The sequence below is a fragment of the Mustela erminea genome, chromosome 14 (genome assembly GCF_009829155.1).
Source record: "Mustela erminea isolate mMusErm1 chromosome 14, mMusErm1.Pri, whole genome shotgun sequence".
Taxonomy (NCBI): domain Eukaryota; kingdom Metazoa; phylum Chordata; class Mammalia; order Carnivora; family Mustelidae; genus Mustela; species Mustela erminea.
Window position 1 is genome coordinate 52,195,086 of NC_045627.1, and position 66,164 is coordinate 52,261,249.

General features: G+C 49.6%; 1 protein-coding gene across 2 annotated transcripts; it reads left to right on the plus strand.

Annotated features, from left to right (window-relative positions):
* Positions 1-21,011: 21,011 nt before the first annotated feature.
* On the plus strand, positions 21,012-49,113 carry C14H10orf71 (chromosome 14 C10orf71 homolog). Of its 2 annotated transcripts, none has more exons than XM_032313569.1 (4): positions 21,012-21,470; positions 37,033-37,135; positions 37,376-37,540; positions 41,871-49,113. In XM_032313569.1, the coding sequence occupies exon 4, from the start codon at positions 42,014-42,016 to the stop codon at positions 46,232-46,234; it is 4,221 nt and encodes a 1,406-aa protein (XP_032169460.1). In that variant the 5' UTR covers positions 21,012-21,470; positions 37,033-37,135; positions 37,376-37,540; positions 41,871-42,013; the 3' UTR covers positions 46,235-49,113. The 2 variants fall into 2 exon arrangements, with proteins under 2 accessions (XP_032169460.1, XP_032169461.1); XM_032313570.1 differs by having other exon boundaries at positions 21,012-21,224.
* Positions 49,114-66,164: the final 17,051 nt, after the last annotated feature.

Sequence of the window (66,164 nt, forward strand, 5' to 3'; positions counted from 1 at the left end):
CTTTTGGAAATGCACCTTGAAGTCCACTGGCCCTCTGATTAAACCTACCTTTGGCTTCCTGTAACACACAGTAAAATGAAAACCCTGTACCCTTGACCTCAAGCTTCCACACTCTCATCCCGAATCCCCCATCCCAAGCCCCAAACTTGGGCTTCAGGAAATCAGGGACCCTGTCCATCTTCTTCACTGCTGTATCCCCATTGCCTGGCCCAAAGTGGTTACAAAACAAATGCTTTTAGAATAAAGGAAGCTTCCAAATCCAGGCAAACTCCCTACACCACATTGTACCACTAAACAGGGGAATAGACACTCATAAAAACAAACCACTTCAACTAAGCTAAGTTCAATCCCTCCTTCTAACCTGGGAGCCTGTGGGGCTCAAGGGGAGGAGGGAAGAGTGGACACAGCCAGCTAGATCTCTAAGGGGCCAAGGCGTCCTGGAGGGGAAGTGGCCCTTGAGGGGCCACCATGTTCAGCTGCACAGGCTGTGGACTACACAAATCCAGAGATACAGCTGATATAGAATAATGCTCCTAGAGTTTTCAGATGGGACATACAGCAGCCCTGGCCACCACAACCTGCTCCATTGAGGGTGAGTCCCCTCTGAGCCCTCTCCCTCAGCCCTGTCCAGACCCTTGTGTATACCTCTCCCCTCAGTTGGTTTCCTCCTTAAGAATTCTCAGAGAAAAGTGCAATGATCATCACCTGGGGAGGAGGGAGGAGGGAGGGAAGAGGGAGGAAAGAGCACTGGACAGGAATCGTGGACACTGGAACCATCGAACCCAGCTTTCTCTCCTGTCTCTGTGGCTCACTGTCTGTGTGCTCTTGAGACCAGCGTTTTTCCAAGCCCTGGGCTGCCAGTGCATGAAAATGCTCAGAACATGTTAGCTGGGCTGAACTGGGTATCTGTATGGCAGGACTGGTGGAGAGATGGCAAAGCCCGAGCCTCATGGCAGACTCCATACATAGCAATTCCACCAGCGTGAGGAGCTTGGCTTCCCAAGAGGGTCAGTACATCCTTATTCACTGTAATGGCAAGCATGAAGTTCATCATCCCTTCTCGTACATGAAGCCGTTGTGGCTCAGAGGGTCAATGGCTGCCCACATTCCCATACTGCTGGTGGTAAGACAGTAACTTACTCTGGCCCTACCGGTGAGCCTTACAACTCCTGTGAGGCAGCAGTGTTCCCACGGTCATGGGGCATAGGACTCAAAGACCTCAATCTTGAAGACTCAGTCTGCTGGGTCTTCAGGGCCAGGCTCCCTCCAGCCCCACCCCACTCCACACCCGGGGTCCACCCCAGTTCCTAAAATCGGAGTGGGGAAGAGGGTGGGCCTCCTGAAAACAAAATCCCTAGCCCATAACTGAGCTTGGCTGTCAAGTCACAGCCTGATGCTAAGTCTGAAACCTGGGACATCACTGACAGTGCTGATGACAGCCCAGCAGGGAGGGAGGCTATATTTAGCCACATGCTTGACCTAAGATGTTATCGGGAGCAGAACCTCAAGGTTGGGGGGAGTAGGAGGGAGGTGGTAGAGAGAGCCCCGCTCCAGCTGGGCAGCCTTGATTAACTGTTCTGGTAACTTTCCACTTCTGAACAATATTTGTTTCCAATGTGAGGGAGGCTTTGTGATTCCCAAGTGCTTTTGGCCTGGAAGGAGAAGCTGAAACCAATCGGCTCCATTTACAGCAGGCGGAATTCAGCACAAGGGAGTTAAGAAGGGTGTTGGCCATGGGTCACAAAACCGAGTTTTGCTTCTGTGGCCCTGGGTGTGGGCACCAGGGGGAGAGTCTCTGGGCAGGGCATCAGTGCCGGGAGGGGGCCTTGCACTGTGCGGCAGGATGGATCCAAACCCCAGATAGTGATGCTCTCAGCCTCATACAGTTTTTGAAAATATCAAATGAAATAGAACAAGAAGTATGCAGCACAGTCAACGCCGTGACTCTCTCCCTGCTTCTCTCTCCTACCGGTCCATTGTACAGATGAAAAAAACAAAATGCAACACTCAGAGACAGCGATGTCCTAAGATCTCAACCAGGATCTCAGCAATATCTGTGTTGCAGACGTGTCGATATTGCCCATCTCTGGGTTTGACCTGTGTTAAATGGTCCAAGAATATCGAGGTTGGGGGCAGAGGTGCTGGTGCCAATTTCCCAGAAGCAATCTTACCTCTGCCCTTTGAAGTGTCACAAAATTGGCTGGAGACTGCTCCCGTCAGCAGCACGGCACAAGGCTGCTGAAAACACTTTTAGCACCTGATTAAAAAGGAGCCTTTTTTTCCTGAGCAATTACCAGCCTGCATCTCATGATCTCATCCCAAAGACAAGGAAGAAGAATGATGGAAGGCTGGCCTCCAGATGCCTACCCTGCAAAATGCTGAATGACCCTGGCCATGCCCACTGTGGGGGTATGCCAGGCACAGCTCAGGTGGAAGAGGTCGGAGCTGCTGGACAGCAAGCAGGGTTTGCCATGGGGGTCACTGGTGTCCTTTCGAGCTCTGACAGGGTCCCCTCACCTGGGCTGTAGCAGCCATGGTCACAGTCATACCCAGGGATACTTCTGTGCAGGGGAGGCCCTGTTTCCTACAGCTCATAGTAGCAAACACCTGTAAAAAGAAAATACTCAAAGCTGCCAGAGATGTGGTCAAATAGGCAGGCTTTCCCATTGCTGGAGGCCGTCGAAAACAATCTGGCAAGACATGGGCATACAGGTCTTAATAACGTGAATCCTTGGTCCAATAATTACACATGTGCAAATACATCTTAAGACAATACATCTAAATAAGATTAAGTCTTACCTATGAACATCTTTATTGTGGCATTCTCTAAAGAGCCAAATACATTGAAATCTCAGAGTATAGAATATGACGCCATTAGAAATAATGCTTCAGAAGAAATCAAAGTAGCATGGAGATCCTTTTATTATAATGCCTGATGACAAAAAAATATTACAAAATCGTCCAGATGAACTCATTCACCATTGTATTAAAAAGTTAGGGGAGCGCCTGGGTGGCTCAGTCAGTTAAGCATCTGACTCTTGGATTCGGCTCAGGTCGTGATCTCATGGATCATGGGATCGAGCCTCCACATAGCACTCTGGGCTCAGCAAGGAGTCTGCTTGAAAGATTCTTTTCCTTTGCCCCTCCCCCCATTCTCCCTCACGCTCTCTCAAAATAAATAAATAAATCTTTAAAAAGAAATTAGAGCACTTAGGGGTAGAGGTTTTTTTAATTAGCAGACATTATTTGGGGTTCACAGCAAAATTGAGCCGAAGTATAGGGAGTTCCCAGGCACCCTGTACTCCATCCAAGCATAGACTCCCCTACTGTTTACATCTTGGGTGGGGTTTCTCTTCCTATTTTTTCCTGCATCCCCCAAAATTGTCAAATTGTCTATCATGAGAAAATACATTTTGTTAAGAAGGAAGTAGAGAAGGAGGAAAAAAAAAAAACAAGAAAAGGAAAGCCTCATCCCAAATGGATAACACAGATAAGTTCATCGCATTTCATTTTCCAATACACCTTTTTATTGCACCAGTCGTTGGAATTCTTCACCATTTTGATCGGTGACCTCATTTCCCCTGTTCACATACTTTCTCCCCTTGGGAGATCACGACCTGCAATGTCCACGGCCCGCCAGTAGGGGGCCGAGCCCTCTGGCTGGGTTGGGGGCCGGGACTACTCTATCTCAGAGTCCCCAGTCCCCAAAACCAGTGACACAGGAACATTAAATGAATGAGTGGATGCATGAGTAGGCCCATTTTTGTCCCTCTTTGCAGCATTAGATTGGGAACTGGGATTTTCTGGTCTGTGATAATGGAGTTTGTGCATTAGATCCTGACCAAGGAAGGACGGCAAATAATTAGCCTGCTTTGGTCTCTGGTAGGACATTCTAAGGGCCAGTTCCATCCAACTGTGCCACAGAAGAGAGAAGCCAGGACTGGGGTTTACCACCCACACACTACATAACCTTGGAGCAGGCTCCTTCTCTCTCAGTGTCTGGCTTTCCCAGATGTTGGATAAGGAGGTAGGACAACCTCTTCCCAAGATACTACAATCCCATTAAGGATCACCTGAATATATAATGATTTCTCAGCATGGAAGCACTTCCAAAATAAGAGACATTTTATTTCTTACATGGAACATAATAATATGTACAAAGAATTCCAGGTAAGATCCCTAGAAAATTTGCTAATTAGAAAATAAAATCCTTAGGGGCACCTGGGTGTCTCAGTGATTTAAGCATCTGCCTTCAGCCCAGGTCATGATCTCAGGGTCCTGGAATCGAGGCCCACATCAGGCTCCCTGCTCAGTGGGGAGCCTGCTTCCCCCTCTCTCTCTCTGCCTGCCTCTCTGCCTACTTGTGATCTCTCTCTGTCAAAGAAATAAATAAAACCTTCAAAAAAAAAAAGAAAAGAAGAAAAGAAAAGAAGATCCCTAGAAAGCCCTTAGAGCTAAAGAGTGAGCTAACAGTAGAAATTGGCTTTCTGTCATCTTTTTGATAAGATAATAATGCAAAGCCTTACCCCCAGGCCTGCCTGTGCCCGCCCCAACACACACTTCATATATGCACACACACACACACACACACACACACACACACACACACACACACAGGCTCATATGCATTTCCCATCACCACCTTCGCCCCCCTCCCAAATAACTGTAATGTAAGTGCACATGGAAAATGTTTAGGAATGAGACCACCCAGAGGAAATTAAAAAGAAAAAGATAAAACATGGGTCTGAATGACGAGGACCGATACCTGGGAAACGGAGGCAACCAGCTCCCTGTGGGATTTTAAAATAGATCAAAGACTAGGCTATTTTCATCTTTCTGGGGAAGGAAGCATTGGTTGGGGGGTGGGGTGACTGTCCTGACTTTTTGCCCAGAACACTTACTAAGGGCAAAGAGGAATCCTGGCACTGCTTCCTGTTGCCTGAGCTGGTGGTCCCAACCAGGCAGGGTCTGTCCAGAGAGACTTCTCTCAAGGACCATAAGTAACACACCACTCTTCTAATCGGAGCTGCTTTGCACGGAGTGCCAACCTCAGGTGAAACATGGAACCAAAAATTGAATACAGATTGTTTATTTAATCTGTACAAAAACGGCCACGTCAATATTATTATACCCACTTCATGGATAAGACCACTGAGGCAGAAAGTGGATTAACAATGTGCTCATACTCATATGGCTAGTAAGAGACCAAGCTGGGCTGTACAGTGAGGTGCCAGCCCCTTTCTCTTGTCTGACTGCCTCACAATCTCCTTTCATCCAGAAGGGTTGGGAGGGGTGTTGGAAGGGTGGCCAACATTCCTCAGAGGAGGTGGAAAACGTTCCCTGAGTTGAGGTCACAGCTCTGCCTTTAAGTCTTACTCCTCTTTCAAGCCCAGCCGGCCTGGAGGTTTCCTCTCCACTCCGGGATGACCTGGCATTTTGACAGCAATCTCTTTTAATAGTTCCTGAAGGGTGTGGCCTGGGTCTGGTGGTTTGATCTTGCTCCAAATTAGAACTATGGTCAATGGCAGTCCCATTTTCTGGTGGACACAGTTCTCACTGATGCCACGGGTGGTGACATCATATTTGTGTCTGATGTGCCTAGTTATGCAATCCTTTGTTTTAAAGAGTTCTTCTCCTTTAGTGTAATCTGGAATCCTAGACGCTAAGTGTAGAGCTTTGTTTGGGGTTGGGGTGGAGGGGAAGGGCTGTCTTAGATAGGGGTTATGTGTTTACTGATGAAATACACTCTAATGTTCGTAAAAGGCATCTATTTCATCCCTTCCATCCCTGGATCTCCACGTCCCTGCCAGTGAAGTTGGATTCGGGGTTAAGGGGCCCCGAACATCTGGGCTCCATGGCCATAATTACAGACCCTCATGTTCTCTGGAGAAGGAGTTCACAGGAGTTCTTGGATCCAGAGTCAGGAACTATGGCTTTGAGTTCCAGCTCTGTGCCCCCCACCTCCATTGTCAGACTTGGGACAAGTCATGCTGCTCTCTGGGCTTCAGTTTCCCACCTATGAAACATAAAGGATGAAGGAGGTAATGTGTGAAAACGCTTTGTTAAGACCAGTGGTTGCAGGAGAATCTTCCAGAGGGTTTGAAAAACAGACGTGTCTGGGGCCACTTACAGAGTCCTGTCCAGTGGAGCCTGAGAATCTGCGATTCTAATAAGCCCCAAGACACAGATGCTGCTGGTCCTGGGTCCATGCATGGTGAACGTCTGGCTGAGAGTGAAGGGACACACACAAACGGTGCGTTATTGTGACAGACGGCAGGATCCACACCAAAGGGAAGCTGCTTGCCCCACCGTCACCCCCTTACCACCCCCCCCCATGCATCTGTGGTGCTCTGCCAAAACAAAACCGATTCTTCGGCCCTGACCCAGCCGTAACAAATCCAAAGCTCCAAGGGGAGGGCCTGGTAATCTGTGTTGGAACAAGCCTCCTGGCCAATCTTACCACCAAGATGGAAGGGAAATACTATAGCTTAACCATTCGTTCCAGATGGCAAAGATTTCCTGTGAAAGCAAAGAGTCCATGTCCCCTCTGAGTGGGGACATGGTAATAAGCGACAGCCTCTTTTCCACAAGGAAGAGGCATCCCCCAGCCTCTCAGCGAATACCTCGTAAGGCCTGCAAGGCAGACTTCAGCCTCGGGACAAGTGTCAGAGATGGAAGGAGACCTGAGTGGATTTCAGTGTGGTCCTCAGCCCCTGCCCCAGCACCAGGAGACACCTGCCCAAAGAAATGCACTCAGTCACTTTTACACAGGCACCTGTGTCCCATCTCTGGCCCCAAAAGATCCCCACACCACGGAATCTTAGCACCGCTTGAAGAGATAGTTCCCATCCTGGCTGCGCATCAGATTTGCCCTCCCGGGTATGTGTGGCTGAACGTGGCTCCAGATCGATTAAATCAGGCACGTTAGAGGAGATGCAGCATCACAACATAGAAACCCGCAGGTGATCACATCTGCAGCTGGCCTTGCGCTCAAGGGAAGAGGAAACACAGCTGACACCGCGGCAGCTTCACACTTGCCCAGTCTCTTGCCCTTGGTCATCCAGCATGCCCATCAAATGCCACGGTTACCAACCATATGGCATGGTCCACATGAAGACTCTTGTTTCAAATAAAACCTCATTAAGGGACGTTTGCTTCTTTAAAAACTGACTTTTTTGTTTGGTTGGTTTTTTAAAGATTTTATTTATTTATTTGACGCAGAGAGAGAGAGAGAACAAGCAGGGGGAGTAGAAGAGGGAGAAGCAGTCTCCCCGCTGAGCAGGGAGCCCGATGCAGGGCTCCATTCCAGGACCCTGGGATCATGACCTGAGCCGAAGGCAGATGCTTAACCAACTGAGCCAACCAGGCACCCAAAACTGGTATTCTTGAAAAAATGCTCACCATCACTAATCATTAGAGAAATGCAAATCCAAACCACAATGAGATACCGCCTCACAGCCATGAGGAGGGCTGCTCTGAACATTTTTTTAAAAGAAAGAAAATAACACCTGTTGGTGAGAATGTGGGGAAGCCAGGGCTCCTGTCTGCTGTTGCTGGGAACGTCAAGTGATGCGGCCACTATGAAAAACCACATGGCAGCCCCTCAAAAAGCTATCGATACAACTACCCTCAGGAGCCAACCACCCCACTTCTGAGTATACACCCAAAAGAAATGGAAACAAGATCTTGAACAGGTGTCTGCACACCCACGTTCATAGCAGCACTATTCGTTAATAGCCAAAAGGCAGAAACAACCCAAATGTCCGTGAATGGATGGATGGACCCACAAAATATGATATATACACACAGTGGAATATCAGTCAGCTTTAAAAAGGAAGGAAATCCTGACACATTGTTGCAACATGGGAGAAACTTGAGGACGTTATGTTAAGTGCAATGAGCCAGTCACCGAAGAAAAATACTGCATGGTTCTGCTTATCTGAGGTACCTAGAGTAGTCATATTCGTAGAGACAGAAAGTGGAACGGTGGGTGCCAGGGGAGGGAGGATGGGGAGTTACTGTTTCACGGGGACAGAGTTCCAGTTTGGGATGCTGTAACAGCTCCGGAGATGGATGGCAGGGAAGTTTGTCCAACAGGATGAACATACTTAAATCCACAGAATTGTACACATAAAAAATACTCTATGACAAATTTTATGTTCAATGTGTTTAACCACAGTTTGGGTTTTTTTTTTTTAATTTATTTTTTAAAAAAACCCTGAAGGGGCACATGGATGGCTCAGTTGGTTAAGTGACTGCCTTCGGCTCAGGTCATGATCCCGGAGTCCTGGGATTAAGTCCTGCATCAGGCTTCCTGCTCGGCAGGGGGTCTGCTTCTCCCTCTGACCCTCCCCCTTCTCATGCTCTCTCTCTCTCATGGTCTCTCTCTCTCTCTCTCCCTCTCAAATAAATAAAATCTAAAAATAAACCAGTAAATAAATAAAAATTAAAATAAAAAAACCCTGAGATTTTGTCAAGTGACTAGGGTCTCCTCCATGGTGAGGTGGCTTTTATTTGAACCTAGTAAAATAAGTCCAGACTAATACTAAGGGAACCCTGGCAGGGGTGTGTCAATCTCAATCATACCTCCTACCAAAGGCACCAGAGAGCCTGGAAGACATCCCACCATCTTCCCAAACAGAAAAACAATCTGCTAGGGAAAAAACTAACTGTAAGTGAAGAAAGCTGGTCGCAGAAGATCAGGTATCAATGAACAGCACACATTTACAATTGTGTTTTGCTCACTGACCCCTTTGCACTTTCATTCATTCATTTCCTCTTTCACTAGACTAAGAACTGCCAGGCTCTGGGGCAGGAAAAAGCAAGAGGAGCCCAGAGCATAGGCTCTACCTTGGTGAGCTCATGGCCCAGCAGGTTCTTTTGAGGAAAAGTGGCCCGATGTGGAGGAAGAAGGAAAAAGGACGACTGAGGGACAACCAGAAAAAGAGAGGCCGCAGAAGCTCTCACCGGCTGCTTCGAAGCACCTGGAGGGAAACAGAGAAGGAACCTCCCTGCGGGACCTTGTCTAGGGACAAGGTTTCCAGGTGGCCTGAGGCTTTGTCTCGTGCCCTCTATAGCCCCCGCCCCACAGGAGGGACCCAGGGAATGTTGACTTGTGACCATGTTATGAGAAGTACCAAGGTGCCACCGAATCTGGGCCTGGGAATGAATTTAAAAAGCAGATCAAGCTGCTCATGCCTCTTGGCCTGGATTTGGGGGTTGTGGAGAGGGACAGGGGAGGCCCCAGTCCAGCCCACTCCTGCGTGCTGGGCGGCCTCGCTGCTCATCTGAGACGTTTCAGAGGGCAGCCCCTCTGCGCGCCTCTCTCGTTCCTAAGCCAGCGATAGATTGTTCTCATTTCATTCAGAATGAACAGCAAGACTGAACTGGATCCAATTTCTGATCAGTGTCATTTCTCAGGCTTGCTCAGAAAAGACAAAATCCATTAAACCACCCCCCTGCTCCCCGATGAGAAGCACTGAGCTCCCCGTGGCAGCGCGATGGGAGCTCTTGAGGGTAAAGACTCATTTTCTGTGGATCAGTGGCTGGCTTATTGTAGGTGCTTAATAAATATTCAATCATAACAATCTTAATTACTGGATTACATCATGTCTGTCTCAGGGTGGGATATAAATAAATAATGCCATAATAATAATGAGGTTCTAACAGAGGGCTGCTCGGTTTGAGCTCCCACTACTTCGCAGGCGGTTTTAATAAATTTGGGTGGATTTCATATTTCATGAAGACATATCTGCTCACAGCAGGTAAATGCTTTTGAAGATAAGCCTTATTTAGTATTAATGCCAGTAGAACACGTCCTGGTTTATGTCCTGTTCAAGATGTAATTCAACTCAGTGTGGCGCCTAGTTCTCCAAGGGTTTGACTGTGTCCAGTGGCGAGGTGGGTAGCAGGGCTGGGTGTTCAGGGTCTGACCCCCAACGCGGGCTTGAGCGAAGATGCTGAGACAGGATGTCATGATCAGCTATCGCTCTCCAACACCGTCTAGACCATCCTGTGCTTAGAAAGCAATGGCACACACCAAAGTCTTCATCCTGACAGCTTATGTGAATGAGTGAAGTTCTCAGACAGCTAGCAGAAGAGGACAGGCCCTACCGGAAAGGGAATCCCCTCCCCCTGGGGGCATGAGTGCCCCCCAGTGGTGCCCAATCTTCCATTAAATAGAGCCAGACATGCTACTAAAGCCACAAATCTCCTGGTCTTCAAATGCTGCTAAACAATCCAAATTCTTTGAAAATAAAACCATCCTGCAGCCTTCTGGGTCACATCTGGCCATCAGCTGCTTTAGGCGAATCTGGGGCTTAGAGCTGTACGCCAGGGATGTGTAAGCAAAGGTATGGGCTGGTCCCTCCACAAAGACCAGGAAAGAGCCCATAAGCCCCTACCCTAATTGTCAGCTACCTGAGCTCTGCACTCGCTCTATTATCTGCTGGACTCACCATGTGACTTCCATAAATCCCCAAGACCCTGCCCCTTCTGCTGGAAAGTGAAGGCTGACAAGGTTGCTGAGCCTCCCTCGGAAGCCTGCACTAAGAACCAATGTCCCGTAATGTGATGGGGAGCCCTCTGCACACCAGACAGCACTATCTGCGCCAGCAGAAAGGTGACTAGTGGATGCCCAGGAAGTTGTGCAACAGCTCCCTGAAGTCTGGCCTCTGGAAGCCTCTGGAAGCTTCTGGAAGCAGGGCTCATCTTGGGGAGTTGGAATCTGAATCAGATAGGGAACCTGGAGGGGAAACGGTGACCTGCAAAGCTGCTCATCTGAGAGTGCAGACTGGCTCTGTCCTCACCTCGCAGATTGCTTGAGCTAGTTCCAGTCCTACTATAGCTGTCCACTTCCTGCTCTGTGCCCTAAACCTGGACAGGGGATTGCAAATGATACCCCCCCTACCCTTGCTGGAGCTGTGGTGTCCTGAGGGCCATCTCGGCATCTTCTGTTCGACAACAGGAAACTGGACTAAAAGTACATGAGCTGGGCAACCCATCTGTGGTTGTGAGAACCTTCCACCTGCTTCCCGGGCTACTCTGCAGCAAAGGCAATGCCCTAGGGACTTTGGGATCTACAGGGGTCCAAGAAGCAGTATTTGCCTTCAACAGGGTCATCATGTCCCAGCACTGGCCAAAGACGACTGACCTCTCCAGCCCTTGGGAGAAAGTAGACAGCTACGGGCTTTCTAGAGAAACTCCTCTTGCACTGGGGTATTTTTAGCCCCACCATCCCATATAGCCATTCCAGGGGTGTTAACGTCATGGGTGAAATTAGCCACACACCTTTACCAGGCGAAGGTGGCTCCAGTGGGGCTAGCGGAGTTGGGGAACTGACAGGGCCCCACCAGAAGTCTGCACTCAGGTTTCCTGCAAGCTGGTCCAACTATAAGCTTTTGTCAAAAGTAGGAACAGGTTTTCTTCACCCTGCTATAAATCATCTCAGTGGAAAATCATAGTTATTTTTAAAAAGGAAAAATCAACATGCACATATTCTGCTTATAAAACAGTATCTGTTGGTTTTAGGTGTCTTTTTACCTTGTTACTGGAGAACTTTTCTTTACATAACCCTATTGTTACAGGGTTTTATTCTTTCCACGAATAGGCACATTTTTACTTGGTTACTTAATAATCTATCATAAATATTTTCTTATATTTTAAGTTTTTTAATTGTTAAGCATAGCCTTAGCCAACCAGACTCTAAAATTGGACATTTAATTGTTTCTGATGTTTTGTGTACCTGCCAACATTTGTAGAGACACTGGCCTCTTTGAAGCCACTTAATATCAAATAACCCTACGTGAGGTTACCAGACAGGCTGGAGTCTACGGGATGGGCCAGGCAGACCCAGGTGCCACCTCCTCTGCCACGTGGCCCGAGGAACAGTCTCAGATTTCACCCTGGCTCTCGCAGAGCCGCCTGACTGCAGAGTTCTCAGACTCCCTGCTGTGTCTCTCTCCTTCCTCAGAGCTCCCACCTCCCCCTCAGCTCACCCTGACCCTCTCTTTCTCTCCTCCCTGCCCCAGGGAATTTTCTAGTTTGTTGGGTTTGTTTGTTTTTAATTACTAAACTTTTCAAATGTATACAAAAGTTGAGAAGATGGTATAGCAAATGCCCAAGGCCAAAAATCCTGTTTCATGCACCTCAACCCATGTCCCCATATACTCTATGACTTAGAAGGAAACCCCAGATATCAACTCATTTTATTCATAAGTATGAGTGTAGGTCTTGCTAAATAATAAAGATTCTTTCTTGAACATACCATTACCACACCTAAAAACAGGAGCCATGATCCCTGAGTATCGTCAAATACCCAGGCTGTGCTCAAATTTTTCAAGTTGTCTCACAAGTGTTTGCTACGTTTGTTGAAATCAGGATCCAAACAGAATCTATCGGTGGTGTTTAATTGGTGTCTTTAATCATGTGATCCCACTTGCCTCAACTTCAGTGGTTTATGGGAAAAGACATCAGTCACTTGTCCCGTAGGTTGTCCATGCCCCAGTTTTGCTCCTTCCCTCCTCAAGGTGTCATTTCATGATTTTTTTGTCCCTGTTTTTCTTTTAATCTGGTAGTGAAATCCCGGGTCAGGAATTTGTTCTGATTTAGGCTTGGTTTTTTGACAAGAATACGTCATGGGTAATGTGCATTTTCATCGGGGGTCCGTTGGTGATTGTCATCTTGACCCACTGTTTCGCCAGGGGTTTGGAATTGATAATATTCTTGTTCTACCCTTCCTTCTGTATCAGAGAAACTTTCCTTCATCTATCACTTGACTCCTCTACACTGTTTTGTACGGTTCACACAGGAAAGTCAGGTGAGGTACTCAACCCTGTTCCCCTTTTCAAAAGAAAGAGGCTGCTTTTTACATCATGCCACAGAGAGAGGCTTGAGCTGTAATTTTTTTTTTTTCAGTATCATTGTGTACTCATGGGCTCAAGCAGATTCAATGTGTCTCAGCCCACGTGGTGTTTTCACACACTGTATCATCCCACTTTTAGCTGTGGGGAAGTTCTTCAAGTTGACCCCTGTTCTTTTGATATTGTCCCCAGGGGTTTCCACTGCCTGCTTACCCTTCAGTGTGACAACGGGTTCCAGACTCTTTCTTATATGTTTTCTCCTCCAGCTCAGGGAATGCTTGCTTTTTTTAATGAGAAATCCTGTTTAAAGACAAAATCTTGGTCTAAAGAAGATTCATTGCTATTGTGTTAGTTATTATGCTAGTTATTGCCTTTTTATTAGGAAATGTTTTCCTTTTTTAAGAGAAAGCATATTTGGTTGTGCTTTCTCTTTATATTAATTGTATTGATTGTATGTTTGATTTTATATAATCTTTATATTGATACTCAATATAAATATGCAAGTACTGAGTTTTACTTACCATTTGATTTTATATTTGCATCTGTTGTCCCTAACACTAAAAAAAAAAAAAAAGAACACCCTTTTTTTAAAGATTTTATTTATTTATTTGTTTGACAGAAAGAGAGAGAGTACAAACAGGAGAATGGTAGAGGGAGAGGGAGAAGCAGGCTCCCCGCTGAGCAGAGAGCCCCTCTCGGGACTCAATCCCAAGACCCTGGAATCATGACCCGAGCGGAAGGCAGCTGCTTAACCAACTGAGCCACCCAAGTGCCCCTTCTTTCTAATGACATTAACATCCTTACTCATTTGCTTTATGTCTATCTATTTATATTTCTGAGAACAGTGTAACATTTCACTTGAGAGTTAAATTTGTGTGAGGCTACATCCTGACCGCAGATACTAAGCCAAATTAATGTATTTTCAAATCATTTGAAATAATTCCCCTCTGTAAAATTATGCCCTCTACACATTAAGTTCATTTGTTTCATTTTGCTCTAATTTTCAGGGGCGGGTTTTTTAAAGTTTTAGTTTAATCTAGTTTTATAAGCTGGCAGGTATGTACATGGTCCCACACCAAATCTGCTAACCAAAGTAGACTCAGAGGAGCCTGGCTCTTTTTCCTTTACTTCCTATACCTTTTCCGTTTCCTTTTCCTTTACCTCCTTTAGCTCCACACACCTGTGCCCTCCCTTCCCCGTAGAGAACGATTTCTGGGTTTTTATTTGTCCTATTGGCTTCCTATAATATGAGCAAATATATATATAAATACCCACATATTTGCACGCTCTTCTTTTGAAGTGAATGGTAGCATAAGATCCCGCGGGTCTCCCCCTTGCCCTGGGAACAGCGGAGAGATGCTGTCTACAGCTGTGCGGTGCTGCACCGTGAGGTGGAACCCAGCTCGTGGACCTCTGCTCACCACCTGCTCGCCGAGCCCCTGGGTTTCCCAATCACTGTGAACTGCTGTGTCTCTCCTACCCAGCCCCAATCCAGCCCAAGGGATCAGAATCCTACCACGAGCACTTCCTCAGCCTGTCAAACCTTCTGTGAGCCTCGACCTGTGCCAAGCGCTTGTGTCCTCTCGTTCACTGTTTGCAACGGTCATGTGAGGGAATGACCACACTGATGTTTGGAGAAGTCAGATCATGTGCCGGAGGTCACACAGCCAGTCTTGGTAATCTGGGAATGGAACCTATACCTCTCTGAGGCCAAAATCTACAGTCTTAGCCGCTCAGCTACACGGACTCTCCTGGCCGTGCCTCCCAAAGTTCCGTCGAGATCTGCCAAGCATCACCAAGGTTACAAGTGGAAAGAGGTGGCTGGGTCCGCCTGGCACCTGTGACCTACATCCAAAGGTTTCTGGGAGGTTAGGCCACAGCAAGGCAGCGGGCAGGTGGGAGTCTAACGAGGCTAAGGGCCAGAACCCCTGAATTCAAGCTCCGGCCTCATCTTCTGGTTATTTAGCTCGTGCCTCAGCTCTTATCTGTAAATCTACCTCAGAGATGCAGGGAGGATAAAGCTTCACCCTGAGTGAGAAGCTTCTCTGAAGCAGCAGCTCCCAGTGAGCCACCTGTCCCAGCGTGGCATTGGCCTCTTCTCCAGGGGGTGGTCCTTGGGCCAGCAGGGTAAGTACCACCTGGGAACTTGCTAGAAATATACACTTTGAGGGAGGGCCAAGGCAATCTGTGTTTTCACCAGCCCCTCAGCTGACTTGAGAACTATGGTCCTGAGATAAGGCCAATGCTCTGAGTTCATAATGGCGGGAGGGAAATGCAAAGCAGTAAGGAGCCCCCTCACCACAGTGCTTTGCCACTCACCCACTAGCACACATTCGGGGCAGGGGACAAGAAGGCAGACAAAGTGAAAGTCCTCTTGGAGCTTGCATTCTGGAGAGGGCATCGACAGAGGATAAGCCCATGACCGAAGAAGGAGTTGGTATGAAGGATAAAAACAGAATGGAGGATGACTGGGGCTGAGAGCGAGAGTCTTTAGATGGGATGGTCCCTGAGGAAGTGACCCTTAAGCTGATGCTTGAATGGGGAAAAAGAAGCAGCCTTCTAAAGATCAAGAGCAGAAAGCTCCAAGCAGAGGATCAGCAGGGGCAAAGGCCCTGAGGCATGTTGGAGCTACGTATATGAAGAAGAGCAAGAAGGCAGTATGGCTGGAGCCAGGGCAAGAGAAGTGATTCTTATATCGGTCCATCTCTGAGGTCAAAGCAGTCGTACTACTCCTGGGTCAGAGGGGCATATAGAACAGTTAAATAGTGACCTTCCTCTGCAGCTGCTGCTGGGGGACAGAGCAGGCAATGCCTGGGGGTGCAGAGAAACAAGAGAACACATTTTGGCTTTGCACCCCAGCCCTGCCTTGGGATGCTCTTCCTCCACAGCCAGGTGGCTCTCTGTGTTCCCTCTGCCACCTCTCTGCACTGTAAGGAGAAACAATTCCTCCGGGAGGCCCTGTTTCTACCGGCCCTTTAGTGATGATGGCACCAGGATAAATACTCAGTCAGGAGACACAGGGCAACCTGACTTTAAGACCAGCTCTGCTGTCAATTACACAATTTAGGGCAAAGGATTTTACCTCTCTGACTTCGTTCTCCATTTAGGAATTAGAGATGGGAATGGTCCCCTCACTCCCCTGGGAGGTTGTGAAAATTAAAATATACACTGGGCATGAGACTGTTAACCCGGGATCCAGTAGGTTTTCGGAAAATGGTAACTATCCCCATTTTTCTTCATCGGCAGAAAGTTTAACTACTTAAGGTTCACTATTTCGCAGATAATGGAAGAACCAAATAGAAATAGTAACAGAAGTGATCTAGGAATACACAGTTCCTGCTTAACTTCCAAACTCGGAGCAGTTGAAAATGGAGAAGTTGAGACATTTTCACCGTGACCACATCAGCCCTGATCCCAGGAACAGACTGGCCTCAGGGAAGCCGTGGACGATGAGGGGCAGGGTCACAGCCGGGTGAAGAGCAGCCCCGCCCCGCCCACTAGAAATACACGGCATGAGCCACGTGTATCACTTTAAATTTGCCAGTAGCCACATTAGAAGAGTAAAAAGAAATATGTGAAAATAATCTTAATGATATATTTTATTAAAGCCATAATATGCAAAGTATCATCATATCCACACAAGACCCAATAAAATATTCTATACAGTAAACTTTTACATTCTGTTTTAGTTTGGGGGGGCATTTTGGGGGAGCACTATCTTAAAAATCCAGTGTGCATTCCCCCCCCCTTACAGCATGTCTCAGTTCAAACTAGGCGGGTTTCAGGTGCCCACAAACCCACATGCTTGGCAGTGGCTGTGGCAGAGAGAATGGGTCAGTACTCAGCACTTACGGTCCAGGAACCAACCCATGCTGTCACTGCTTTTGTGTAGTCTCATAAGCTAAAAGTGCTTTTGACGTATTTAGAAGGAAAAACCAAAACGGGAATATTTTTGCAATATGGGAAAATTATATAAAATTCGAACCTGTATTTCCACAAATAAAGTTTTATTGTCACTCAGCCACGCCCCTTTGTTTACAGATCAGCTCTGACCATCTTCCACAGCCAAGCTGCGCAGCTGTGACAAAGACCATCTGGCCCACAAAGCTGAAAACATTTTCTTCAGCCTCTTACAGAACAAGTTTGTGGGCCCGTACATGAGAGAGGAAAGCACACCTCTCCACTCCCCCTGCTCCTCCTGGCTCTCGACTTCCGGATCCCTCCAGGTGGAGAGATGGATTTCATAGACTCCACATGCCCTGGGGACTGACCTCTCTGCTTGCCACCATGACCTTGTTGGTGTTTGATGGCATTTTACCTCGTTTCCTAGCACAGGTTCTATTTCTTGCACTGAAATCTTTCACTGGAGAGTCCTAAGCAAAGAATTCCGAAGCCCTTGGCCCAGGTGACTCTCAGCTGACTATGGCGCCAGGCCAGTGAGGCTCGGAGAGCAGCAGCCCTAGGGAAGAGGTACCAGCAGCCTCAGCCAGTGGGGCGTTTTCCAGCTGAAGCTTCAAGCAGGGTGTCCCCACTCCACCTCGATAAATCCGGCCCCTCTGAGCTAGGCACCAGACACGCATTACCATGTAAAGTCCCTTCACAAAGGAGCCAACTCAGAGTTCCTGGTGAGAAAGTCCATTGGAAGGGAGGGGTCTGATTGCTCCGGCCCCTCAGTAGGTGAGCAGCCCTGCGAGGCTGAGCTCCAGCAGTGTCCCCTACAGTGACGTCCCATCCTGCGATCAGCCCCGAGGATATGCTTTCACTGTGCAGACACTGAGGTACAGAATCCCCTCAGTTCCCATAACAAATCAGTAGCTAAGGAGGTGCCCTGGCCAGACTTTACTCTCTTGCCAGGGAGAGGCAGGGAAAACAGGTGGATGGAAGGAAGCCATGTTCCCTGGACTTGGGCTGGGAGCACGCTTTTGTTGGGGGGGCGGGGGTGCAACAGAGATATACAGACTGGACAGGCAGACAGACAAACCTTCATCAGCATCCTCAGGACCACTGTCAGCTGAATGACATCCAGGACCTCTGCAGGCCTCAGTCTGCTCATCTGTAAAAGGGGAATGTGAACAGACATCACACTGGGTTATCGTGAGGATTCGGTAGAAGAACCCGCAGGCAGTGCCCGGCACATAACGCATGCTCAGGAAATACTGGTTTCCTTATCATGTCTTTGCTTAGCTCCCTGACAGGTGGCAATTTGTGGGGCCAGAACAAAACGGTGCCAGGCCCTAAGATAAAGAGGGTACAGCATCGAGGTTAATTTAGGTAAAGACTCAGGACAGCGCAGGGCACCGAGTAAAGGTTGATAAGTGTGAGCTAGCATATATTATTTTGTTGTTATTATTAAGCCCAGGAAATGCTCCACTGTCCTGTAGTTTATCCAAACAGCTTGTGAAGAAAAATGAACACTAGTGAAGAAAAGTCTGCTGAGCCCTCCTAACAAGAGGTCTCGTGTTGCCCCCATTATCAGCTTTTGAACATTTCTGAATAATCCAGCTGCAGACCAGAGCCAGCTTGCTTCAGAAGGAGGTTAGGGAGAACCATGCACATCCGGGCAAGAGCAAGGCCATTTTCACCCATGTCCTCAGGTTGCCGGGCTTCTCCCGCCATGTTCCAGGGGTTGTGCTGCGAGCTGGGACCCTGGAAGTCACTGCGAGGATGGGCTGCTGTCGCCCGCTGCCTGAGGACAGCTTTATTTATGCTCTTGCAGAATGTACACGCAGGCCTTGTTTTTCTGGATGATTAGAGAGCCAGCTCACATAGCGTCCGCGGTTCTACATTTAGAATTGTGTCTTCACTCACATTCTTTCCACGCAGCTCACAGCTCCTGGACTGGTAGAGTGTGGTCACTGCCTGGGTCCGGCCCCTGGAAAGAAGCCAGCTCACCTCGAGCTCCTGGTCTGGAGTGGGGGCTGAGTTCTCTGGCTGTGCTCTAGGCAGGGGTGGTCCGTACCCGTGTGCCCACCATGACGGAGCCAGATGTGGAGTCCATGGCTCCGGGGGCAGGCAAGGCACATTCTGGAGCAGACATCGGATTCTACAGCAGTCAGCTGTGGTCAGGCCAGCCGGACACCCCCATCCCCCTCCACCTCCCGCCAAGCTTCTGCTGCCAGGCCAGACTCTTGCTGGGTCAACTGTGCTTTATTGTTCTCTCCCGACCCCTCCTACTGAGGCTGAAAAGTTCCCTGGGTCACCCCCATGTTTTTCTTTTCTCAAGCAGCCACTTCAAGCAAACACCACCAGCTCCTGCCGCACAGCAAAGCTCACCGCTTCTGGGACCCCAAACCAGGCATGCCGTCGGGCTCTCCACCTGGGAAGAATTATAAGTAAGCTGGGCAAGGAACGTGCCAAGGAGCGGGAGGAAAGCAAATGAGGAAGACCCGGGCCCTGTGAATGGGTTCAGATCCTGTTACTCACATCCCAAGCAAACTGCCCCTGTAAAATGAGATTCAGTGATGCAGCCTTCCTTAAAGTCTGGAACAGAATGATTTAGTTGGTGCTCAGATCACATGCAAACTGGCAATGGATTTGTTTCAAGGTGTAATGGGGGGGAACATGAACTAGAACATCCAACCTATGATTTTGCAGGTATTGCTAATTACCACAAAGTTCTGTCTTTTAAGAAGTTGATTTAAATTTTACTTACAAAAATATAGTAAGTGATGGTAGGGATGGTTGAAGGTGTGGGAAAATCATTAAAAAAAAAAAAAGTTAACATTTGAGAAGCTTTGCCATATACAAGCATACCCATGAACATTAATTCATTTGATTTTTAACCCAGCAGAGCTAAGCAGTTTGTCCCTCTTAAAGATGAGTAAAATGAGCCACGGAGAGGTTAAGTGATTCGACTGGTGTCGGATACCTAGGAAATACAAGGGGCTGGGGCTCTGAGTCTTTTGTGTTGTTGTGTTGTTTTTATGCTGGCTCACATCTCAAGTTGATTCTTGTCATTGGTCAGGTTGGCTAGTTTTGGTTTTGACAAGCAGGGGAGCTGGTAAGGTCGGCTAAATCAAAGGGATCACTTGGAGCCTCCCTCAACCTGTCTCTGAGTACTGATCAGGGAGCATCTGTCCCTGCAGTCAGGTCCCAAGTTCTTGGGCAAAAGGCATGTTTTGAGGCTCCAGGAGGAAGAGGGGCTGGGTAATCCTGGGGTTGGGGGTCTGACCCCTCCAACTGCAGGGCAACAAGCAACTGTTCTTTCTGACTTGGTTCAAACTGAAGCGCATAGACCCGCGTCCCTGTGACCCTGGCCACCAGCAGATTCAAGGCTAGAGGCGGTGCCAGGCCCCAAGTTAGCACTGGGACACAGGTTGCTGGCCATGAGGAGCCCACGAGAGGCTGGGGCAAGGGAAGGGGGAGGCCATCCACAAATAGATACAGAGATACAATGCAGTGCAGACTTTCAGGGACTCTGAGCACCTCATAGAGCAGGGCACCTGGTGGGGACCAGCACCTCTGCTTTCCCAGGCAACAGGCCAAGGGAACATGAGAAAGGGCTCTTGGAAACAATGACAAAAACTTTCGCTTTAACTCCTTGCAGTGAACGGACTGTGTCGCAGGGCCAATGTAGGGATGGGGAAGGGGGTTCTGGAACAGCATGAGCAAAGGCACAGGGCCTGGGGGTCTGCAGGCAGTTTGGAGAGCAGGCCAAGACAGAGAGTGGCCATTGGGCTAGCCCCTCCCAGAGCCAGAGAGGGGAACACTCAGCTGGCAGGACGAGCCACTGCTGTCCACCAGCACTTGGACCTCGCACACAACGGGGCCTGCCACGACCCGGCTCACCACGCTGGGCACTTACCTTGCCTCTTCCCTGATTATTTCCCATCCTTCTGAAACTCTCCCCCTGAAATCCCAGCCTGGCCTTCCCCCAGCCCGCAGCTGGACCTGCTATTTTGCTCCAGAAGCACAGCACAGCGCGGCTCCTTACTCGAGGAATGCAGGCCGCGGTCCTCCGAGGGGATGATGAAACAGGCTATTTCTGCCCCGGGACATCAGCAGGCCTCGGGCGGGTGCCGGCTCCAAGGCACCCACTACCGTGTTTTTTAACGTTTCCCTAAACAAAGGTTTTCCTTCACACCTTGGGGGGTACCTGTCTTTGAATCTCGGTGCTGAAGTAGCTTTAAGAAATCATTCTGGATGGAAGCCGGATTCATGGTTAGGGTCCAGCTCAGCGGCAAGCAATTTCTCACTCCCCAAGTTATCTATTACCAGCGGCCGGTCTGGAGGTAAAAATAGCCGCTGGGGCTGTTTGTTTAATCTGACTGTTACTTGACACCACGCGGGTGTTGCGGTGGGGACTGTTTGCCTCTTCCCCACCAAGAACACCATTTGGTTTCCCCCGGCTGGGTCTCTATTTAGGTACGTTTCACAAACGTCCGGCGTCTGGACGACTTCTGGGCACTGATTTTCCCCAGGTGGGCAGGTCTGTGAGAACGGAGAGGTGTGGGCCTTGCCTCCCACCACAGCTGAACTCTGGGCAGCCCGGAGAAGGAGGGAAGAAGTTTCGGCAGCCAGGCAGAGCCGGGCTGCTGGAGGCGTCAGGGTTCTCTCCAGTTCCCAGGGAGGCCTGCAGAGCCAGCAGCTGGGCCACGCGGAGAGCGGAAGGTAGGCTACGGACGGACGCTTGGCTGGTTTCTGAGCGGAGGCAGGGAGGCTGGAGCTCCCCTCAGCAGGGACCTTTGCTGGGGGACTGCTGGTGGGATGGAGCTCCGAGCCCCGGGGGGCGGTGCAGGGTGGTGTGAGCTGCAAGGGACACACTGGGGGCTGGGGTTCTTGATGGGCTGGGAGTGCTGGGCAGCCGGATTTCTGTGGGGAGCGGGAGGGGTACGCCGTATGGAGAGCACAGTACAGATGTGTGTGACTTTGTCCTTATGTATGCGTGTCGGGGCACTTTGCTCTCACCCGGCGGGGCAGATGCGAGCATGTGGGTGGGCCTAGGTCATGCGTTCCCAAACAGGAGCAACCCCACAGTGACAGGTTCTCAGGCAGGGGACTGTCGATCTTAGGACTCCAGTGTGAGGCTCGGCAGGATTGGGGCAGCTATAACAAAAAAGACGATTGGTCATTGGAACGTTCTAGCCCGTGGACTCTGAGAGTACGTGTGTCCTGAGCATGGAACCCCCCCCCCCACAGTGTTCTCCTACACCATGGGGGTCCTAAACCAGACTCAACGCTTGGCCAAATCTAAAATCTTATCTTTCATTTCTCGTGGAGAATGGGTCACTGAGGAGAATACTAAATACGTGTAGAAAACTAGATAGCCGTAAAAAATCATTATTTAGGACTTTAAACCCTTCCCATGGGTGCTGATCATGGAGGAGGCCATGCATGGGGCAGGGGGCGCCAAGGACTACAGGGGAAATTTCTGTACCTTTCACTAAATTGCTCAGTTTTACTGCAAACCTGAACTGTGCTAGAAAATCAAAACTATTTTTTAAACTAAATTATAGACAATTTCTTTCAACATATCTAACCCAATTATAATGAGCTCTATTTGAGGTAATATTCTTTAAAAATCCGTAAGTATAGGAATCCTGGAGAGTAGACTAAACAAATGTTTGTGTTAAATGAGGTTCAATTCGCCAGCATTTGCGTTCCCTCTACAACAGTGGTCAGTAGACCACAGCTGTGAGCTGGGCACCTGGTTTTGTAAATAAAGTTTTATTGGCACACAGCCACACTTGGTCATTTACATTTTGCTCAGGGCTACAAAGGCTGAGGCCATTTGGCCAGCAAAAGCTAAAACATTTACTACGCTGCCCTTTACAGAAAAAGTTTGCTGACCCCAGCTATACAAGAACACTCCTTGAGATGGGTCAGTCTGATACCCACACCAAAAAAAGCAGGAAATTTTCCAGCTGTTAAATCAGCCTGTAAGCTGGACCCCTCAGGATCAGTACCTGTCTCCAGAGCCCCGCCCCTCCCTGGGGCTGATTTTTCCAGTCTGGCTGGTACAGGAAATGTTCCGTTTGCCACTGGGAGGTTAGCTTTGCTGTGGAGTGTGGCCTGGGCTGAGCAGGGCAGATTGCGCTTATCAGTTTATAAATAGACATCTCCGGGTGACCCAAGTCCAGCATGCTTCTGCCCCTGGGTCTTTGAGAGGAGAACAATTGTGTCTGCTATTTGGTGACTAGAAGCTGGTTGGGATGGAAGCAACCGTGGCTACTGGGAGGAAAGGGGGCTGGTGGGAGGCTGGGTCCTAGAAACAGGGGCTTGGATCTCCTGAGGACCTGGGGAGACAGGTGTGTGTAGAGGAAACCGGGAAGACTGCAGAGGGCCCCCAGTGTTCAGAAGATAAATGCCTCCCTCCTGGAGTCTTTTCACCAGTATGCAGGCAAGTGTCTTGGCATCTTCTGTGTCCTCACTCCTGACCCTAAGAAGCTCTAGAGACCCTTACAGGAAGGGGAAGCCCCACGTCTGGAAATAGCCCTTTTCCTCCAGGCTCTGCCAGAAATCTCAGTAGCTGACACCTGCCAGCCAGTGGAGATAGTGCTGGGCCACCTTCTTCCTTGTCTCTTGGGATTTCATTCCATCTGCCGAGGGTTACTGGACAGATGCAAAGGGCTTTAAGAGAAGGTGGCCCTTATGGAGACATCAGAGTTGATGCTTCCCAACAGGCTACAGAGGATCTTGGTTTTATTTCCATTTGAGGATTTAAACCACGTTTCACCAAATCCAGCTTATCTGTAACCCTGCAATTAAATCATACTTTTCATTGAAAAAACTGCTTGTCCATATACTTCTTAATCTCTACTTGGTCCGCAGGGGTTGCATGAAACAAGCTGATGAGGACAGACAGGGGGTGGGGATGACAAGGGATTAGTCAAGGCACACAGATCAAGACCCAAAAATGAAGAACATGGAGCACTGCTGAGATCTGTCACCCCCAATGAAAGTCACCGGCATCCCTGTGGAGCATTCTCTGGAGGGGGCTGCGTGCATGAGTACCACGTGTCTCTTGTTCAAGATGGAGGCAGAGCAGGTTCTCAGCTGACCTTGGTCCCCAGGTGGAAGACTGAGGACCCCTTGGTGCCCAGCGCATTCCTTCCCAAGCCTGCTCGGTCAGCCCTGGAGAGCCTGACCACAGAGTCGGAGTGTCTGGGAATCGGACAGCAAGAGGGTCCGAGGAGCCAATCCACCAACAGCAGCTTTCTTCCCAGGGCTTGACAGACAGACCTGCCTTTCCTAGTAGGAAAGGGCAAGGGACCCTCTGAACCACAGCACGTGGAAGTGGGGAGTTGCTGAGTCCTCCATTCTCCACATGGCTGTCCCTCAGGGCTCTGGCCCAGAGGAGATGAGCACAGCACAGGTGCCCGAGGCCTAGCAGGGCTTCCAAATGCCCCGGAGAAGCCTGCACGAGGTGACAGCAGGAGCCCGGGGCTCTGTCCCTGGATGCTCTTTCTTGCCTCAGTTGGTCCCTCCTGTCCCTGAGGAGCACCCTCCAGGGTAGGCTTGAGCTTCTGAGGGAAGGCAGGGCTGAGCTAACAGAGGAATTTCATGTCAGCCCTGCCTTACTCCAAGATCTGCTCGAGTGACCCAGTGCTTTCTCCACTCCCTGCTGACTGCAGAGACCAGTTTCAGGCCTTGTGCCTCGGGGCCCTGCCTACGACAGCGGGGTCCCGCTGGAGCTACCCCTGGGTCTGCCCTTTGCAGGGGCAGCCTGGCCACAGGCAGCACCCGCCGCTGGTCCCCTGTCAGCCCCTCTCTGAAGCAGGTCAAGGCTAATAGCCGCAAAGTTCAAGAGACCAGAATTTAAACCCGCTGGACTAAAGCCACAGGCCCAGAGCCACTTCTGTCCCTGTGTGTTCGCCATTTTCCTCAGGGCCATCCCTGGCTGCCTGCCTCCCACGTGCAGAGGAATCTAAATTGTAACTGAACATGGAAGGTTTCCCCGAATTGCTTCGGGTGACTGCCTAGTGGCTGCAGATCCGTCGTTTAAGGGGAACCCCCAACAAGCACCAACGCTGAGAAGGCTCAGCCGAGATCCCATCTAAGAGTGAGGGAGCAGTGGTTTGCCGAGGCAGAGAAACCAGATGGAGAGGGCACTCACAAGGGCAGATCCCAACACAGGGACGCCCTCTCCAGCATGCTGGCCAGTCACTGCCTCGCTTATGGTGGCAAAAGGCAATGTCATCCTAGCAACCTTCGTGCCCCCATCCCTAAATGAGGCAAGATGCGTGGTGGGAAGGAGAGTGACATTTACATACAGCTGCTAGGTGAAAGACACAAATTCATTAGGCCCTCACAGTGACCCCATGAAGCAATACGACTGTCGGTCTCACTTTACCGATGAAGAAACCGAGGCACAAATAAGGTTTATGATTTGCAGAGGGCCACTGACAGCTAGCAGAACCAGGAGCCGTGCGGAAGGCAGTCTGGTGTCAGTCCATGCCCTTCCTGCTCTCCTACACTTTCCTGCCCTGGGGATGAGAAACAATACCAGGGGGCATTTAGTGAGCACCTACTATGTGTTTTACACATGCGCACTCATTTACCACACTCAGCAGTCCTGTTGGCGGGTGTTAGTACTGCCGTGGTAGATATGGGATTCCTTCCCTGCACTGTCTGCTTCAAAAACCCCAGGTCTCTGGAGTGCTGGAAGCTTACATTCATTGAGTCCTTATGCTGTGTAACTCTACTCTGGACTCTTGATAGTTTTTTTAACCTCCACCTTTACAACCACCCAGTGATGTGGATATTGCTGCAGATGAAGGATCAGAGGCTCAGAGAGGAGAGGTAATGTGTCAAGGTCATACGGGGTTAGGAAATGGGAGCCCTAGTCTGACTCTAAACCTCGTGTTATGATGAGCACTGGGTATTACGTGAAACTAATGAATCATTGAACCCCATGCCAAAAACTAATGATGTACTATACAGTAGCTAACTAAACGTAATTAAAAAAAAAAAAAACTCATCTCATGCTCCTTCCAACACCCTCCACTTGGTGCGCCGGCAGGACCAGGTGGGGGCTGGCAGGCAAAGCAGCCTTGGAACAAGCCTGGCCCCATGAGAACTCTCTCCTTCTACCTCCTGGACCCACAGCTTGCACTTACCTCGGCCTCTCTTAGGCGACGGTTCCTTGAAGAGAGCAGCTTTCTGATTCACCTCTGCACTCCCCATAGGCACAGCCTACCCAGACCAGCCCTGAGCAAGGCAGACACAGCCCAAACCACAATGGCGGACAACCGTGGGGCCCAAGTGGCCCCAGAGCCTATGGCCTATCAGCACAACCTCCCAAAGAGGGATACAGTCTCCAACTTACGGCAGCAGGGCTTCAAGTGTGGTACCAGGACGGGCAGCAACAGCATCCCCTGTGCCCCAGCCCAACCTCCTGAGTGGGCATCTCTGCAGTGGGACTCTAACAAGGCCTCTGGGGCCTTCAAGAAGGACCACTGGATGAGAGAAGGAAAGGCAACAAGGTCCCCACATTGTCCTCAAACATAGTAGAAGATGCTCCAAGAAGCTGATCTTTTCATATCAACTCAAGCTATAGTTTTAAATAACTTTGCCTGTTGGAAAAGCATTTCTCAGTGTTCATTTTTTAAAGGATAACCTGAATGGTCACATCTGAATTCTTTTTCTTGCTGCTATAAAGCATCCCATGAGGAATTCCATGAAGAAGGCCGGATGGTTATCAGGACCCTGTCATGGAAGTTGTCTCTCTTGCTCTGGAAGAGATGGGCTTTCTGCTGCCACACCCCCTCGGAGAAAGGACAGCTGTCACCTAGCAAACAGACCTCTCCCATCCACTTCCAACCTCCAGCGGGAAATGAGAAAGCCAGGGATAGCCGGGTTCTAATGAGTGTGTGTATAGGTGTGCCCTCGTGGGGTTTAGGAATTCCTGGGCTTGGGACTTCCCTGACTCTCCACGTGAGACCCCTCCCCGATCCCAGAAAGTCATGGACTCCTGGCTATGCAGGGACGAGGAAGCTGGCACCCTCCAATATGCTTCCTGAAGGACAGTCAGGTACAACAGATGTCATCTCTAGCTTTGCCAAAGCAAATGCTCCATGAAGGGAAGAGGAGAGCCACTGAAGGTAGAAGAGAAGGTGTTAAGACAGAAGTTACTGCTCCTGACCCTGGCCACCATGCATGGGCATCACGGCAGATGAAGATACCCCCAGAAACCCAAAGCCTTGCTCTGCCTTGGCTGCATAAGAAGGGCAGAGCCATGTAGCACAGACACCTGAGCCTGAATCCCAGTGCTGGTGCTCTCTGGCTGTGTGACCTCGAGTGAGCTCCTCAACCTCTCTGAACTTCCATTCTCCCACCTCAAATTCCCTTGGCACCAGCCCTACCTAGCTAGCCTCTGGTTGTGACCGCTGAGCAAGATCACAGATAGCAAGTGTGTGGCAGGTAGCAGAGCTGGATAAATGGGATGGACACCCGGAACTGCCCAGCAGGGCTGGGGCTCAGCGATGGCTCCTCTAGCTGTGCTTCTCCGCCTTTGCCACCCATTCCCACGGCGCCAGTTTACAGAGGGGAAAATGGGACACAGACGGTGAGAATGCTGTAGCACCCCTGACCCTGTGGTCCCGGCGCTGTGCCCAAGCCCAGGACACTCCAGAGCTGCTTTCGGGGGAGGGACCCATACACGGGGCCTTGGGTGTGTTAGGGTATGGGCAATAAGACAGAGTGGGACCGAGAGTCTTAAGATGAGCTCCAAGGAGACTATGAGAGGAGAACCAGGAGTGTGGGGCTGCGAGTGGCCAGGGGTGGGGTGGTCCTGAGCAGAGGTTCTCAGCCTGCAGGACACATTTCAGGAGCTCCTGGAGGAACCCCCTGAAAACAGGTTGCAGACACCCTCTCCCTCTCAGCAGCCCCGGGTTCAAACCCCGCGTCCTCAGGCAGTGAACTTCTCTGGACTCCAGGCTCCTTGTCTGTAAAGAACAAGAGCAATGTCCACCTCGCAGGGCTGTTGCAAATATTAATTACATAATAAAAAAACATGAATCAATGATATTGGAGTATGCAAAGTGCTGGTCTTATGCGAAGTACTCTGTACATGGGGATTTCTCTTATTCATTCATTCATTTGTTCCTTTGACAAAAGCGCAGGCACTGTGCGGGGACTGAAGCAAAGGGAAGGCCTGGCCTGTAAACCCGAGGTAGTCTCTTCCCCTGCCCCACGGGAATCTGGTCAGACCCTGTCGGTCACAGAGGTTGGGCCTCAGGTCCCCAATACTCCACCCAAATGAAAATCCAGCATTGCTGCTACACACAGGACAGCAGCAACGGAGCCTAATCAGAAGTGCTACTAACCAGGAAATTCTAACCAGGAAAGCTACTGGTCCAGAGTAGTTTAGAACAAACACTGCAGATCAGAACTCATTATTGGGTTCAAAATCACTTACCAAATTGCAAATAGTTTTATTTTTTTTTAATGAAAGAATAGAATGGAATAGAACAGAAGAGTCGTACCAATAACCAGGGTGAATTTTGCATCATATATTTTCCTTGATCTACAGTTGACCTTTAAACAATGAGGGAGTTAAGGGTGCCAACACCCACACCATGTAGTCAAAAATCTGTATATTTTGACTCCCCCAAAAACTAACTACTGATACATAAACAGTCAATGAACACACCGTTTGCATGTTACATGTATTATATGCTGCGTTCTTACCATCAAGTAAGCTAGAGAAAAGAAAAGGTAACTAAGGAAACCATAAGGAACAGTGAGCACATTTGCAGTACCGTACTGGATTATTGGAAAAGTCTGTGTATAATTGGACCCGTGCAGTTCAAAGCCATGTTGTTCAAAGGTCACCTCTATGTCTCTGCACAGTTTCTGTGCTGGGATGTAAATATTTCCTGCTGTGTGCTGAGGGAGAAACAAGCAAGGAGGAAACTGCTCCTGGGACATGTGTAGTGAGGGGCATGCACAGGATTCCCTTGGTGCCCGATGGCCAAAGGTAAAACACAGGTCTGTGGCCTCCGGGGCTCCCTGGGCCTCCTTCCGGGGCAGGCATCCCCTGGCCAGGGGAGAACGGAAGACCTGGTGACTCAGGCTGTGGTGACCGCAGGGACCGACGGCATGACGATTCCTTTCTTTGGCTCTCTGCGGCGTGGGGAGCTGCCCTCAGGGGGCGGGCAGAGCCAGGGTTGTTCTTTATTATCCCTATTCTACAGGGATAGATGGAAGTGAAGTGACTTGCCCAAGATGACCCTGACTTGGTACCAGGTCTCTAGCACTTTCTATTGCCTAGAACTGCCCATTTGATGGCTGTCAAATGCAGATCAGAACTCATTATTGGTCATTTCGGTTACTACTGTTTCCAGAATTCAGGGCAAGACGTTCTTGGGAAATATGGAAGGGGTGACGGATTGGCTGAAAGAATGAGTGAATGAATGAACAAACGAACGGGTGAATGAATGAAGTTCCGGTGACAGAGCTATCCTTTCTCCTTGATTCCATATCAACAGTTCTCCACCAGGTGTGATTTTGCCCCAGGGAACTTCAGCGAAGTCGATAGTGCCAAAGTGGAGAACCCCTGTTTTTTACACACAGGTGCATGGCATTTGCTTCATTTTACAGTTGAGGAAGCTGAGACTCGCAGACTTACTATTACTGGGTCATACCCAGTGAATGTAGAGGAACACCAGGACCTGGCTCAGACCCAGAAGGACCCACCCTTTTGGGTGTTTCTGAGAGAGCTGTGTGTCCCCCTTCCAGAGGCTTCCTGCCCTGATCTGGGAGTAGATACAGCCCCTGGAGTTTGAGTCAGGTCTGGCCACTGAGGCTGTGGGGGACCCTCAGCCTCTGCAGATAGCCCCTGGTGGAGCGGGGCTGAGAATCCCAGGGGTACCAGGTCGGAGCTCTTTCCTGGTGGAAGGGAGCATCCAAAGACACCTCTGGTCCCATCCAGCCCATCTGGCCACCAGGAGCTCCAAGGAGTGATCTCCGACAGCACCTGGCCTGCGGAGATGGTCAGAAACAGTGCCGCAGAATGCCTTTGCAGAGTGAGACCACTGCCCAAGTATCCTGATCCAAGCACCGGAGGATTCAGGGCTCCCAGAGCCACTGCACCACATAGCGGCTCACGGGCAGCAGGATGCCAGCCGCTGAAATCAGCCAGGGCTACAAGGCAGGAACTTTGCCCCAGACAGCCAGCTGTTAAACTTCGCTCAGCCCCAGAGGGGCAGCTTGCTGGGACTTTGAACTCAGCCCATTTCTCCACCTCTCTCACTTCCCCTTGCCTCTGTATCTTGCTCTTCCCCTTTCCCCCTGCGAGAGGGCCCCCCACTGGGTGTGTGATGCCAGGTGCCATCACCCTCATGGTGAGCTTGCTGAGACTGGGCCTGGCCTTCCCTCTGTCAGGCTCCCTGACCTCTCACTGCAGACGAGGGTCATGCTTGGAAGCTCCCAAGGAAATGTCCCATCCAGACATGGCAGACTGGGCACCCAGGCGGGAAGGGGAAGCAAGCCAGGCTGAGTTCGAGGGAGAAAGCCTCTTTCCTCCTGGGCTCTCTCCCACGGGCAGCAGAATGCCCACAGTAGCTGTGATTGCCTGTCCACAAGTGGCTCTGTGAGCCCAGTTAGTCCAGACACGCTCCTTACTTCAGCCACATTCCCGGGGACCCTTGGTCTCCTACATGCAACGGGGCTCTGAAGCCCCTTGTATGTGATGATATTCAGGGAGGGTTCCAACACATGCCAGCCCAGCACTGCCATCGGGATGCCAGGAACCAACCACACTGCATTCCTGGAGCTGAAGGAAGCCGGCCTTGTCCTCTCCTAGGGCACAGGAGCCCGGGGGTCAGTCTGAGAGCCTGTGGCTTTCCCGGTCTAGACTCTAGGCTGGAACTGTTCAGCCAGGCCAGGATGGAGACCAACCTTCCCACCCTGCTCACAAGTTCCAGGCCCGTGGAGCCAAAATGGCCCAAGAAGATGCACCATGACCCAGGTACAGATCAAAGCTGCATTTTCCATGCATGAGAGACGCTGCCATTGGAAGCCCATCAGAGGCAGTCAGAGGTAAATGTGGCCCAGTACCATCGGCAACTCCCAGCAGCTCCCTGAGGCAGGGCCCAGGTCAGCCCCGCCACAGCCCACACCTCCAGCCCTGGAGCAGGGCAGCATACAGTAATGCTCTGGGGAGCTCACCAAGTGAAAGGGTGCATGACAGACCTTCCAGCCAGCCTTGCAAGAGCCCCTGTGTTCTTCCAGGAGAAGAATAAGGTCTTCCCATGACCTTGAGACTTTCGATTTCCAAGAGTTAAAAGGAGTTAACTGGATAGAGCCATCATCACATTGGGGATAGCGAGGAAGTCATCACGAGGCCAGGAAGCAGGGCCCTGGAGCTGAAGACAGCAATCCCAGCACCAGCACTTGGCCAGACAGAGTGGGTAACACGAGGGGTATCCTCAGTTCCCACCTCTGTAAGGTGGGGACAGGGGCCAACCCTGATGGGTTTCCGTGAGGAATGAGTGAACGCAGACACACGCAGAAGCGGGCCTGAGGCCTGAGACCCTTGACACGCACCTGCTTTCCCCACCCGCTGAAGGACCCCAACTAAGGAAGTCAATGTGGTCATCACCGTTCACCTCTAAAAATATGGGTGTAGACAAGGACATTCATTCTGAAACTGCCAGCCGAGAGGGCTGTTGGCAGTTGCACAGAGAGGTCAAGAGCTTGGCCCAAGACTGACCAGCAGGGCAGGGGTCTGGAGCAAGGCGCCTGCCTGGGCTAGGGTGGGGTGGTGAAGGCTGCATGTGGGACATCTGTGCCTTCACGAGCTGGAACAGGGCCCATCGACACACAGGCAGGGGGCTGTCCTGATTCTCTACACTTAACCGCTTTTCAAGGCAAGCCCACCTCCACAGCTCAAAAACCCACCCAGAAAGAAGACCAAAAGGAATCAATTCTAATTTGTTAGGGCCTTCTGGGTGTGATAAAACCAGCCCCTGTTGTCTCCACCAGCTTCCTGCCTCCCCTTTACTGAGAAGTGAAAACACCATTCAATTAAGGTAATTAAATCCACCCAAAGAGCTCAGGCTCAAAAACCACACCACAGCCAAGTGGTCAAACCCAGCAGCAAAGCAAACCCCAATGGCTTCCTGTGCAAAGACGGGCAGGGACCAGAGGGGAGTAAAATGGGCTCCGGAGCAGCTCGAGGGCCTCCCTCCCGGCTCTGCGAGGCCCACCGGAACCTTCCTGCCATCTGCCGCCCCCGACAGGAGGCCCCTCTGCTCACCAGCTGAACCATCGCCTCCATTCCCTTGGCTGTCACGGAAACTTGAGCTGAGCAGATCCGCGGGAGGTGATTAGAAACAAAAACCCTCCTTTTCTCCATCACTGCCCTCAATTTCCCCCCTTGAACTGCAGCCCAACAGCCAAAACACACCCATCGGGGCCGGAGCCCGTGATCGAGGGTCAGGGTTGCCTCCCGGAGGAAGTGTGGGGGGACTGAGTGGTGAGACTGAGCTGAATCCTGGCCTGCGATCTCTTCTCTCCATGCTGTGTGACCCCGAACGACATTCTGCCCCTCTCTGTGTCCTTCTGTCTCCTGCTGGAAAATGGGGACAATAAGGCCTGCTGGCCCCATCTCATAAGGGTTAGGGAGCAAACAAGATAATGGCCACCAAGTGTGTCCTGAACTACAGGGTGACACAGACGTGAGTCACCCCGTACTGACTCACTACACTGGCCTCCTCCGATGGCAGTCCACTTTGAGTTCCAAAAGTTGGTGAGGACCTCTGGTTGCCAGATTAAAAAAAAACAGGATGTCCAGTGAAATTTGAATTTCAGATAAACAATGACTACCTATTTTTAGTGTTTGTGGTGATTAATTTTAGGGAGAAAGAACTCTGACTAATACGAAGCCTATCCCACTATTACATGGGACACGCTCATCCTCGTGGTTGTTTATCTGCAATCTCACTGGATGTCCTGTATTTTTCATTTGCTCCATCTGGCACCCCAGCCACGACAAGCCACCGATGGCCCCCTCCCTTGCTGAGTTTTTTTCCAGGACCACACAGGCCTGGGTCCCAAGCCCAGCTCTGTCACTCACCAGCTGCGTGACATGTAATAGTTGCTTCCCCTCTCTGAGGGTCCACTGTCTCATCCCAGAAAGGAAGCAGAGAGAGCACAGCTGTGCAAGTGATCACGAGGCTGGACCCAGGGGCCTCCCGAGTGAGGATCTGGTTCTGCAGACCCGTCACACTTCTTCAGCTCTGGGACTTGGAGGAGTGGCTGTACGTGGAGCATCTGGAGAAGGAGTCACCTCCTCCAGCCACTTGCTGTCCTCACTGACTGGGACAGACCAGCAGAAGTCGAGCTGCCTGCCCTCTCGGGCCTGGGCCAGCTCCCACCAGGAGCCCTGTGGGAGGCAAGGAGAACATGGGGTGCCAGGGCTTTCAGCCGCCCCCCTTCACACCACACACTCGCAGCAAAGCTCCGTCTTCACAGCCCCGCAGGCCAGGAAGCGTACCAAGCAACAGCAGCAGGGAACGGGGAGCGATCACCCTATACTAGCAATCTTGTCAGTCAAAGACAAACCAGGTCCAGGTCGAGGCTCTCACTCCAAAGCCTTGTTGGAAAGACGGATTTGCAGCAGATAAACTGGAATAAAGCCATGCCAGTGGTTGAAAACCCTACAAGGAAGAGGAGAGCTGAGGATAAGCACTCCACACTCGGTGGCCCAGGGAAGATAGAGACACAGCAGGCGGCAAGGGTAGCGTTCCCAGGAGCCCAGCCAGGACCCACCTGGGCCCACAGCTCCTTCTCCAGTGCCCCACAGGCATGGAGCAAGGGGGTGTGGACAGAGCTGGGGCTGCATAAGGGTCATGCGGAGGTATTTGTAAGGGACCAAGAGAGAGAAAATTGTATCTGCAAAGAGCAGTGGATTCCAGGCCGCGATCGTCCAACAGCATCCTGCAGCAGGGGAAAAGCATCATGGGAGAAAACTTTTCAGAAGAGTTAGAATTTAGTGATGACTGTGTGAAGGATATTTTATTGCTCATCGAAAGAAAAAACTGACCAATGAGGATGCACACTTGCATTTGGTTTGTTTGATATACTCTGATTCAAAAAGCTGACCCTGGCTGGGATGCCTGTTAAGCATCTGCCTTCAGCTCAGGTCATGATCTCAGGGTCCTGGGATGGAGCCTTGCGTTGGGCTCCCTGCTCAGCTGGGAGTCTGCTTGTCCCTCTCCTCCCTGCTTGTACTCTCTCTCTCTCTCATAAATAAATAAAACCTTTTTTTAAAAAATGGCCCTGGCAATAAGGAAAAACAAAACACGTCCTCCAGTGTCATTCTTCCAGTCTTAAGACCACAGGACTGCATACACGCCCTCAGATCCCCCGCCATCTGTAGGATGGGTGTGTCACCAGACCCTGTACCCCTCCCTGGTGGCTGAACTGGAAAGTCCAGCCCATTAACGCCTGCCTTTTGCTGCTGTGCAGAATCTGCTCTACTTGAAGCAAGCTTGACCAGCGTCTGGTATCCATGGATGGGGCGCTGGGGGACCCGCTAACTGAGCACCGTGGGTCCAAGCTTGCCTGTACCACACAGGGCAGATGCCAGCGTGTCATCTGCTGACACCCATAATTTAGAAAAGGTATTGGTTCGTGACCATTTGTACGTGGCCAGAAACAACAACCCAGTTAGTGTACTCAGCAAAAACTTGCTGGAAGATGGCCCTCCAGAGGGAATCGGAGTCATCCCCCAGCTGAGTGCAATTCAAAAAACAAACAGGAAAATGAAGAAGTCATGAAGCTGCTCCTTATTTCTTCCCGGTAACCCTGAAACTCAGTCCTAACTTAAAAGGTATATGCCATGGTGAAAATGGACGTCCTCCTCTGTGCCAACCTGTGAACCATCTCTAGGACTGATCTATTCTGCCTGCTTCCAGCTCTGACCACAGACAGATTTTATAGGTCAGGGCTTGGAATCAAAAAGTAAGTTAAATCCACTTGACTCCAAATTCACTAATGTGAAATTTGTGATCATTCTGGAATTATCCAGTTATAATCGACTTTCAATAAAATAAGCCCTGCTAAGCTAGTCAATAGTGTGAATAATATGACAGAGGTGGAATGATTTGCCTACTCGTTTAACAGATTTTTCTTGTGTTGTGCACTCTGCTCCCCGGGGAGAGCCTGGAGAGCCAGACGGGCATGGACGCAGCTACCTTGAAGCACCCAGGTTATCGGGAAAGACAAACCTTAAACAATGATTGCCCAGTTAACCACTGAAGTCAATTATTACCAGTGCTACAAAGGAGTGGGCATAGCCAGCTATGAAATCATGTAACGTGGAGACTTATGATGGCCTGAAGAAGCAGGCTCATTGAAAGGTCATGTGAAGTAGGTTCTGTAGCATAGGTAGGAGTTAAGCAGTTAATAGGGGAAAGGTGAAAGTAAAGAATCCCAGGCAGAGGCAACAGTGTATGCAAAGGCTCTGAGCCACACTCTGGAGAGCCAACCATGGGAGGGAAGGTAGTCCAAGAGGAAGATGGAAAGGAAGGCTCTTTGTTAAGGAGGTTGATTTTCATTCTTTAAAACTGGAAAGTCATTGAGGGACTCTAAGCCAGAGCCTGGCATGGACAGTGGGAGTCTTACAAGCAGTTCCTGAATGCAATGCTGAGAATGAAAAAGGAATAGCCCAGGGGACTAGCCCAAAGCGACGCGCAGGACAGATCTGCGCTAGGCTCTAAGAAGTGTGTTTCAGCAGCAATGACAGTGAGCCATGAAGCCAAGCACAGAGTGATAGTTTCCCCAAATGTTCACAAGATAAATGCCACCACATCCTTCTGCACCCATGTTTTGACCGTGGGTGACTAGAATTGATTTCATCCTTAGCCCTGAGTTCCACCTCCATGGGGACACAGGCCCGGGAAGGGGCCCCCTATTTAGTGACAAGAAAAGATCAGCCTGAATTTCTCAGATGGTCTTAATCCCCATGATGCTTCTCAATAGAGTTGCTTCTCAACAGAATTTCTCCTTTTCTCTGCCTCAGTTTGCCCTCCACAAAAATGGAGCGTAAAGAAACCCAATTCAGAGCATTCCCACATTTATTCGGTTTCTGTGTTGGTGAGTTAACTCTACAAAGGCAAATGAGACTTCTTTTCAGGGTCAAGGAATTTTCTTTCTAGTTGAGGAGAAAATGAAGCAACCACCAATTCCCAAGACATATGGATTTTGACAGGTGACTGTGACAATACGGCATGAGCTCTGGAAAAGGGAAACCCAGGGTGGTGTGAGGACAAGGGACAGCCTGGGAGTCAGGGACGAGGCCAACCCAATGGTGGTAGACACAAAGCCCTCTGTGGGTCTCCAAAGAAATGTACTCCACAAATCTGAGTTTGTATTATTATTAATATTAGTAATAAACTACCATGAACTAGATTAATATCGAGGCGCTGTGAGATGAGGAAGGTCTTGAGGAAGCCCCAATGGTCGGCATTTAAAATTTGCATAACGGATTTATTTTAATTAGTTTACACTTCATTCTGAATACTCTTAAAATTCTCCTGGTCAGCTTTTTGGTTCTTTTAGCTGTCAAAATAGATACTCAATCTTCCTGCCAACAATAAATCAAACATTGGGCTACCTCATGCTGAGTGGATTCAAGTTCTGCCCATTCTCTTTACTGCAAAACTTGAGTTATTAATCCATGTGGCAATGGGCCTTTGGTTGGATTTGACTAGTAAAAACTAATTCACAATGGGGCCAACCGTATTAGAAATCCCAAAGTCTTAATACAGGTTCCTAAAGATTTCTAGAACCAGAGGAGAATTAACAAATATTACAAGGAATAGATATTGGCTCCATATTGGTTTTCACCAAAAATGCCTATGCCTGGAATTTTGTTGAGTTCAAGTGCAGATTTAAAAGAAATATATCGTGGCACCTGGGTGACTCAGAGATTTAAGACTCTGCCTTCAGCTCAGGTCGTGGTCTCACGGTCCTGGGATCAAGCCCCACATCAGGCTCTCTGCTCAGCAGGGAGCCTACTTCCCCTTCTCTCTCTGCCTATTTGTGATCTCTCTCTCTGTGTCAAATAAATAAATAAAATCTTTAAAACAAAACAAAACAAAAAAAGAAATATATCTTAAAGCCTGCTGTATTATTGACATTCAAGGACGTCTTCTGTTCCTGGTGCGTGCTTGACCAGTTGGCCCGTTGGGTCCACTGATACTATTTTTCCTCTTCTTTCTAGATGGGCAGTGATGATAGCAAATATAAACATGAGAAGAAGTTTTTAAACTACGGACTCTAAAATCCAGCAAGGCAGGCACCTGCAGCCCCCATTGCTGTAACAGGTATGGAACCAACCCAAGGAAACACCTTCCATTGTCATCTACTGTGCGGAAGAGCTCCACTGGGCATGGGGGGTCTAGGGTGTGGGACCAGATGTGGAGCCAACTTCTGTGGACTGCTCCATCCAAACATAGGAAAATCAAACCAGAATTGAAGAAGCCATCTAAATAAAGGTCTCTTTGCCAGGGCACAGAAATGTGGTTTAAGTACTTCCCCCTTATCCTTGGTTTTGCTTTTTGCAGTTTTAGTTACCAACGGTCAGCCGCGGTCCAGAAGCCCATGCTCCTCCCTCTGATGTATGGTCAGAAGTCAGTAGTAGCCTAACGCTCCATCGCTGTGCCCACGTCATTCATCCCACATCATCTCATCACACAGACATTCTATCATCTCACATCAGCACAAGAAGGGTGAGTACAGTACAATAAGATTTTGAAAGAGAGAGACCACAGTCGCATAACTTTTATTATAGTATACTGTTATTGTTGTTCTATTTACTATTGGGTATTGGTCATCTCTTACTGGGTCTAACTTGTAAATTGACCTCTATCATAGGTGAAACACAGTATGTATACGATTCAATACTACTGTCTGTGGTGTCAGCCATCCACTAGGGGTATCCCCTAGAATAAGGGGGGACTACTATATTTTCTGAATATCCAATATGGTGAACATCTTTTATGACTGTCAGGAATTATGACGCAAACCTCAGATCAGTTAGGGTTCTTTGGCCATGCACAAAAGAAACAGAAACTGGACGAATTCAACTGAAATAGGTAAGTATTAAAAGGAAATTGGAGCCCTTGCAGACTCAAGTTGAAGGTTGAAGTTCCAGGCTGGGAAAGGGTAAGCAGACAACCCTGCCCCTGGAAAGAACATCCAAGCACGTTTCCATCCTAACATCCTCCCAGAAGAAACAGTACAAAGGCCTGGCCTGGGTCTCACAACTGCACTTGGCCCAGGGAGGTCTTGGCAGGCACTGTGACTTTCAGCCCCACCAAGACTAAACACAGAAGGGAGAAGAAATTGTCCCAAAGTTCTCAGGTGTTCAAAGCTGAGTGTTCCAGAAAGTGACAAGTATCTGCTAACAGTGGGAGGGATTTAATCGGCTGGCGGTCATTTACTTAACTCTAAGATTCTAAATTTAAATCTCCAATTATGCTATTTTCATCTAAATGTGGAAGTATAGAAACCCCCGTTTTACCATTACCAAGTACAATCATTGCCAAGATCAAGAACCCAGCACTCAGGACACCAGAAACCTCCCTGACTGTATCTGTAAGACCTCAAGATTCAGAAAACTTGACTCAGTGGTCGAAGTCACTAAGGTGACCCCAATGACACAAATTCCAGGACTGGGAACTCAGGCACAGGCTCAGAGCTCAGCAATACCATCAAGGACCCAGGGCTATTCTGCCCACGAGGCCATCCTCAGCAAATGGATTTCCAACTGTCATTGCTTGTTCTCCAAGACTGCAGAGTAAATGCCTTGGTGTTATGAGTTGAGTTGTATCCCCCAATTTTTTGTATGTTGAAGTCTTAACCCCCAGACCTCAGAATGTGATTTTCTTTGGAAATAGAGTCATTGCAGATGTAATCAGTTAAGGGGAGCTCATTAGGGTGGGCTCTAATCCAAGAGGACTGGCTCTCTTCTAAAAAGGGGAAATTTGGACACAAAGACACGATGCAAGAGAGACAATATGAAGACACAAGAGAAGGTGGCCATCTACCAACCAATGACAATGGCCTGGAACAGACCCTTCCCTCACAGCCTGAAGAAGGAACTAACCCCTCTGACACCCGATTTGGGACTTCCAGCCTACAGGACCGTGAGATACTAAATGTCCATTATGTAAGCCAGCACCCTGTGGCACTTCGCTAGCCCGAGCAAAGCACACACTCCGTCTCGGGCTTTGTGTCTGCCTTCGAAGCAGGAAGAAACAGCACCAACAGAGTGGAGACAACGGGGATCACTCCTTTGATCAGAAAGGCCAGGACTTTCCCCAATATCTGAACGCTTCCGTCCCTGTGACTGGCCCTGTGCCACACGAAAAGAAAAACCTGTGGGGAAGGGCATGTGGCTTGCTGGCCAGCCAGCAGGGTCAGAGAGCTGAGGCAGATGCCCTCAGCCTTCTAAAAAGGCTGCTCAGTGCTCTCTGGGGAGATGCAGCCCTGCTATTCAAGGCAGGGCTGAGGAGCACGTAAGTAGAGACTTTCACGGAACAAGCTTATCCAGTTCCTAGAACTCGGGGTCCCTCCTTTCCCCAGCTTATCCTGCTCAGTTCTCCCATTCATAAAATCAGGTCGGCCTGCCAACGAGTCAGCACTGGAAACTCCTTGTCGGGCTGTGGTCAAGACACAGGAAACAAACAACCCCAAAGAAGGCTGGCTTCCAGGACCTAAACACAACGCTACTAACCCAACAGCAGCCAACCTAGGCAGGACACCTCCTGCACCATCCCTGGTGCGGGGCCAGGATAGGACCTGGGACATCTGATGTGCAGACCCTACTCCCTGATGGGAGCCTCTTTGTCCTCCATCCCCTAAAGCTCCAGCCTTGCTATTGCACTGGCCAGCCAGGCAAGGAGGGAAGAATGCAGTCTTGATGGCTTCTGCTGCTGCCGTGACTGGGGTCACTGGGTGACAACGTCCTTTATCAACTAAGGACCCAGAGCACCTGCCAGATATTCACTGTCCCAAATGTCCACCACTCGGGCCCATTCAGGGGTCTATAGTTGCTATTTTATCTAATTTTTCATGCACTCGTGGACCTATCTTCTGTCTGTGCCCAGCACGTTCTAGGCAGGGGAAATATGTACTCCAGCAGTAGTGGTCAAGGTCCCAGCAGAAGCAGCAGCCTACAGACAGGACCCAGAAAGAAAGGCAGTGCCCCACCTCACACCCATTTGGATGGCTACCATTAAAAAAACAAAAAACAAAAAACAAAGAAACACGTAAAATAACAAGTGCCAGCAGGGATGTGGAGAGATGAACCCCGTGCACTACTGGTGGGAATATAAAATGATACAACCACCATGAAAAACAGGATGGTGTTTCCCAAAGAAATTTAAAGTGGAATTATTATATGATCAGCAAGTCTCCCTCTAGGTATATGCCCAAAAGAACACAGCAGGATCTTGAACAGATATTTGTAGACCCGTGTTCATATAAGAGCGTTAGTCACAGTAGCCAAAAGTGGAAGCAGTCTAAATGTTCATTGATAGAAAAATGGATAAATAAGATGTAGAATAAACACGCAGTGGACTATTATTCAGTCTTAAATAGGAAAGAAACTGGATGGAAATGGATGATCCTTGAAGACATCATGTTAAGTGAACCAGCCAGTCACAAAAAGACATATGCTGCGTGATTCCACTCATATGAGGGACCTAGAATAATCCAATTCACAGAGACAGAAAGTACACAGTGGCTGCCTGGGCCTGGGGTTGGCAGGGGGCTGGAGGAGTGGAGCTGATATCTGATAGGTACAGAGTTTTGGTCTGGGATGCTGTAAAAGTTCTGGAGATGGATGGCAGCCACAGTTGCACCAATATGAATACACTTAATGCTCCTGAACTGCGCACTTACAAGGTTCAGCTGGCAAATTTATTTCAGGTCAATTTCACCACAATTTAAAAGAAAGAAAGAAAGAGAGAGAGAGAGAGAGAGAGAGAAAGGAAGAAAGAAATGAAATGAAATGAAATAAAATGAAATGAAGGGACCGTAACAGGAGTATAAGCATTAGGGAGACCCCTGCAAGTGGAGCCACTCAGGAAGAGTGGGAGCCATCCTGCCCACAGTCCCAGGGGACAAGGGGAGCTGTGAGAGCCTAAGCCCAGGGGAGGGGCCATCGTTAGAGAGGACTGCAGCATTGCCAAGGCCCCACACCACACCAGGAGCAGGGGTGCGGGAGAAATGCCAGGGAATCTGGCTCCCTCCAGGCTCTCCCCCCCCCACCCCCGCATATCCCACTGGTCACACCCAAGGGCAAGTCAGAGAATTCAGGACCCCCAGGCACTGCAGGCTCTGGGGGACTGTGCTCTCTTGAGTTGGCTCTGGGACGAGCTCAAGCAGCAGACAGACAGCCTTGTGGCTCCTGAGCTCATGGCTCTTAACAGTCTCGTGACGGAATGGGCAACAAAGAAGTCACCTTAATTTTAGAGTATCTCCATACCACAAAGAAAATAAACCAAACACAGTGAGAGAAAGCAGGGAGGGGACACCCCCTGAAATGTCAGGGAAGACCTCTCTGCAAAAACAGTACATCAGAACCTTAAACCCTATATCAGGCAGCATTCTCCAGCAGACCAGAGCCAGCAGGATGTGTAGATACAGAAAGAGACTGATCTTAAGGAACTGGCTCATGCGGTTATGGGGGCTGGCGTGTCTGAGGTCTGCCGAGCAGATGGCACACCCAGAGGGACCTAAGCAGAATTCTCCCTTCCTCTGGGGAGCTCAGTCTCTGAGATTCGGCCCATCCACATTACGGGGGGAGGCGGGGGGGGTGGTAATCTGCTTTACTCAAAGTCCATTGATTTGAATGTTAATCATATCTAAAAAATACTTTCATAGCCACAGCTAGGTGTGTTTGAGCAAACACTGGCCACTAGGGCCCAGCCAGGCTGACACATAAAATCAACCATCACAGACACCATTACCCATCTGGACCAGCGTGTTGTTCTCACATGGAGCCACTAAGTTGGATATCCCATTCATATCCTGCACGTGTTTCTTTTGCAGAGAAAAAAAAAAAAAATCCCACTTTGCAATTGCATCTGGTCAACAGGAAGCTCTAGTTTTGTGGGAAGAGGACTGCTCTTCCAGAATCGTCCCACAGAGGCACCCACCGGCCAACCAGGGACAGCCCTCCCAGCTGGCGGATAATGCAGGGCAATAAGAAGTGCACAGACGGGTTCAGCGACTCCTCGAGCATCGGCAGCGTGCTGGACGATGCCGACAGGGAGGTTAGCAGCCTCACAGACCGGGCCTTCCGGAGCTTGTGCATCTCAGAGGACACATCCTTCACCGACTCTGACCTGACCCTGTCCCCAGACGTCACCCGCCAGGTGTTGGGGACTTTTCACCAGGGAACGGTAAGCCACACCCACAGGAAAAACAGCATCTGGAGCCAGTTACCGTCGCAAGGCACCGAGCATGCGGGCTGGGCGGCCACGTTCCAACAGCTACCCAAGTACGTTCAAGGGGAGGAGAAGTACCCCAAGAGCAGCCCCCCACTGACACCAGCCCAGAGAAGACTGGAAGTGCCCCTTTCCGGTCTGAGGAGCAGCAGCAAGCCAGCTTCGAAAGTGTCATCACTAATTAAATCTTTTGACAGGACTGAGAGCCAATGTTGTGACAGCAGGCCTCCGACCAGTAAGCCCCCAGCTCTCAAAAATCCCCCTAAATTTGCTCCTCTTCCAGAAAGTGGTGTCAACTTCTGCTTTGATTCTGCATTTCTGACCGTCAGGAGGGTGCCTGCTGAAGTCTCTAGCGCCCATCAGATTAGCCACCAGTCTGGAAGGAAGCATGGAGAGCAGGAGTCCCCCAAGAATCCTGAAATGGCCTGTCACGGCTCCAGCAGCTTCCTCCCAACACCGGATAATGCAGCCAGCTCGTTTGAGTCCAAGTTCCCGTCCCCGCCCCACAAGCCAGCCCAGGGTGATCCTGGAAGAAGTAAGGAGTGGCCCCGCAAGGGAACCTTTCTTCATAGCGAAAACAGTGCTTTTGAGTCGTGGAACGCCCACCAACCAAGGCTGCCCGAGAGAAAGGAGGTCGCTGACCCTGTCCCAGAAAGCAAAACTCCCAAGCATTACGAGGATGCACCCATGTTAAGAGAGCCCCCCGCCCCTGAACACAGAGTCTCCCCCTGCCAAGCCCAGGCCAGCTGCAGCCAGGAGGAGAAGAGGTTGGCCACAGGGGCTCTCACCACGTCTGGACCCTGGGGAGCTAGGGATCCAGGAGCCCAGGCATTCGCTGTGGAGGGAAAAGCTTCAAGCTCACAGCCTGACCCTCAGATGAAGCCAACCCAGGTCCCATGGAGGAAACCAAAGCCTGGCAAAGGAAGGAAAGAAAGTCTACCAGATGCCTCTGAAGAGAAGAAGCAGGCCACCAGAAGGGGCCCAGCCTTGTATACAAAGCACAATCCCCAGGATCAATTCCCAGAAAACGAGGCTCTTGACCTGCCCATGGACCCCAACGAGCATTATAGTCCTCCTTTTAACATCAGTAAGCTTCTGACTCCCATCATCCCCACCAAGCATGTCCTGGAGCCATCCGACAGCCAGCCAGTGGAGATGACCCCATCACCCCCAGGACAGCTGAATGGGTACCAAGAGAAGGAGCCCAGTGAAGGTCAGTCTCGGGACAGCTACAGATCCAAAGCCCCCAGCCTGCTGTTCAACCTCAAGGACGTGCGGAAGCATGTGAAGAGCACATACAGCCCCTCACCGCTCCTGAAGGGCCTTGAGGAGAAAACCAGAGGCAAGCAAGAACCCGTGAGCAATGGCGTCCTCCTTCCCAATGGGCTGGAGGAGAGCCCTTCAAATGAGCTTCCTAAGGAGAGACCAGCTGATGGCTCTTCTGGGTCGCACATGAGTACCCAGAAGGACCCTGACGCTGACCCTGGTTCACCCTCTTCAGAGACCTGTCAAACTCTTAGCTCACCCCCAGCTACCACCCAAGCCCCTTTCTGCATCAACGGGGAGGGAGCTGACAGAAACAGCTACGAGAAAGACGATGGAGACCCAGAGATGGGCATCATCAGGTCGGACAAGAGTCCAGACGCCAGCAAACCCTGCCCCAGGAAGCGTCTGTCCCTGAGGCTTTGCAGCAGAGAGCCTGAGGCAGGGAAGGCTGCAGAGAAACCTAAGACCCCCAGCCTTGAGAAGGGGTTCCTGAGATCCGTGTCTCAAGAGACAGAACCTGAGAGAGATGCAGGACTGCAGAATCCCAACTTGAACCAGAAATTCTCCCCAGGGCCCCTCTCTCCCGAAGAGGAAGATGTGTTTTACAGTGACACCCAATCAGATTTCATGCCAGGCTTCAAAAGTAAGGCCAAGTTCAGCACCAGCTCTTCAGACCAGTCCTTTGCCTCATTTGAGGATCAACAGAAAACGTGGTTCACCGAGAGCCAGCAGGAAGACAGGAGGAATGACGGAAGTGCAGGAGACAGTCGGAAGGACGAGAAGGAGAAAGTGATGGGGAGCAATGAGCTCCAGCACGGTGCCCTGAGTAATGGGCCCGCGTGCGTGCAGGAGCACAGCAAGGGGGAACCATTGCAAGGAGAAGGGGAAGGTTTGTCTGGATGTAGACCCAGGGAGGCATTGGGAGAGGAGGCTAACTTCAGAGGCACTTGGGCGGGGGGAAGTAAGGATGCAGTCAAAGAATTTACCCCCTCACCATCTTCCACTTCAAACAAGCACATACTGTTTGCGATTAAAGACAACACCCTCAGGGCCACCCCCGTGATAAAACCCATCATGCTGCCCCTCCTGAGGACCATGTCATCAGAGGACCCACTGGGCGGCAGCTACAAAGAGGACGACTTGCCAAAGCCAGGCTGGGGAGAAGAGGCCGGTCTTGGTGGCTCTGAGAGCAAGGAAATGGCCAACATCCCATCCCCCACTAGCATGCAGGACACACACTCGAAGCACACAGCCTGGGAGGGCATGGAGCACCACGGGCGAGTGCCCGGCATGGCCCGGAAGGAGATTTCCCAGCCAGCCCCAACCAGAATTGGCCCATCTCCTCTACTCATGGGAGAGGGTGAAGGGCTGAAGCCACCCCCAGAGGATGCACATCACCTTGTGGCAAACAAAGGCAAGAACAGTTCCACGGACCAGGGGATGCTGGATGTTCCAAGGGGTATCCCCACCATCACTTTGCCCCAAGGCGAGGCAGAAGACCAGCCACCCCCACGGCAGCTGGGAATGTGTTGGGAAGAACACACACAAGATTTCAAAAGTCACTTGTTGTCTACACCCAGAGCAGGGCCCCCAGGGAGAAGACTGGTGCCCGGAGAGATGGCTGTTTCTCCTAATGCCAGCTCCCTGGATGAGAGCAGCGCGTGCTCTCCTGCCGCCAGCAGCATCTGGGATGATGCTTCCCACGCCCCCACTGAGCCGGGCCTGCTGCCAGGGTTGTCTCCTCACCCCAGTCCCTGGGCCAGCCTCTACCCGGCCAGGGTCGCCCGGCGGGAGGACCTGACACACGCCCTCACGTGGGAGGCTGGCTCGGACCCCCAACTTGAGCCATCCGCGGAAGATCTCAGGACCCTTTCTCCAAGAGGTTCAGTGCTGGACATGGCCAGCAGCTCCGCAGGCCTCCCTGAGAAACCAGAGCTCCCTGCTCCGCTCGAGAGGGCGGTCGGCAAGCCACCGGCGGTCCCACCCAAAACAGAGAAGGCCCTGCGGCGGGCAAAAAAGCTGGCAAGCAAGAGGAGAAAGACCGACCAACTGCAAGAGAAGCATGGAGAACCCGATGAAGAAAAGCCCTTCCTGGAGGACTGGGAGCGCAGGCCACCATCGCCTGGAGAGAGGCCCCGACCCAGGTTCCCCGAGGTCCGTTCCCTGCCCCCTCCCACCCACCGCCACTCAGTGTCTGCCTTCTCAGAGCCACTCAGGAGGCAGCCCGGGGGGTCCCAGTCCCTTATGCCTCTGGTCCCTTACCCTGCCACCCAGAAGGTCCTCCAAGACCCCCAGTCTGGAGAGTACTTTGTCTTCGACCTGCCACTCCAGGTGAAAATCAAGACCTTCTATGACCCAGAGACAGGCAAATATGTCAAGGTCCCCATCCCATCCTCTGAGGGGGGTTCCCCTGAGCCGCCCCCGCCAAACACACCTGCTTCTCCCTACATGCTGTATCCCCACTTCCGGGCCCTGCCGCTGATGCCGCTGCGCTGCTCCTCTCAGCTCTCCACCCCCACCTTCTTCAGGCAGGGCCCACACACCCCCGAGGTGGCCGGCCCGGGGTCCCAGAGGGCCCGTGAGGCTGGCATGCCAATGGCACCTCCCCGGCGCCCAGGGGAGGAGGGGGGAGATGCTCCACGCCTGGGCATCATCTCCACCAATGACCTAGAGGACTTCGCCACAGAAGGCATTTCTTGAGAATTACAGCAGAATAACTCCCCCTCAAATAAGCCCAGAAGAACTTATTTCCCCTTTCCCCCAAATGATCAGTCACTTACACACACACACACACACACACACACGCACACTCACACGCGCGCGCACACACAGACATCAACATGTACTTAGCCATGTGGGATCCCTAAGGTCTCAAAGGAAGTGGGGATTGAGAAAACCTCACCTGAGGGGCTTCCTGGGGCTCTCCTCCCTGGGAGAGCGCTGTTTGCATAACCCTTCCTGGATCCTGGATCTGCTCCCCTTCCCCCTTTCTTCTCCCCTCCCTTCCTCCCTGTCCTCCTCTGGCCATGCCCTGGGAGTGAGTCCCGCCTGATTCCTAATGGCCGCTCTGCTCAGGCACCCCACCTACTTCTTCTCAAGGGCCAACTCCTGCAGTGAGCCTATTCCCAAGCCCCCAGAAATGCTGCACTGCACTGAGCCCAGCCCTGCCGGGCAATCAGACCACCAGGCACAGCCCCTCCAGGTCCAGCATGGCACAGAGAAGCACCTCCACCCTTGCTCCCATGCTCTAACCATTTCCGGCTCACTTCAGGCAGAAATGGCTAAGGACTGCCCCAAGGCAACTCTGCAGAAAGGCTGATTTGGATAGAATGGGTTTTCTTCACTGAGGAAGCTTTCCTCTGAAGGCTATTTTCTGATAAAGAAAAGGCTACCTTTTAAAAAGTGAAACAAGCTTGCAGACGTGGTTCTGTCCTGGACAGGTCGTCCATCAGTGGGCAGTGGCGGGTCTTCACGGGTGAGTAAAGGGCCTTGTGCTGTCCAGGCCATCCATCACCACCGACCACACAGGGGCATCACTCTGAACAGAGCAGCCTCGACACCTGCCGCTGTCGCGGCGCTCCTCCTGGAGCCTTCGGCACTGTCCCTGCCTTGGCGGGTTGGGGCTCTCCATTCACATCAGGGAACAAGGAGGAGGGAGACCCAAGCTCACCATCGTGGCTGGCCCAGAGAACTGAGTCAGGCCCCAGGGGTCCCAATTTCATGACTGTTAACCTATGCCCCGTGCTCAAAGGGAAATTGTATTTTCCCAACTCCCAGGCCTTCGGGGATGTAGAGGGAATATCTAATTCAGGTCAAGGGAGCAAAATACAATAACCATCTCTGCACCTCTAAGAACAGAGGAGTCCATGAGCACATGCACACTGTGGGCAACTGTGCTAGGAAGGAAAGCAGGCTGCTTTCATGGGCTTCCACCCAGGGCACCCACTGAAGCAACTTAATTCTTGTGCTATGGGAAAGACGGGGGCAAACACATCTCCCTACTTGTTTAGAAAGGGCAGCTGTCACAGCAGCTGCCGGGACTGTGCTGCCCACATGCCCAGGGAACCCACAATCTGCATCATCCTTGTTCTTTTGGCAAAGATGCTATTTCCAGGCTGGAAAGATGGGAAGGCACAGAACTCACCAAGTCCCAGACTCGCACCAATAAGAGGGCTCTAACTTAGTCTTGGTCATGATTTGGATTCAGGATTGTCTACCTATTCATTTTCCTAACAAGCACAGCCACACCTTAATTTCTTTATGACAATACTCCACAAATCCTCTGGCTGGACGCCATGGTGAGACAACCAGACAAAGAGCCAGGAACACAGGCCAGCAACCATTCTAAGAGTCCGGTTCCCACGAGTCACGCATTAGGCTGCCAGTGGGAAGAATGATCTGTGATCTTGGCTCTCCCACCATGGCTAAGCAGCTTCTCACCTTGCTTTCATCTTACTAAAGATGAAGTGGAACAGTTAGGAGAAACAGCTAGGAAAAGGGGTAACTCATTTAAAATTCTCAGGGCCCCGGAAAAGATTTGCCTAACAAAAATAGAAACCCTCTGTTAAATGAAAGTAATAATAATAGTAATAATAACGATGTCCCCGCAAAGATAAATATATTTTCCTTAAGGGGAGCTTATATATGGGAAGCAGTCATCTTCTGTCTTAGAAACAATATACGCTGAACTATTGATCGAGCTAAAAGCATTAAGGTAGATATTTGGAGATCAAGGTCAACTCTTTTGTGAATGCACAAAAGAAAGAGGGCAGCTGGCAGCATGCAGCTTGCACCCAGAGAGCAGGGATTCCTGGGACACCTGGCTCCCCAGTAGGTCAGCCTGAAGGAAGGCCCCCATCAGTTACAGCAAGGTGCCCATGCTCCTAGGAAGCAGAAAATGCCTCCAGGGGACAAAACAAATGAAGACTAACTTACCTGCAAATAATGTTCTCCTCTTTCCTTCCTCCCTTCCTCCCTCTTTTCCTCTCTTCCTCCTTTTCTCTCTTTTTCCCTATCTCTTTGTGTTTTCCTCTGTTCCTCCTATTACAAACATTTTCAGAGTTCCCATTCTGCGCTGGGCACCTCACTGGGTACTAAAGATATGCCATGATAATTAGATCTGGTCTCCACACCCAAAGAATTAAAATCTAACAGAGAAGAAAAACAATTATAGTCCCGTGTGGTAAGTAATTTAGTAGCATTATCTAAGGAGCACCTGACTTAGCCCAGGAAGAAAAGGGGCTTCCTACAGGAGATGGCACCTAAACTGAGTCAGGAAACACCAAGTAGTACATCAGCTTATGAAGGAACCAGAAATTCCCCAGCTTTAATCTAGCTATCAAACAAAGATGACATTTGTGAAATACTAATAGATTGGTCTTACCACGTCAAAGTATAATGGCTTAACTAATTTTTAATTACCATTTTTAATCAGCACCAGAATGAAACCAGTGTAGCCTCAAAGGATAGACCTTTATTGATATGTCCCTTCAGCTTCTGAATTAATATTTCACTCCTCCAAGTTATACCCCACCACCGAAAAAAAAAAAAAAAACACATTATTTCTACTGTTGTGTTTAATAGGACAGTGGTGAGAACTGTGAAAACATATTATTTGTGGAAATTGTGGGTCGAAGCCATGCCTGTATCTTCTATTGAGTGCACTAGCCCTTCTATGAGTTATGGCCCTTCTAAGTGTTTCCTGGGGAAAGTACATAAATGTACCTCAAGGGTACAACCAAAGGTCCTGGTGCTACTTGGTGGAAAGTGACCAAGAGCTCATGGCAATCCACAAGCTATGTTCCAGCCTGGGAACCGGGAGGTCTGAGACTGGCCTCCACCCTCACAGCAAACCTCTGAGAGGTATCCTCATTTGCAAAGGCACTGAGATGTTGAATAACTTCTCACAGTCACACAGTCACTGAGTGAGAGGGCCACGCCAACGCAGCTCTCACTCTCACTTGGTGGACACCCTCAATGCCGCCCTCATGCTTCTCGAAGTGTGGTCAGTGGATCAGCCTCCACATCACCAGGGAGCTTGTTAGAAACCTAGACTCTCATCTGCATTTTCACCAGATCTCCCATTCAGTCACATGTGCAGTAAACTTGGAGAAGGGCTGAGAGCCTCTGGCCTGGAAGTGAGAAGATTCCAGGAGCCAAACCCACAGGAAGAGAGGCTTACATGTGGGGCTCGGAGAGAGTCAGGGAGGCTGAGTCACACCCACTACAAGAAGGACGTGCCTAATTACTGCCCAGCTGTGTCCACCTGGCTAAAGCGGCCTGGGGAGCACTAAGCATTACTGGAAACGCCCTAGAAACTAGTGACTCCTTTTCTTTCTTCTTTTGTTTTTTTTAAAGATTGTATTTGTTTATTTATTTATTTATTTATTTGACAGAGAGAGAGATCACTAGTAGGCAGAGAGAGAGGGGGAAGCAGGTTTCTTGCTGAGCAGAGAGCCTGATGTGGGCCTCGATCCCAGGACCCCGAGATCATGACCTGAGCCAAAGGCAGAGGCTTAACCCACTGAGCCACCCAGGCGCCCTAGTGACCCCTTTTCTAAGACAGGGATGGATTCAACGTGTCCTAACTACATCTCTGAGACCCCAGGCTGCACGTGAGGTCCTGTATAACAATGCTGTAGGTCCAAAGTCTAAACAGGCAGGGCCACAGGAGTGAAATATATGAATGAAACATTTGCAATTGAAAGCGGAGCTGAAGGCAAAACCCAAATTGTATGCAGGTGGAAAGCATTTGGGCCCAGATAACAATGTGACGTTATGCGCAATTGTCTTATGTGAGCCTTCTATATTATTCAGATATAAAGTCCAAGGTAAGCAGATTGGGCTCCAGACCATGTCTCCAGAGCCTGTCACCACCTGCTTATGTGTCCTTAGTGTTACCCCAGCAGGACATCTGAGCAGATGGCTCCACCTTTGAACGGGACTCTGTGTGGATCCAGAACTGCAGCTGATTCTGGAGGATTCTCTCCCTCACCCGCTGGCTCTCAGACAGGAAGCCCACGCCTGCCTGGGCTTGGCCATCACCTGCACTCTTGGTAACAGGACAACCCTGGCTCCACTTCCCGTTTACCTCATCAGCCTCCCCAAGTCTGGGAAAAGGACAGCTATAAATGGAAAAGCTCCCCGGGGAACTCGGGGACACCCAGATGCATCAATACCATCCTAAGCAAGTTCCCATTCAAATGGCCCAGCACTGCCTGGGCCCCGAGTTCCCACCAGCAGAGTCACTTCAGTAGAGGGAAATGAGGAGGAAGGGCCCATCTGGGTTTGCCCATGGGCAGGCACTCCTTCTCCAGGTGGGAAGCTGTGGACAGGCAAAGGCATAGCCAGGTTCTAGAACAGTCCAGCACAGCCACTAGACCTGCCAGAGCCAGGCCCAGACATTCCCTGAAACTCTGAAAGGAGCTCATGGATGGATTTCCTCAGAAGAGAGGAACTAGGGCTCCCTTCCAAGGGTACAGAGCCAGTGCTCCCAACACACAAGAAGATAACGGGGGATTAAGGAGCTATGCACATCATCATCACCAAGCAAAGCCAGTCTTGGCTGTGTTCATCATTCATCCAAATGCAGTTTTGTTTTTAAGTCTTCTTACTGTCCTAGCACTGTTCTCCAGTTCCCTGACACCATTTTCCAGGTCCTTCCACGCCATCAGTTCTCCTCCTGGGTCCCCGCCCTGACCTCCGTCTCTCAGTTCCATCCTTCCCAAGCTCAGCAGTATGCCTTGTTCTCTTTAGAGCCCTCTTGTCCCCCTTCATCAAAATGCACTGAGTGACATTGTGGGTGCCTGCCATCCTGTCTTCTATGGTCAGTCCTATGTTTTCCTCTGAATTTGGAAAATTTGAGGCTGATATGCTCTTCTTTCACATTTACAAACTCTAGATGACATGGTCAGTCTCACTTGACATTCCTATGCTTTCAGCAGCCCATTCTTCCCTGCTGATTAAGATGGAAACTGCCAGCAAGCCAGGTGAAGAACTGACCAAGTGGTCTGTTTCTAGCAGGGATTCTCAGCCAACACTGCCATAGTGGGACCCATCCCTGCTCTTCCTTGCACCAGTCGCCTATTGGCGTACCTGTGTAAGGACTGTGTGGAGGGCTGATCCACCGCCCCAGGCAAAGTGATTTCAATGGCTTCCCCATCAGTTCTGACACACACACGTTTACCATATCTCTTCTGCCAAGTTTGCTGACTTTCCAGAAGGTCGGTACCTTCTGACGGAAACCTTTGGACCCATTGTTCAACATCACTATTCATAAAGAAAATGCAAATCAAAACTACAAAGATATATCACAATATAGCCATTAGGATGGCTAGTATTTAAAAAAAAGAAAGAAGGAAGGAAAAAGGAAAATGAGTGTTGGCAAGGATGTGGAGAACTTGGAACCCTTGCGCACTGCTCATAGGAAGAGAAAATGGTGCAACCACTATAAAAAACAGTATGGCGGTTACTTAAAAAGCTAAACATAGAATTACCATAGGGGCTAGAAATTCCATGCCTGCATAGATACACAAAAGAACTGAAAACAGAAACTCAAGCAGATATTTGCACACCGCTTTTCATAGCAGCATTATTCGTAAAATAGCCAAAAGCTAGAAGCAACCCAAATGTCATCAACAGATGAATGGACAAAGAAAATGTCATCTATCCATACAATGGAATATTATTCAGCCTTAAAAAGGAATCAAATTCAGACACAGGCTGCAAGGGTGAACCTTGAGGACACTACGCTGTGCGCAATAAACCAGTCACAGAAAGACAAATATTGTGCGATTCCACTTTAACGAGGTGCCCGAGTAGTCAAATTCACAGAGACAGAAAGTAAAATGGCAGTTGCCCGAGCCGGGGAGAGGGAGGATGAGGAGTTGATATTTCATGCCTGCAGAGTTCTAGCTGGAGAAGATCAGAAAAGTCTAGAGGTGGCTGGTGGTGAATGTACTTACATGTACACTTGAGGATGGTTAAAATGGCCAGTTTTATAGTGTGTATATTTTGTCACAATTTAAAGAAAAGAAAAGAAACACAAAGCCTTCGACCAGCACAAACAGCCCATTCATGTCAAGGCCCCAGAGAAGCATTGGAGTTCAAAGGAAACAGTGTCCCTCCTGGGGAACAAGAACAGACTGGGCTCCATCTTCTCCTGGAGACAAAGGCGCAGGATTTGGGACTGTGGGCCAAGTCGAGAAGGGGTGGGGGCCCTCTCAGACCCACACTCTGGTGATGGCAGAGCAGCTATACCTGACTCCAGAGAGAAACACGGAGGAGGGAGCAGCTCTCCTTTCAAGCCAGCTCCTCTGCTTCTGGCCTTCCCAGCTCAGCACCACAATGCCCGAGCCACAGCCCCCATTCCCACTGCTCCCAGTCTCTTGTCCCCAATTCAATCAGACCCCGAACCTGTGGATTCTACCTCCAGACATCAGTCAATACGCATTCTTCATCTGCACTCCACCACCACCCCACCCTGACAGCTGTTAGAGCCCCCCGCCACTGTTCCCACCCCTCGTATGATCCCCTTCCACTCTCCTTACATGGAACCCAAAGCCCTGAATAATGCTGCACCCTGATCCAGAATGTTCTAGCACTTTCTGCTCACCTCAGCAGAGTCTGCTCCAGAGGAAGAAAATGCATGGCTGCCACATCCTGGGACCTCCGTTCTCAGTGGTCTCATCACCTGCCTCCTTGGACTCCAGTCATCCTAGGATTCTCTGAGTTGACCAAATGGCCCATTTCCAGCCCTTTGCATATTCTCTGACCCCTCCACAGGAGGTCAGGTCTGCGTCTTCTTGCTCATTAGTTTGTGCCCAACAGGATAGAGTTCGTGTGCAATGAATGCCAAGGCCAGGTCAAAAAACTCCATGCCACATTCCACAGTCCCCTGGAACATGCAGTCCTCAAGTCTCCAGCACCCATGGAGTCCACATCCCCTGGCTCATTCTGCTGTAAGGAAGCCAATGCTGACCATGTGGAGATGGTCCAGAGAGGCCCTGAGGCTATATGGAGAGAGAGGGAGAGACCCCAGCCCTCTTATTCCAGCTCCTGCCTTGTCTGCCTGAGCCCCAACCACCTCACCAAGGTGTTTCCAGATTCCTGACCCATAAAACCATGAGAGATAATGAATTAACTGCTGTTATTTTAAGCCACTAAGCTTCAGAGTGGTTTGTGACCCAGTAAGAAATGCCGGAAACTCTCTCTTTCTGCCAGCCTCCATTCCCTGTCCACTCTCACCGTGTCCCTGCCAGCCTCCTCTTATCTAACTCCTGTGTGCCCTAAGTCTCCCCAGCTTAGCCCGTGTCCTCTTGGAGGCCATTCCCAATGCCCTTGCTCTTGACCGTGCACCTCACTCTCCCCATCTGCAGGCCCAGGTGCTTCCCCCATCACAGCACAGATTGTAACTATTTAACTGTCTTCCTCACCTATCCAATGGTCGGTTCTAGAGGGAGGAATCTCGCCTGTCCACATCATCACTGCATCCCCGGTGCCTAGCATGGTGTGAGGTCCAAGGTAGGCAACGGGTAAACATCAAGGAACTCAGCAGGATTCTCCTTTTATTTTGTTTTGTTTTAATATTTTATTTATTTAAGTAATCTCTACACCCAGTGTGGGGCTTGAACTCGAGACCCTGAGATGAAGAGTCACATGCTCCTCCAACCAAGCCAGCCAGGCATGCCACCCCAGGGATTCTTACTTTATACTGGAAGAGTGGAATCGAATAAGAAGGAACTTTTGGGAAAACAAACCATGCCATTTTTATCTTTTTTCCTGACTTTCCCACCTTTGTTGACACCATGTAGAGGAGTCAACCCAATCCCAAACCAGAGCAGTCACTCTGCTCTCCTGACCCTGTATGAGGGGCAGCCAGGCAGGCCGTGGCTCCACAGATGGGGTCTCAGTGACCTGAGGTCCAAGAACAGATGTCCCACAATGGACCCCAAGAGTCAGCGTTCACATTTAACTAATGTTCTTTGATGAGAAATTCACACCTGCCAACAAAAGGAGGCCAAGGCTTGCCCCGGGCTCACAACAACATCCAAAACCCAAATTAGAAACCAACTCTTATTTGGTTTGGTGATGACGAAATGAGGAGGACATTAAACAAATTGCATTACGTGAAAGCAGTGAGTGGACCTGAACTCTGTGTTTACTGCCACGGGAAGACTCCGCGGCAGACCCTGGTCTTCTGAAGTCTTTCACATTGTTTGGCTGCCAAGTGGGAAGGCCAGGCTGGTTTAGACGGAGTTTAACTCTTAAGTCCCCTAAGGAAGATCGAGGTTGTCCTCCTTCAGGACAAGGAGGGTAATTTCAGCTGGTTGTGCTCTTCTCACTTCCCCTCAAGCCAATGAAATCATCTAGTTTCAGTTCCATAGAGGGAGCAATAAATATTATGACAGGGGGAAAAAAAATGGCTCTAAAAGTTAAATAGCATCATGACCTAAGGTGCCCACACATCCACTTTAACTCTGTCACTAGGATTTGAATATAATCAAGCATGGAAAAGCATGGAGAAGCTGAAAGAGCATCCCTGGGAACTCCATGCCTCAAGAGATACTTTTTAAAACCAAGATCTTTAGGGAAATTTTTCCAGGAAGGAAAAGAAAGAAAAAAGAAGCCAGATGGACATCTAGGAATCTGGGTTTACACTAAACAATTATAAGCCCTATAACTGATTAATATGTGGGTAAATTTAAAAGACTTTTGTCTTATATTTAATATATTTAAGGGGAACTTGGGTGGCTCCATCGGTTAAGTGGCCGACTCTTCATTCTGGCTCAGGTCATGAACTCAGGGTCCTGAGATCAGACTCCCCACTGAGTGCAGGGCTCTGCGCTCAGTGAGGAGTCTGCTTGAGATTCTCTCTCTCCCTCTGCCCCTCCCCTCACTTGTGTTTGCTCACTCTCTCTTTCAAATAAATAAATAAAATCTTTTTTTGAAAAAGATAACTGTTTAAAGCAAAGATAATGTCAGTGTTGTGTGGAGTGCACAGCATAAGCAGAAGTAAAATACATGTCCACAATAACACAAAGCGTGAAAGAAGGTAAAAGGAAGAATGTTTGTTGTCGCGTTCTTATGTTATAGAAGAAGCAGGGTAATCATTTTTTGAGAGAGAGAGAGAGAAAGAGAGAGATAGTACCCATGAGCAGGAGGAAGGCAGAGGGAGAGGGAGAACCTTAGGCTCAGGTCATGATCTCCAGGTCCTGGGATCAAGCCCCTTGTCCGGCTCCCAGCTCAGCAGGGAGTCTGCTTCTCCCTCTCGTTCTGCCTTTCCCCTGTAAGATGGGACCGGGCAGGGAGACACACCATAAGAGATTCCTAATCTCAGGGAACAAACAGAGGGTTGCTGGAGTGAGGAGGGTGGGAGGGAGAGGGTGGTTGGGTGATGGACACTGGGGAGGGTATGTGCTACGGTGAGTGCCGTGAAGTGTGTAAGACTGATGATTCACAGACCTGAACCCCTGAAACAAATAACACATTGTATGTTAATAAAAATTTAAAAAGAGTCAGACGCTTAACCAACTGAGCCACCCAGGCGCCCCGGAATAACCTTATTATTATGAATTAAAGATTGAATTGCAAGGCTTCAAGCAGCCACTAAAAAATAAAATGAGAAGAGTTAATAAGCCAATACAAGAGTAAAATGAATGAATATTGTATGGCAAGAAGCATGAATAAACTTAAGTTACACATAGAAACACAGATGACTTACTGATTTAATGTTCACAGGAATAAAATCAAGTGGCAGAAGAATAAAAAATGAAAAAGAAAACTGGAGTGGCCATATTCATCTTAATTAAAGTAGATTTTAGAATAAGGAATAAATAGGGATCTTTCATAGTAATAAAGGGGACAATTAATCAAGAAGACATAACAATCCCAAATGTGTATGCCTCTAATAAAAGAACTCTAAGTAAATGAAGCAAATTAAAGTCACAGTGAAATAGCATGACCTACCCACCAGATTGGCATAAGAAGAAATTCCAACAATCCCAGGCGTTGGCTAAGACACAGAGCAATGGGAATTCTCATGTGCAGCTTGTGAGAAGACAAATCCTTACAAACACAGTATTAGTTATTGTTGATGTTTAACAAAACACCACAAGACTTAGTGGCTTAAAACAACAAATGTTTATTTTCTCACTGAGATCATGGGTCACAAATGAAGGAGTTAAGTCCTGGAGTTAGGAGTTAGTGGCATTTCTCTCATGAAATTGAGCAAGATGTCCATTAGGGCTACACTCCTCTGACCTTCCTCAGTCAAGGAGTCTAAGAGAAGGTAGAGGCCCCTCCCCACGACCCCAGAGGGAACTCCTGAAGACCTTCCATGAAAGCACGTCAGTGTAGCAAAACACTACCTACCCCCAACCCATAGAGACACATCAAAGGCATTACTGAGAAGAGTCCCCCCAACCCATGAGGAGCTCAGGCAGGGCCAGGAATCAGGCTGCCTGAATTCACATCCCCATGGGACTACTTATTCAGTGATTGAGCAGGTCACTCTGACCCTCAGTATCTTCATCTATAAGATGGAGATCATTCTAATCCCAGCCTCATACAATGGTAGTAGGGATTAGGTGAGATAGTACCTGTAAAGCACTTAGCCTATTGACCAGCCCCTACTCCGTGCTCACATTCCAGTTCCCTCTGTCACAACCCCTCACTGCTAAGCAGAGGCTGGGGTGGCCTGGCAGCAAGCATCCCCCTATGATCCTGGCTGGGCCGACCAGGCTGGACCAGGGACTAGCTCCCCTTCCTAGATGCTGAGGCCATTCGTTGACTGGCTTCCTCCCATCAGGCAGGCGTGAAAAAGCTGTGAGAGGAAAACCTCCAGGAGTGCAGGGCCGCACAGCACCAGAGGGACCGCTCCCGATTCTGCTGCAGCTGCAGTTCGAGCCTTGTACACGCAGGAACAGCTCAAGTTTAATAAAGGATAATTTCTAGACTGTGAGACTGAAGGGGAATTGGATTCAGATGACAAAGCGAATGCAGCTTAATTGGAACAAAGTTACTCCCTCCTTCCTTGTACCAACCCCAAGACCAGAATCAGAGAAGCCGGCATAGCAGGGGTGGCCATGACCTCCCAGTGCGGCCTTGCTCCCAACGCAGAACTGTGGATGCTGCGGGATCTGCCATCCGGCTGGAGCCCTTCTCCTGAGATGGTGTCCCAGCCTCGAGCTCGGGCCCCAGGCAGAGAACTTCCTTAAGCTCCCTGTGAGAAGCAGTCACTGAGGAAGCAGACCCATGCTGTATCTAAAGCTCCTCGCACAGGCCCTGGACTTTGCAGTGGCTGGTGTGAAAAATGTCAGATGCCAGGAGGATTCAGTCTCCCACCAAACCCCATCCCCCATCAGGGCTCCTCAGGCCTTGATGTCACTCTCTGACTTTGTCTCCTTCTACTCCTCCATCCTCCCCAGCAATAGTGACCTCTTGCTGCTCTTCTAATGCTGCAGCCCCAGGGCCTTTGCACTGGCTATACTGGCAATGTCCTTTGCTATGAATGTTCTTCCTCAGAAGGTCATCTAGCATCTTCATTCCCTTCCCTCAAGGCTTCACCTTCTGGATCAGACCTACTCTGATGACCCTGCTGACCGCCAAAATCTACCCAGTGCCCACCCCATGCCAGGGCTCCTCCCTTATTCCTCTTTGTTACTTTTTCCTCATATATCTCACCTGCTAACATACCATGTACTTTAGGTTTAAATCGTGTTTATTATTTATTGTCTCTTTCCCCTCTCTGATAATATAAGCCACAGAACAGGGATCTCTATTTTGTTCTTGGCTGTTTCCAAAGCACCTAGAACATAGCAGTTGTGTGGATGTACACTGATGGGAATATGTGTTGAAGAGAGAAAGGAGGGAGGGAAGAAGAAAGGAATAGAGATGAGGGAAAGGCAGAATATCTGTGACTGGGTTAGAGACACATCTCTGGGAGGCAGCATGGAGGAGGTGACTGGTCAGTACCAGAGCAGCAGGGGAAATCCCATGGAGCAGGTGTTAAAGCGCTAAGTTCTGGCCAGCCACCTACCCTTCCCTTGAAGAGCGGGGCTCACTCTTTAAGAGCCTGATGAACCTTTTACATGTAAGTTCTTATTCTCTCCATTGTGATGAAGAAAAATCTAAGGTCCAAACCTCTCAGTGCATGCACAGAGTGGAGCTGGGATCCAAATGCCAGACTGGTCCAGCTCCGAGGCCAGAGCCACTCCATCAACACTGTGGATCTGCAAGGAAGAGCCCAGCCATGTAGGGCCAGCTGCACCAGCGCCAGAAGCGACAGGGAGGAACCCGGAAAGGCATCCGGATGCCCTCTGGGGAACCAGCCTTGGCAAGGTCAGTGCACTGCCCAGCAGTGGGAGCCCCTCCACTTTCCCCGCAAGCAGACATAACTACATTCACCCACAGAAATGTGCTTCTCCCTACAGACTTCTCACTTTCAAGCTGCTTCACACCTGCAGCTCTCCCCCTCCTCCAGAAAAGCAGAAGAGGTTCGCTTCATAACTCATTCAGCTCTCAGAAATCTGACGGGGAACAAGGGCGTCGGGAAAGATGCACCATGCCCAGGCAGGTCATGCCAGGGAGGAGAAGCCCACCTTGGACCCTGGCTTTGAGTCCTGCAGGTTTTGGGCCATGCCTGGAGGCACGGTTGTCATCAAGGGCACTGCACCAGAAGGTCACCTTAACTGAAAGTTAGAAAGCACGCTCCCTGGGACATGGGATGGTCAGGCAGCAATTGTGGGTGAGAGGCAACAAGGAATCTCACACTGTGTGTTGGGACACCAGCAAATGGCCCACAATCCTGGTCTGCGACAGGGATATCTCCCCAGCTTGGAAAGTCTCCTAAGAATGTGATGTTACAAGATGGTGCTGGGAGAAGGGGAGGGAAGTTAGCCCAGGGGTGTTATGACTCTAAGTTCTCCTAAATGGAGGCAGGGATCGAGACAAGCCTCCTCATTCCAGATTCATCCCATTAGTAAACAGAGATGAATCTTTCCCATAAAGAAGGACTCCAACTGCTGCCATTACTAATCACTGGCAATAAAACTACCAAATAAAGAAAAGATGGAATGATAAATCTACAGGAGGGATGCCCGACAGAACAATTAGACGTGGGAGAAAAACATTCATTCATAGACATCACCACTAGGCATGTATTATTAATAAAATAGACATTGAGCTCCGTCAATAATAAAAGGAAAGGGACCCCAGACTCCCCCAGCCCAATAAAGTCATCCACCATCCCTCAGCCTTGGCATTTAGCTCTAGCTGGTATCAGCTCCGAGACAGGGGAGGCTGTCAGATGATGCCACAGCCATGGAGAGAGACACATGGCTCCCTTGTCCCCCTCCTGAAGGCAGGCAGGACTCCTGCTATCCTGCTGCTAACGCACTCCCAGGTCCTCCTTTCCTTGCCTTAATGGGCCTCCCCAACTATTGCTGTGTAATAGATTACCCCAAAACTTAGCAGCTAAAAACAACATTTATTGTCTCACAGTTCTGTATGGCAGGAATTGGGCATGGCTTGGCTGGTGTCTGCCTCAAGGTGTCCCATGAGGTTGCCATCAAACTGTTAACCTGGGCTGTGGTCTCATCTGAAGGCTCCTGGGGAAGGGTTTTTGCAAGGTGACTAGAGGGGCCTCTGAACCTCGTACTTGTTGCCCTGGGGCCTCCCTCAGTTCCTCACCATGTGGCCTCTCCACAGGATGGCTTCATGATTCATCAGCTGGCTTCCTCACACACCCCCCACACCCTAAGTGAGCAGTTCCCAAGATGGAAGACACCATCTTTTCATAGCCTAATCTGACAAGACACATCCCAGCCCAAGTGTCCATCAATAGCCGAATGGATAAAGATGTGATACACACACACAGGTTTATTATTGAGCCATAAGTAAGAATGAAATCTTCCCATTTGCACCACCACGGATGGATAGAGGGTATTACGCTAAGTGAAATAAGCCAGTCAGAGAAAGACAAATAACATGTGATTTCACTCATATGTGGAATTTAAGAAACAAAACAAATGAACAATGGGGGAAAAAAGAGACAAACCAAAACACATGCATAACTTCTATCCATTAGAAATGAGTTACAAAATCCAGACCACACTCCAGGGAAGAGGATTAAATGGGAGGTGGGGATCCCTGGGGGTCTATTTAGAAGCTGCTTGCTATACCCCCTACATGTGGGTGAGGGGGATAACAAGACAGGGCTGCCAGGCAGAGGATCCTGCTGACTGAGAGGAAGCCAGAGTGCCAAGAAGGTAAAGGAAAAAGGAGAGAGGAAGGAAGGGAGCTAGGAGGGAAGAAAGGGAGGTTGAGAGGGGGATGGAAGAAGTTCATTTACAAGATGCAGTATTTTCTCCCAAGATGTGTTCTATTTCCCCCAGCCATACAAAATGCTCAGAAAGTAACAAGGAATTCAGGAATTTGGGTCAACCCCACATCTGCTCCTTAATTCTCCTATAAACATGGAAATGTAGATTCAAAAAAAAAAAAACAGTGAAGATCCTTGGAGAAAATGGGGCAATGGATGTGGCTAGCAGCCCTGTCCTGTTATCGTCCCCTGACCTTCTTCTCTCCCAGGATTCCTCCAGCCATGTCCCCATCCCTGCATGCACAAGAGAGGTTGACCCAAGGAGACAGAGCAACAGAGAAAAAGACCACATTTTTCAGGACGAGAATGAGCCAGCCCAACTTGGATGGCAGTTGGGGTCCCTCTCTGTCCTCAGGGCTCCCCCTCCCTACCCAGGCTCATCCCAGAGCAACTGTTGCTCTAACTGGTTCCTGGGAGGAAGGAGCTCAGAAGGAACATAGTCCTCTGGCCCAGGACTAGCAATGGGGAGTCAGCTCTGAAGAGACATCTGGAGAAAAAGATAGACATTAATGAAAGCGAGAGCATAGTCACGCCATCCATTTCCATGAGTAATTGATGACCACTTAAACTGCAAGGGAAGGACAGGGCAAGCTGGAGGTCTGGAAAGCAACAAAGTCAGGGTGCTGGACAGCCTTGGTGTGCTCCAAAGATAGGACAGAAGGGCCCCCAATGGCCCTTTTTACTCTGCTCAGGACCTCCCAGAAATCTCACCTCTCTTCCACATCTTGTCCTCATTTTGCTACATACATATGCCTCCCAGGAAGTCAGGAAATGACTGGCTAGGGTCAAGTTTTCCTCCCTGTGGCAGTGAAAACAACAGGTGGCCCAGCCGGGACAGTGGAAGACGGAATCAGACCCACATGTCAAGGGCACCAGAGGGATGGCGGGCAGCCTGGTCTCCCGCTGCCCTCCAACATCCTTCCACCGCTACATCGAGGAGCTCCTTTGCCCTCTGACTTCTGTTTGAGTGATGGAGAACCAGCAGGGATGGGGAGCAGAAGGAAAGTAGGCCAGGAATATTTATTCCCCTGGCTCTCTCGCTGGGAGACTGAGGGATGACAGCGTCTGGACCCCTCTCCCCAGGCCCAGTGCTCCTATCCAGCTGCACTCTCCAAGTGACAGGACCCACTGGTTCCAGTGCCCTCCCATCCCACCAGGCCCAGGGGCAGGACCAGTCCCTCCAGGCTTCACCACCTCTTATTGGCTTCCCTTTACACTGCCTACATGCTTGAAAACAGTCCCTTTCTTCGGCTCTCCCCCATCACCTATGGCAGGGTACCTGCTGGACGCTGACACTGACAGGGGCTGAAGTCTGCCAAGAGCCAGGAGTTCATGGCCATGGGGCAAGAGCAATAACTGGATGGAGGAGAGGAAGGCCCTGGTGACCATGGGCTGAGGCAGCCAGGCATACGCGATGGCTGTGCAGATGTGTCCTGTGACCTCACAGGCTGGGGCCAATGCAGTGCCCACACTCTGGGAAGCCCCTCAGATCCATGCTTCGGACACCCATCCTGCTCCCAGGGAGGGGCATGATCCCCGCAGTAGCCTCGGAGGGATGGAAAGTGGGGTGCCTTGTCCCCCCCATCAGCTGACAGGGAATCAAGCTGCCTGCCTTGGAGTGGGCAGGGCTCAGGGCCCACCTTTGCCTGGAAAGGGCACTGTCCAATCCACTGACCAGCTCTGCAGCCGGCAGGATGCTCTCCTTCCCCCACCTCCTTGCTTTTTTCAAATGTCATGTAAGAAAAACAAACAAACCTTGACAAGATTTGTCAATCCATGTGAACATTATAAATAATATATGGGCCGCATCTGGTAGACTTCCTGGCTCATCGACGGTATCCACCAGTGATCATTATTTTTATAATAACAGACAACGTCAACCCAGCAAACTTTCAGATGCCAAGACTTCCCTGCCCAGGGTAAAGCTGACCTTGGCTCACATGTCCCTCCCGTCCACTCTCAGCCTGTGTTCCCCACTCCTCTCCCAACACTCTAGTCCTCTCGGCTTTGCTCTTCTTTGCATTGGCTCTTGACATGAAGACATCAACACTCCCATGAGCAGAATTTTCACATATTATACTGTAAACCTCCTAAATCAACTTTCTTGTGCCCAAGGTAGGACCTTGGAACATCAGCTGATGAGTGGATATTTTAATCTAAATAGTCTATTTCATAGCATATATTTAGCAATATAGCAATATTTGTGTTATACTGGAGCACTAGACCTTATCATCTTCCAAAAACAAGATGTAGAGGGGGGGAAATCAAGTTTCTAACTGGAATTAAAACAGGAGAAGATCAAAACCAGGCACACTGCTACCAACAAACCTCACCTTCCATACTGGTTTTCCTTGGGCCAGTCGAGGCATGGGATATCCATCTGTGCAAGGAATAAACTAGTAAAAAAGCACTGGTCAGGTGCCTAAAGGAGGGAATACAGACGTAAGGAATGACTTCAGAAGCACATTCCAGAAGCTGAACCATACACACTAATATATGATTCTCCCCAAAATATGTATTTAAGAGAAAAAAAGCGCAGACTAAACAGTGTGTAGGATACATGACTATTTATGTGAAAAGAGGTTTGCATATCTCTGTACATCTCTGGGTGGAGACACAGAACCAGGTAGCAATGGGCACCTCTACAGAGAGAAACTGTAGAGGAAAAGTCGGCAAGAGGGAGAAATACAACGTAATGAACCATACACACTAATATATGATTCTCCCCAAAATATGTATTTAAGAGAAAAAAAGCGCAGACTAAACAGTGTGTAGGATACATGACTATTTATGTGAAAAGAGGTTTGCATATCTCTGTACATCTCTGGGTGGAGACACAGAACCAGGTAGCAATGGGCACCTCTACAGAGAGAAACTGTAGAGGAAAAGTCGGCAAGAGGGAGAAATACAACGTACCTCGCTTCCTTTTTTTCTTACCATGTGATTGTAAGTTGTAGCATAATGATCCAAATGCAGAGAAAATTTATGCACCCATAGCTTGCCACAGACAAACAGACTGGTGTTCCATCTCCTCTTGACAACTATTCCAAAAAGTTAATAAAACATCACCGAAGTCAACTTGACATTCACCTGCTCAATCCTTTCCAGAAACCCAATCAGCAAGGCTTTTTCACATCAAAGACAATTTCCTCCAGCAAGCACATGAAAAGATGGTCAAGATCACTAATCATTAGGGAAATGCAAATCAAAACCCCAATGAGCCACCACCTCATACCCATTAGGATGGCCACCATCAATTAACAAGTGATGATGAGGCTATGGAGAAAGTGGAACCCCTGTGCACTGTTGGAGGGAATGTAAAATGGTGCAGTCACTGTGGTAAACAATATGGTGGCTCTTCAAAAAAATCCAACCTGGTGCTCCCATATGATCCAGAATCCCACTTCTGGACGTATCTCTGAAAGGATTGAAAGCAGAGTCTTGACAAGACATTTGAACACCTGTGTTGGTAGCAGTGTTATTCACATTAGTCAAAAAGCGGAAGCAATCCAAGTACCCATCCATCACGGATGGACAAACAAAATGTGATGTATGCATACAACAGAATATTATTCAGCCTTAAAAGGAAGGATATTCCAATACAGACCTATGATATGGATGAACTTATGTCTACATTTACAATATGCATGAACCTTGAGGGAATTATGCTCAGTGAAGTAAGCTGGCCACAGAGGGATACAGACCACATGACTCCACTTACATGAGGTTCCTAGAGTAGTCAGACTCATAGAAACAGAAAGTAGGGTGCCTGGGTGGCTCAGTCAGTTAAGCCTCTGCCTTTGGTTCAGGTCATGATCCCAGGGTCCTGGGATCAAGTCCCATGTCAGGTTCCCCGCTCTGTGGGGAGTCTGCTTCTCCCTCTGCCTCTCCCCCTACTTGTTCTCTCAATCTCTCTCTCCCCCTCAAATAAATAAAATAAAATCTTTAGGGACGCCTGGGTGGCTCAATGATTTAAGCCTCTGCCTTCTGCTCATGTCATGATCTCAGGGTCCTGGGATCAAGCCCCACACTGGGCTCTCTGCTTGGCAGGGATCCTGCTTCCCCCTCTCTCTCTGCCTGCCTCTCTGCCTACTTGTGATTGCTCTCTCTCTCTCTCTCTTTGTCAAATAAATAAATAAAATCTTTCAAATTAAATAAAATAAAATCTTTAGAAAAGAAGCAGAAAGTAGAACCAGGTTTGCCAGGGGCTGGCGGAAGGGGGAGGCTGTTGTTTAATGGACATAGAGAGCTCCAGCTGTGCAAAATGAAAAACTTCTAGAGATTATTTGCACAAGTATATGTCAAAACTGTGGGGATATACCTAAGACGATGGAACTGTGCACTGCAAAATAGTTAAGATGATAAATTTTATGTTACATGTATTTAACCACAATAAAAATAAATTAATAAAAATACATTTCCTCTGTCTCATAAATGTCACTATATGTTATCTGACGGAGCCCCTGAGAGGACATGTTGTATCGAGCTAATGTTTACTCTCTCTGTGTAACGTTTTAAATCATCATGAATAGCACATCGTGTTTAACTCTTGGTTTTTAAAACACATGCAGTCACTCTGTGAATCCATGTATACAGCAGTTTTGAAAGGAGAAAAGTATAGCAATGGCAAACATCAGGGGTTGCAGGGGTTAGGGGTGGGAACCGTCTCCGAGGTGATGGGATAGTTCTGGACTGGACTGTAGTATGTGACAGGAAAATACACAGGTGATGAGATTTCAGTAGCCACCCCCTCAAAAAATACTAGTACATGGAAAAACTGTTGGAATCCAAATCAAGGTCTGTAATTTAGTTAATAATATAGTACCAATATCAACGTCCTGTTTTGATCATTGCACGAGGGTTATGTAAACCGTGTCTCCGGGGTAAAATGGGCAACAGATAGGTAGGAACGCTACTGCTTTTGCAACTTGCATGTAAGTCTAAAATTGGTTTATAACAAAAAGACTTTTTTAAAAGTCTCGAAGTACTCGAAGAAATTGTGCTGTAGTGTAGCTGTCTGGAGACAGAGCCCGTTTTATAAGGTGTAAGTTGCAGTTCGACCTCTGTAGGCAGGACATTCGGGCCTTCCGTGATGCCTCCAGGGAGAAGTCAGGGCGGGTCTGCACAGCACACTTGGTGCCCCAGGCTCCCTGCAGGCGGTCTGGCATCCCTTTCCACCTGCCAGGGCTTCTCCCTCAGACCACAGGGTTCTTCTCCCTCATCAGTCTGAACCTCTTCATTGTCATCACC

Bases quoted from the DNA above. Each gene is read 5' to 3' on its own strand.
- C14H10orf71 (XM_032313569.1), top strand. From the start codon at position 42,014: ATGCAGGGCAATAAGAAGTGCACAGACGGGTTCAGCGACTCCTCGAGC.